The following is a 72,089-nucleotide window of genomic DNA, read 5'->3' on the forward strand; positions in this document are numbered from 1 at the left end:
AAGGTTCATATCCTTTATGATTAAAGGCCATTAGATTGGAATCTGCTGGATCAATCCCACTTATCGCTGATAACAAAGCCTGTTTTTGGGATGGGAAATTTTGTAGTACTTCAAGTCTCGACATGGCGGATGGCAATTGGTCCAAATCCTCCACTATATTATAATTCTGTGCTGCTCAAGCACGAGGATTAAATGTCGATTTATGTACTACTCCCTTAGGCGGTTTTATTGTTAATTCAGGAATTATTGGTGGAACAAATTCCGACGAAGTTGTTGTTGAATTGCTGGGTTGATCTATAGCCTCGCTGTTCGACGATTGTGGATTTCCATAATCCTTATTCCTTGTAGATATCAAAGCATCATTTTTATGTTTTGATATGGATAGCATAAGCACTTGGGATGGGGAAGCATGATCACTAGCAACCAGGTTAGTTTCTGGATTTGGAAACGGATCAGTCAATACCGTTGAGGTATTTGAAGTCCTTTTGAAAAACTTCTTGACTTCAGCTTGATGTGGACAATCTCTTGTGTAATGGTCCTCATCACATATGAAACATGGCTGATTAGGTTTCTTCTTTCTAGTAGGGTTTCCAGAAGGTTTCTCAGGGGTCGAATCCTCCTGTTTCTTCTTTTTGTTTGTCCTTTTCTTCTTGCCCCTTGGTTGCTTAGGATTTTTTCCTTTGTCGGTTGAAACGACATTGACCTCTGAGGTGAGAGGTTCTTCATCTCATTTTTGACTAGAAACCGTACGGTCTTTCTTAGATGTAGCCTTTGCGGTTTTCGTTCTTGTCATACCTATCACGCCATCACTAGCATGAGAGTCCTTGTTTGATTTAGGAGGGGCAGGAACGAAAAATTCTGGTCTAGGAGTGTCAGGAATTTTGTTATAGAGCATGCCAGACTAAGTATATATCAAGTCTAAATATTGCGCACGAGAAATCACTTGCTCTTCAGTGACAACTCCTCCCTTAGCCACATCCTCTGTAATAGAGGGTAACAATGACTTTATAAACCATTTAGCTAAAAGCTGATCAGGAACGTACGTCTTCACCATTCTTCGACGATGCCACCACTCATGAATATTATCAGATATGTGAGTAGCTGTTGTCTATTTAAAGTTGGTAAGGAGTTCTGTCCATGTTTCGTACCTTATGGGTAATTGAAAATGGGTTAAAAAGGTAGTGGCAAGGGTGCTGAAGTTATCAAACGAAGCTCTAAGAAATTATATATACCATTTAGCTGCCGAACTAGTTAACGTTCACTGAAAAAGGCGAAGCCTAATCGAATCATCATTGAGGGTGTTGGATGAACACCACAAATGGAATGCCATCACATGATTCGATGGATCTTCACCTGGATTTCCATTGAATTTAGGAATATCAGAGGGAAGTTTATGAGGAATCGTAGGCCACCAAGGGGCGTAAGCAATTGGATCATTCGTCAAACGGTTTAGATCTAGTAATTCTAGAGTTGCTACAAAGGGCAACTGTTGATTCAGGTTAGGCAAAGCATACCCAGGATAAGATGGAATTGCCTGAGTGGTAGGTCTTTGCATACCAGCATAATGTATTTGATGTTGGTAACTTTGATAAGGCTGATGGGCATAACCATTATAGTATGGTTGTTGATAACCGCTTTGGAAATGCGGTTGCCCATTACTTACAAAGACTTGTTGCTCAGGTCCTTGGTATGATTGCTGGAATTGCAATTGTTGATATTGAACCATCCATGGTTGTTGGACCATTTGCTGTTGTCCAATACTGGACGATTGACCAACATGAGGAGTGATAGTACATGTTTGAGCCTGAGTCGCTCTAGATAAGGAGGCACTAACCCGAGGTTGTGATTGAATCGCTGATACGAGAGATTTTTGTATTACAACTTAAGAGACTTGAGGTTGACATAAAACAGGTAGCAATAATACTTGCAATACAGTCACAATAGTAGGTGTAGTGTGAATATTGGACACGGGATGGACTGGTTGCATTGAATATACAACCCTTGGTTGTTGAGGTAGTATTGGTACCCAACCGCTGGATGTAATTCCAGTTTGACCTGAACTTTGTTGTAAACTCTCATATGGTTGTTCTCCAAGAGGGAACAATGAAAAGGCATATTGCCCCCCATATGGCGGTAATATAGTACTTAAAGGGTAGATTGGCCTTTGAAGACACATTGGATCAACTTGTTGAGTTTCAACATAAGAAATACCAGATGAGAATCTGGATGAAGAAATAGGAACTGACCATGTCGCCGAAACAGTCCCTAATTGGAATCCGGTTTGTTGTTGATAACTAGCTGGGATAGATGGTATACCAGCAATCATTGTAGGAGCAACAGCAGGAAGCTCTTCCATAGTTGTGTCACTTGACATAGTCCTAGATGTTGATGGTTGTTCAGACATATTTAGTCTATCCAAAAGATTTCCTAGCGATTTGACAGGAACTTGCGATGAAAAAGAACTAACTTCTGTAGTAGAAGGATGTAAGTAGATCCTAGTTCCAAAATGCACTGGAGTACTAGGTGGAAGATCCTCTACTATCTCTTCTATAACAATCAATCCAGGTGGAAGAGGTAGACCATCAGGTCCGTAAAATATTTCTGGAGCCGAAGAAAGTGAAGCTTCCGCAGTAACAAATACTGGAGGGGTGACACCTTCTGAATTCTAGAACTCAACTCCAGATGTTCAGGTAAGTGAACTTCAATTTCTGGATCAGTCCTAGGTGGAGCTGCTTCAGGAATAGAGGTGTCTACCGTTACACTAGGATCAGTTCTAATGTCCTCTTGTAACTACGAAAGTTCTTCTGTAAAGGCAAATGTACCAGAGATAATTGGAGTAACTGTAGTCTCTGACGATGTTGAAACATAAGTTTCAAATAAATCAGGTGAATTTGACTCAGTTAAACGAGAACGCTTTTCCTGGGATGGTTTCGTTTCCGGGGTCAAAGACGGTTGACTCGCTAGCCTCCGTGAACGACGGGGTTTTGATTGACTTTCTTCCACGATTGCGGATTACTTGATCAACTAAAAAATTAAAGGGGAAAAATGTTATTCCGATTTAAATGAATTTTAAGACACTTTGACGCAACTTTCTTTTTCAATTTTTAAGAGTCGAGAAAAAGCTAAAGGTGACTCTAGTCACCTTTGATTTTTAATGAGCCTGAAGTGACAAGTGCTCAGATAGACCTTTTCTTTTAAGGAGTCCAAAAGGAACGAAAGTGACTGCTCTGGAAGCCTAGACAGAGGGTTTACCAAATCGATCGTAAAACTGCAAAATACACCTTGGTGATAAATGATAGAGAAATTACCAAGGACTTACGTACAGCAGTCAATCTTCCTGAATGCTGTGTTCAGTGCATTACGATCGATAGGGCAACAAACACGACTTCCTAAGGATAAAGGATATCTGCCTATTGTGGTCTCCCAATATATACTCGACGGTACGGGGAGCACAAGCCCGTACTGACACTTGTCATATCAAAGATGAAGAATCACCCAACCTTCGATGAAAATGATAGTTACTAGGTTTTACGACACCGGAACACGTCTCTAGCCTAGACTTCTAGATGTGTAGCGTTAGGTTCCAAAGCGTTTTTATGTTCATTGAGGTTTATTTTAGAGTTGATCTTGCTTAGAAGTTTGTCTTTCAAGGTTCACCACATGATGTAGATGTGAAATTCCTAAATATGCAATCTAAAATGATAAATAGTCATTTATGTTCTTTTAGCAATGAAAATCCTAGCTACAAAGGAAAGAAGATAACGATTTTTCTTTCAGCAGAGAGCATAGAGCACACACTAAATACACTTTCCCTAAATCAAATTTCGCAAGCAGTCAAAATGCAGATGCACATGCATGTATTTGTTTTTTCTTTCTTAATGTGTGAATGCCAAAAAGAAAGCTAAGTACAGATCTGAACTATTTTCTTTCAAAGCGACAGTACTAACAATTTTCTTTTCAAAATGAAAGGAAGACTACGACGACACTTTTCGATTTCGAATGGAAAAATATTTTTAACACTTCAAATACTAATAATTTAAAATCAAGTACAATGACAAAAGTACAATCAACTATCTAGAAGAGGAAGACTTTATGACACTCTTCTTTTGATTTAAAATGACAATTACGACACTTGCATCAAAAACGACAGTTCGATTAGGATACTTTCGACAAAGGGAGACTGTAAATGATTGATGAATACACAAAAAAATTTACAATTCCTAACTGATGGAGGCTAAGATAATGTGAAGGAAGAAGGTTACAACAAGAAGGGACTGATCATGAACAACAAAACTACTAAATAAAGCTGAAAATAAGGAGGAAAAACCAAATTTTAGAGAAGAAAATAGTGTCACTCAATCATTGCACCTGCAACAGAGGGAAACAGGGATGCATCTCACCTGCAACACATGGGAGGTGTGATGCATCTAGGTTTCACAGTTACAAACAGTGTGATAGGCTAGGGAGCAAAACTGAGCTTGGTTTTTTCTCAAAACTTGCAGCTACGTTTAGTGATTTAGGCCGAGTAATGATGGACAGTAAAAACAAAGCATAAGGGTAAGATCTGATGAGGTTCTGAGCTACCACAAGGGAACTTAGGATGCTTTGTAAGTTAGATGTTTAGTTCATAAACCAACTTGGAGATAGGCTGAAGCAACATTTATCTACTTCTCAATTGCATAGAAAAGGCGTTTCGAAGGCTAGTTGGCTAACTTCAGGCTCCATCTGTAGTTTATAAATCAAACAATAAACAAACAGAACAAACTATTCGTTTCCTAGTGGAGTCACCATTTTGTTTTAGGGAAAAATAGTGTCAATTCGAACTGCTAGTCCCACTAATACGGGTAGCTATCTTAGAAACAAACAATGAAAGCTTTTCAAGAGTTCCTTTAAGTGTGATAGATGGAAGAGAAGAAAAGAGGACCAACCTGGATCTTCCGCTTCGATCCTAGCTTGATTTCTCCTTTCCTTGATAGAATTTGCTACTCCTCTCCTACTTGTCTCGCTTCAAAGAGTACCTGTAGAGTCAAAGTAATAGCAAAATATCAAAGCATCTCTATCTAAAACATCATAAACAATGCGGAATCAGAAACACATTGACCATACAATTGCATTCATAAACAATAAGATTCACAAATACAAGATCATATGGAAGAAAACTCAAAGAAATTTATTAATAGTAATGTAAGAGAGGATTGCAGCCCAGCTATCTGATCCAGCATCATCCTCCCAGTTGTAGAAGCCCTCTTCACCTCATGAACAAGCAAATCACCCAACAATGCAATGTCTCTTCTCACCAACAAACCAATAGCACTTCTTTACAAAATACAAAATTCCAGCCTCTAGATCTCTTAGATGAGGGATCCATTTATAGATGTCTTGCAAGGGTGTGAGTTAGCTCTGGGTTTTTGATTAGTGTCATTCCACTGATATTTCTTGCTTCCACTTGGAGATTTCATGATCTCTTGCTCATCCTTGGGCGAATTCAGAGAGGCAAGTGTCACAGGAGAAGTTTCTGGAAGATTCCATGATCATCCACCTTGCAAACTGTCTCTACCATTTGTCTATTCTTGCTCATCGCACCCCACAGAAGGCCATTTCAATATGCATCGCACCTAGCCAGTTAGGTAGTCAGTATGCATCGCACCTTACCCATGGAGCAGTTTGCTTGGTCCAGTTTTGGCTAGTTCTGAGTAGTTTTTCAGGTGGAACTTTTGGGAAATGATGTAATCAGCTGACCATGATCATTTAGGGTATGAAACAACACTTTTAGGGACTTAAGGAGCCCTTAGTTTATACATATGAGTTTGGGGTTGCAGTGCCCAAATATTTCTATAACAAGAGGAAGTAAGGAGAAAGGAGAGAGGTACTGATAGAACATCCCTTCCTCAGCCTTAAGATGTTGTGGCTTTCTTTATTCAAAAAATCATTACTTGTGAGAGAAGTTTTTCAATAATATTCAATTATCATTTTTATTTATTGGCACATGTTCATAATGGACAACTGATAAATTTACCCTATTATTTGCTAAAATATTTACAACATATGGCAGAGGAAGTGCGCATAGAAAAACATCCAAATAGTTTTTTAACCAACCATGCACTCATCAAGTTAATAATAATTCATTCAATGCAACAACATGGAAGCACATGGATTGGTTTATTGGCAAAGTCACATGCATCAACCACTAAAACAGAGGAAAGTGAAAGTGAAGAACAAGAGGTAAGTGCTGAAACAACACCAGAAGATAGAGAAATTACACCTCCCAAACAAAGTAGAGCATCTACACTTCCTAGACAAAGAAGAGTGGTTACACCTCCTAGACCCCATCGCAGAAACAGTAAATGATGGATTTCCATAGAATGCTTGCTAGTACATCCATTGAAGGAAAAACAACATGCACTAAAGAACATGTGGATATATCTAGTGGACATTCCGAGGATAGTTATCATGTATGCCCTATTGAGAAAGAAGGGCCTGAGTCAGACACTACTGAAACAGGGGCACCTGGAACAACGTCAGCTAAAGCAAGGGTTCCTGAAACAAAAATGAAAGGGGAATCTAAGGAAATATCTTAAAATTCTATTCCTGTACAAATTGTGGTGAAAAAGAGGAAATTGAAGAAGCCAAAAAGTGAAGAACAAGAGGTAAGTGCTGAAACAACACTAGAAGATGGAGTAGTTACAACTCCGAGACAAAGTAGAGCAGCTACACTTCCTAAAAATAGAAGTGCGGTTACACCTCCTATACCCCTTCGCAGAAACAATGAGAGATGTAGTTCCATAAGAATGTATGTTGGTACATTCGCTAAAGGAAAAATAACTTGCACTAAAGAACTTGTGGATATATCTAGTAGACAACTTGAGGATAGTTATCATGGATGCCCTATTGAGGAAGAAGGGCCTGAGGCATAGACTACTGAAATGGGGGCACCTAGAATGGTTGTAGCTGAAGCAGGGGTTCCTGAAACAGAAATTCTCAGAGAATCTAAGAATTCTTCTAAAAAAATATACTCCTGTACAAACTGTGGTGAAGAAGAGGAAATTGAAGAAGTGATTGGGTGGAAAGAATCCTAAGAAGAAAGTGTAGGTAATTATTACATCATCAACTACTCCAATATCTGACGAATGTATTGATCCAACAAAACCAAAGGAGTCTGAGGGATAGTTGAATGAAGAGAAAGAAAAAGAATTTGTAAAAGAACATACCCCAACACCCAAAGTTTGTGCTCTTACACCTGAATCAAAGGAACCTGAGGAACAACAGAAAAAGGAGGAGCTAAAAAAGGAACAAGAATATGTATTTTTACCAGGTAAGTCTAAAACCGACCTCCTTATTTAGAAAATTAATAAATTGAAGGAGTAAAATGAGAATTTATATAAACAAATTACCATGGTTGAAGGGCAACTTTAGTCTAGAAAAAAAATGGATTAGAAACCCTAGCAAAAGTGGCAGAAGTAATGTCCATGATTAGATTATGTGATGGGTGTAAGGAAGTGTTGGAGGAAGCAAATTATGAAATGGAAACAACTATTTTTGTTGGAATTCAAGTTGGAGAGCAAGATGAAGAATTCGAAACTGTTGTTCCACAAGAACCTGTTGAAGATGTTGTTGTTACATAAGAACAAGCAGTTGAAGTAGAGTGGGATGGAGATATTGGGATGTGAAATCATGCAGATATGGACATGCATATACTTAAGTTGGGGGGAGATATTGGGATGTGAAATTGACATCTTTTTGCACTCATTTTCCTACCTTTTCTTTACCTTTTTATTCTCAAGACCATACTCTGCCATTGTAACAACCATTATCAAGCTCATTATGTCTCTTTTTATATGTCATCCTTATGATCCATTTTTACTTGTAATTTGGCATGATAACTACTATTAGGATATTTTTCTCGTAAAACTGACAGTTGGGTTGTTACAGGGTTTGTAGTCTATTGAGATGTTATTGTATTATTACAATTTCCATTTTTTCCTCGCCAAGGATAGGAAAAGGACTCGTTGAGAATTATTGTTACACATGAAGATCTATTTTGGATGCTCTAACCTCATTCAATTAGTTATGAACACCAATTTGGAAAGCATCTGGTCAAAATATAGTTCGACTGTTAAAGGAGAAGTTTCTAGACAATGTAGTTGAAATAGTTGGGATTTTTTATTGATAATTATTGTAATTTGGAAAAGTTGTTACAACTTTGTCCTAACCTTGGAAATTGTTATAAAATTTTTAATGTGTATTCTCAAATTAGATCACATGAGAATTAAGAGATTCTCATGATGATCTTATCATTGCAATATGAAATTATAAAGAGATGTACTCTCTAGCCGTGCAACATAGACATATAGAAATAGATAGACAATTATAGAGGGGTAGAGCACCAACATTGTAATTCTATATGTTTCATTAATGCAATCTCAATCATTGGTGGCACCATACCTTTCTGTTGACTAGCTTGTGTGTTGTGTAGTGTTACTATTAGTCTTGTTCATGCTTTATAATTCTAACCACTGTGTTTTGTAACAATATAGGTCTTGGACCGATCCCTTTGGTAGTGTGAAATTTATTTAATTTTTGTTACAGCTTGATGTTGTGTTCATTTCATTTGAATGTATGTTCCATCATTTGTTGAGAGAATGGTTTCCAGGAATGCACTTCTTTTTTGAATAAGAGTGAAAGTGTAATAGAGTGGTTTTATTTTTCATTGTGTCTTTATTTCTTCAGAATGTGAACAAGCTTTGAGAGTGTAACAACCAAAGTGTTGAGATGTTGAGAGTGTGATTACAATGATTGAGTTTAATATTCGTTAGAACTAGTCATGATTTTCCCTTGAACATATTTTTCGTAATAGCCTTGCAATAAAAAAACCTACTTGTATTGAAAATTAATGTGAAGTGTTAGAACTATTGCTCTGAATTAAAAGGACAATTTTTCTACCCAAGAGCAAGTTGAAGGAAAACATATACACAAATTTCACATAATGCAAGTTGAAGCAAAACATGGAATGTTGTATGAAATCTGAAGAAGAATTATTTGAGGGTCAAAGTAAACATATAATAATTCAAAAGTCTGTAAAATAATTAAATAAACACTCTATAATTTGAATCAAACAGATTGGCCAATAAATGAAGTTTGGAAATGCATTTTAGTGCAAGGCAATTTTGGCCAATTTCACAAAAATGCATGCCCAACCTTCATTTCAAGGCCAAATTGAATGATTCAACTTTGGGAGTACTTTTTTCTCATAATTAACATTACTCTTTCACATAGAAATTTATGTTGTGCAAGAATGTGCCAAATTGGATTGATTTTGTAGGGTTAAATTCAAGGTTTGTGTGCCTCAAATAGATGCACACCAAGACTTGTACTTAATTGATTATGCAATAATGATCATTCAAACCTAAATATAAAACCATTTTATCGAACATGGCATAGCAATTTTCATAAAGGAAATGTTATACACTGAAATCTAAGTCTAGTGGAATAAAAATTGATCATATTTGTCAATAATCACAGTCAGAACAAATATGACCTCCTAGGCCAAACCTATTACACTCTTGGAAATGAAATTTGAAATGGACATAATTGGACAATTCCTAACCTTAGGATATACCTTGCATTATTTTTGAAAAATATCCTACATAACCATGTTTCCCACTTATACACAACTTTCACATAAGGCAAGTCGAAGCAAAACTTATAATGTTGTAAAAATTCAAAAGTGTTTAAAATAATTAAATAAACAATATACAATTTGAATAAATCAGGTTGACCAATAAATGAATCTTGGGCATTCATTTTAGTGAAGCAAGGAAAATTTAGCCCGCTTAACAAAAATGCATGCCCAACCTTCATTTCAAGGCCAAATTGAATGATTCGACTTGGAGAGTATTTGTTTACTCATAATTAACATTAATGCAATTAAATATATATGTTGTTCAAGAATAATCCAAATGACATGGATTTCAAAGGGTAAAAGGCAAGGCTTATCTGCCTCATATAAATGTATACGAGGATTGTTTGGGAACAAGGTGATGGATTAAGGACAAACTTGTATTTTAATAGTTGAAACTTGTAGTTTCTTGGTTAAAATGTTATAAGGCTGCATGGCCTTATTTTAGTAGTAATTAGGTTTAAATGTTTCCAAGGTATAGGTAAAGAGATAACACCTAGGGTTTGCAGGGTGTATTTATGGTTTTTCTATATTGTACATATTTTTTAGGGTTTTAATTTTAAGGTTAGGTCAAGTGACCTAGTTAGGGTTTGAAGATAAATAGGTAAGGAGAATGGAGACAAATAAGACTAGTTCTTATTTATTGTTTGGAAATGAAGTGTAAGTAAAGATATAACAATGCAGAAGTGTGTAAAATCATTATATAAACAATCTAAAATTTGAATCAATCAGATTGGCCAATAAATGAAGCATGAGCTTGCATCTTAGTGAAGCAAGACAATTTTGGCATGCTTCACAAAAATGCACACCCATCCTTCATTTCAAGGCCAAATTGAATGATTCAACTTGGAGAGTATTTTTTTACTCATAGGTAACATTAATATAATCAAATATTTTTAAATTTTCACATATAAGTTTGTGTTGTTCAAAATTGATCCAAATTGCATGGATTTAAAATGGTAAAAGGCAAGGTTTTAGTGCCACAAATAAATGCACACTAGGAATGTTTGGGAACAAGGTGATGGACTAAGAAAAATCAAACTTAAATTTTAATAGTTGAAACTTGTAGTTTCTTGGTTAAAACCTATAAGTTTGGATGACCTTATAATTTAAGTAGTAATTAGGTTTAAATACTGCCAAGGAATAGATAAAGAGATCTAGCACCTAGGGTTTATATGGCCAATTTTAGGGTTTTTCTATATTGTACATATTGTTTCATGTTTTAAGTTTAAGATTAGGTCAAGTGACCTAGTTAAGACATTTACTATAAAAATGTTTGGGTGCCATGTTAATGCAAAGAGGAAATTTACTATCATTTATGAATAACTAGTTGTATGATGGAAATTTGGTCAATTCTACCCATGAGAAAGAAGTGATGGCCATCTTACATGCCATAAAAATCTTGCATCCTTATTTTTAAAGTTTTTATTTTTAATAAACTCTATCTTATATCTAAATATTAAATTTGAAATTTTACTTTTGTGTTTGAGAAAATATAGTAGTAAAGTATAAAAGTTAAAGCACTTTTTTTTACGTTGTGGTTCATGGACATTGGGTGGTCGTTACATCCACGGGAAAATCTGGGCAGATAAACCCCGAATGAAATCTTTTAAAGCCTGTCGGCCAGACTAGCAGGGCCTAACCCCAAGGGTGTCGAGGAGAATTGACCATGTGACCTCCCGATCGGTGAGGCACTTAAGAATGGGGACTCGACCAGTTGAGCTAACCCTTGGGGTTTAAAAAGTTAAAGCACCTTATAAATAATTTCATTCACTTAATAAAATTTTATTTTCTTTATAAAAGTGATTTATAGAAAAATAAAGTAATAAGTTAAAAAAAAAACTCATTTTCTCGTCCATTCCTCATGGTTTATTCAACACGTATTTTTTCATTCATTGTGAATTTGTCACGGTTTATTCAACATGCATTCTTACATTCAGTGTGCATTCCTCATGGTTTATGTAGCTTGAATTTTTGAATTTTGCTAGCATGCCTTGACCCTAGACAACGATGGCCTCAATTGAGACAACAACTTCCTCTTCCATGCAAACAATTGACACACGGGGTTCCCAAGAGAAGTTCACAGTCAAAAAATTCAAAGAGTGTGCAGATACATGGAGAGATACAAACAATTTTCCACCAAGTATGTTAGATATCCTGAGAAGAGTAGAGGTTTATAAATTTATATTTAGATAGTTCGATTTCAAAAATAATGAGATAGATGAGGTGATATAAAATTATGATGATAAAGACACGGAATTAAAAATATTTGGGCAGAGGATTAACTGAGACCTTGATCTAGTTTCAAGAGCAACCAGAATTCCATGCATATGGGGAGCAATAATTAACTCTAAGAAAACCCCTAGGTTAGTAAAGATTGAAATGACCAATAAAATATGTGGGAAAAAATATTTGTTTCGAGGAATGGATTTAAAATGCAAGATGTTCCCCAAGGACTATACAAATACTTAATTCAAGTTTTCCTTAAGAAAATTATGAATCATCAGAAGCTTGATATTTCGGATGGCTACATGAGGCTAGTTATTCATTGTGTTGAAGGCATGACCATAGATGTCCCTCATATGTTGGCTAAAAAATTACATTATTCCCTGCAAGAAAGTAAAATTAGAAAGGTTAAGTTCAATATCCCAGGAACACTGTAGAAAATTATTCATTTGTATCAACCTGGTGTTGGAAAAACGCCTCTTAAAATTTACGTTAGGAAATAAAAACCAAAGAAAACCATTGAGAACGAACCTAAATAGACTCATTTTGAAGGTGTGGAAAATTTTGCTAATGCAATTTTCCATGCTGAAGATATAGCTTATAGTGTTCTAGCAGACTTACATGTGCGTGTGGATAAAGATGAGGAGAATGTATGGACCATTATAAGGAAACATGAAATGGTGATTTTATATAATAAACAAAATTCCTTCTAAACAATTGGCACCTTAGTATAATTTCCCTTTTATGGGTGAGTCAACATCTACATCTCCAAGTTTAAATGTGCATAGTCCAACATATTGTTTTGATAATAGATTTGTTTTCTTAGTATATGATAGAATGATCCATTAAGAACAAGTTGCAATGGAGGATTATTCCTCTATATACAGATGGAAGGAAAATTATGAACAAAAGGAGAAGGATATTGTTGAATGCATGAAGAATATTACAGTGTTGGAATCAACAATTATGCAGCAAATAGAAAAACCAATGAAATCCCTTAACACTAAGGATAAAATTGTTGATTAATTGTGTAATTAAGTATGAAGTATGAGTGCCAAAGGTATGAGGGATATATATGAACTACATGCAAAGTTCAAAAAATTGCAAGCTACATATGATGAAAAAAATAGTGAACTTGAAGAGGAGTTGAGAAGAAGACCATAGATTCTCAATATACCTCCATTGGCAACTTCAGATACTTTTGAGGCTAAATTAGTCAAGTTATTGAATGAAAAAGATAAAATTATTGAATATTTAAAGTTTTAAATTGAAAATAAATCTAAATATCAGGACCAACATAAGCACGAGTCACAAGTTGAAGAATACAAGAAAATGGTGACTAACTTGGGGAAAACCTGTCATAAGCAAGCTAATAAGTTAAAATAAAGATATCTTGATATTTCCTAGAAAAAGTAGGAGATTAAAGAACTTGAAATGGAAAAATATTGACATTGTTTAGAAGGTGGTACTAAGAGTGGGGATAAAGGTAAGGTTAAGGGTAAGGGTACAAATCAGGATACAATAGTAAAAGAAATGCCTTCAAACGACTTGGAGAAATCCAAGCTAAAAGCACAAGTGAAGGTTTTAGAGACCAATGTCTCAACCATCAAATATGTGGGTGATTTGTATGTCTCACCACCATTTGTTCAATCAATAAATCATATGATAGATGAGAGAGATAAAAGAACTATAGAGCTACACAACGATCTCATGAGTGGCCAAAAAACACAACATTTGGGATGTGACATGGAGATACAAAATTTGAAATCCCAGGTTTTTGATTTGCAACAACAATTAGAGAGGGAAAATAGAAATTAGAGAGAGAAAAACAACAACAATCAAAAAATCAGAAAATCAACAACAATCGAGGGAAAAAGAGCTTAAGGATAAAGTACAACAACTCACTAGTAAATTGGCCAAATGTAGACATCAACTGAAATCTACAAAGGAAATTCTTGAAAGGATGTAACAGAGAACCAACATAAATATAAGAAGAATGTGCATTTATCGAATAGGCTTGTTAGCACCTAAATCTACCTTAGGCTGAAGGAAGGCAAAACTTAGGGTAACCACAAACCACACTCAGTCCAGTAGCTAGCCCTACCAGAATAGGAGAGGGCTCTCTCCGAGTCACGCTCAGTGAATATATAAGAAAAAACAGTCTGAGATGACTGTTACGCAGTAATTTGTCACTGTCTCCTTGTCAGTCTCCCTACTATATCATGAATTCAAAATAACCATGCTCATGCTCTCTAAACTGGCCAAATGACCCACTTTGCCAAAGTTTATTTCATCAGCGCGACTGTTATTAAAATAACCGCGCTGACTGGCGGCTGATAGTGCAACTGATGCGCTGCCAGCGCGGAAGCACACGGGTTTCCCGCGCTGGTCGAATTTCATGAGCCAGCGCATCCTATGTTTGTATTAAGTCGCGCTGACACAGCCTGCTCCGTTATTAAGATGCGACGTCAGCGCTCCAGTCCAGTTATGCACCCGCGCTGATCCTGTTTGGGCGAGTTTGTTCTAACAGCCAGCCTTCCAGATGACTCTAGACCTGGTTGTTCGCCTTGTGAATGTCGCCCTAGCTTCTATGGCATGTCTGTTCGTCATTTTAGCCACCTTCCTTGGAGATAAGCTCATCCTCCCACCATTCATGGAGACTCCTTCTCCTATTTAAACCTCCACCATTGCCATGAGCAGCTAGTTTTTGATAGTGTGGAATTCATAGTGCTTAGAGTGCTGCTGCCAGTAGGTAGTTGGTGTGACAAGTGTGGATTTGCTAGAGGAAGATTAAGGAAGGTTGTGAGTATTGCTTGTGTGAGAGAGAGTTTTGTCTTGGGAGAATCTACCTCCAAGGGTGAATGCTTAAGAGACTTGCTGGCTGGACCCTCTAGAGAAGGACTCAGCGTCAGAACTTTGGTTGTACCTTTCTCTGTTATTGATTAATAATAGATGACTACTGTTATGGTTCCATTCTCATTTGTCTTTGTAATGGTTAATGTGAATTACATCCTTTCTGACTGATGTATAATTGCATTTATTAGATTTCACATTTGTGTTTGTGTTTCTCTTCATGTGTGTAGGTATCTATCCACGGGGATCGTGGAAGATAGTGACCGGCCAAAGCGAAGGAGTGAGAACGACATCTCTTCATCAAACAATAGCGTTGGAATCCAAGTAGGTGTTCATTGCCTATCTTTTATTTGCAATTAGGAACTTGCACAGTAGCATTGATTGATTGTTGCTAGACCCATTCTGGGCTAGTAGGGATCGTCTCTATCCGTAGAGGGGATTTACCTCTCCAACAATTTGGCGACTCCACTGGGGAGTTGGCCTTTGTCTCTTTTTGTTCATTCTTGTTTTGAGTTTGATTGTTACTCTCTTTTCAAAAATTGGGGATTAGTTCTCTGCTTTTAGACTTCCTGGTTCAGTCTGGGAAGTGTCTTAATTGTTTAAAGAGTTCTTGCCTTGGTTTGGGAGTTTTTGGCTTGATTCTGCCTGTTTTTTAGCCTCAGTGCGGTTTATATCAAAACAGTGGCGCTGACAGCGCATAGCTATTTCTTTAACTCCGTGGTCATCGCGCTTGTACGTAAAACAGTCGCGACGGTTCTGAAATCAAACCAGTGCGCTTAAGTCGTGTGCTTCCGCGCTGACAGCGCTTTGTTGCTACGCGTGACTTCTTGTCAGCACATTGTTGCTGAGTGTTACCCGCGCTAATCCTATAGAATTGAATTTATTTCAATTTTGCTTCCTGAGCCTGTTGGTTTGACTATCTCCTGCTCTTTCTACCTGGTTTATGACTTGATTTTTATTGTTTGAATTGTGAAGCACTTGCTTGCGAAGTCTTGTCGGACGAATCTTGTTTTGTGTCCTGTGACCTAGTGCCATTATCCCGTTTTCACTGGATTGACTTTGTTTTACCACCCATTCACAAAAATTCGTTGCTACTTGCCTTTGCTATTGCGAAAACCTTCCTCTTTTTGCTTTCTTTGCTTGGTTGTTTTAGGTGATTGTCATTGAACCAGTCCTCGGATTGTTTCGATTACTTCTCGCTACCCAGACACGGATCACAGTTGCTTGGGTTCAATCGGCTCTTTTCACGCTTGTTGTGTTTTTCATTGAGTGATTTTATTTCTCTTTACTCGGTGTTGCTATCTCTCAAAATTCATTTTAAGTGCACAGTGCCATTGAAAAAGAAATCAAACTAATGTCTTTTGCATTCAATAGTTAATGAAAAGAAGAGCATTTCATTGATTTGTGTTCTCAAAAGAAAAATTTCATTTCTTTGTCATTAGCTGCATTAGATTGTTTGATTGATTGAGTTCATTTTGTTTGATCGAAAACTCTTAACCCTCTCATAGTTAGAATTCATCGAACGAAATGGTATTCTTTGGCATGTAGTTTGCATTTAGGTAATTGTGAGAGATCACACGATAAGGCCTGAAACTGAAACTTAATTCAAGATCAACCATAAAATAAACTGAATAAACCTAAAAACGCATTGGAACTTAACGCAAACATCTAGAGGTCTAGGTTAGAGACGTGTTCCGGCGTCTTTAAACATAGTCACTATTGTTTCACATTACGGTTGGGTGATTCCTCCTTCTGTGACTCGATAGTGGTCTAACACGGACTGTGCTCCCACGTACCGTCGCGTATATAGGGAGACCCCCCTAGGCTTTTATCCTTGATCCATAGGAAGCCGAGTTTGCCGCCTTGCGAGCCGTAACGCACCGAACGCAACATTTGGGAAGATTGACTGCAGTACGGAAAGTCCTTGGTTCTCATACGATTGCCAAGGTGTATAAGCAGTTTTACGGATTGCTTGGTAAACCCTTTGCCTAGAATCTCCAGAGCAGTCACTTTTGATCCTTTTCAGACTCCCTAAAAGAAAAGGTGCCAGTGAGCGTCTTGTCACTTCGTGCTCATTAAACATTCGAAGGAGACTAGAGTCATATTTTCGTCCTTTTCTCGACTCTTGAAACATGAAAAGGTCAAGTTTAGTTCATGTGTCTTAAAAATTTATTCGGCCACGATAACATTACCTGGTTAGTTCTTGTGTGCGTTAGCTTGAGTAGGGTCTTTATCGTTAGTTTCCTTTAGGTTTTGTGTGGGGTTTGTCATCCTGGCTGACCCATCAACTCTCGATCCAAATGATCAAGGTTCTCCATCTTCTGTTGCTCCTGAGGTACTAGTTGTAAGTGATACTCTTCCTGTTATCCCGAGTATCCAACCTATCAACGTACGTGCCCCGGGCGACGAGGATTACGAAGAAGATTGGAACCCTATCTGGGAGCCTGACGAGGACGATATTCCTGTTACCCCTCCTGGTTTTTCGTCTCCAATGTCTACTTCCCATATGGATGAGACATCTCCCAGCGCAAGTGAGACACCCGTGGTGTCGAATATTGAAACTCCCATTCCAGCTACTTCTCCGCTCCCCCCACGATATCAGTCGATGAGGGATAGGATAGCTGCCAGGATGCCTACTACGACTATGTGGGATCCTCAGATCACTCCCACCATGGGACCCTTTGTTTCACAACCCCATACTGCACCTGTTACCTCAGTTCCCACGATTCCAACTGTTTGTGTAGCATACTCGACCTCGGTTGTCAGTGCCGTAACAACGTCTTCATCTACAAACCTTGGTGCTGGTCCCTCTCACGGTCAAGTGAGTAATGGCCAGCCGGAACTTTCGTCTGGAGTCGTCGACCCTGCACAAAGTGCTCAACCCTCTTCTGGTCCTGTTCCAGGAGGGGGGCCGTATGATGCCCATGGGCAACCCATTATGGACCCAAATACGCAAAGTCCACTCTTTTATTATGATTCTACCGGACAGTACCTCCAGTTTACTCAAACCGCGCCTCTTCAACCTTTCGTTGAAGTCTCGGTACCATTATCCATTACTTGGGACGCCGGTACTCATTCTTTTCATGGGGGCCAGGCAATTCCTAGACAGCCTCAAGGACCACCTAATCTAGGCCAGCCACCTTATGTGCAAGCCCCCCAAGGGCAACCACTTTATGGCCAGTCTTACCCAGGACAATCTGGGGGCCCACAAGGACAACCCTACCCGGGACAACCTTCGGCCATTGGTGGTCCATCTTTTTCTTATCAGAGTCAACCTTCTGGTTATCCAGGGCAACCTGGTACCCAGCAAGGTTACCCGTCTGGACAACCAGGACAGCCTTACATCCAACAAGGCCAACCTAGTTTCCAGAAGGGTTATCCCGCCGGACAAGCTGGGCAAAATTATATTCCTCAAGGTCAACCAGCAGTCCAACAGGGGTATCCTTCTGGGCAAGGGCGGCAACCCTACGTGCAGCAGGGCCCACCCATTGCTCAGTCTAGTCATCCTTCTGGGCAAGGGGGGCAACCCTACGTACAGCAGGGCCAACCCACTGCTCAGTCCATGCATCCTCCTGGGTAAGGGGGACAACCCTACGTATAGCAGGGCCAACCCACTGCTCAGCCAGTGCACCCTTCTGGGAAAATGGGCCAGCCTTCTATACAGCAAGGCCAACCCACTGTCCGCCCTAATCATCCATCTGGACAGGCTGGCCAACCGCAAGGTCAACCAGCCGTCCAGCCTGCTCGGCCATCTGTTCCGCAAGGACAACCCTTGGTTGCTCAAGGACAACCTGGCACCCAGCAAGTACGTCCTTCTGGGCAAACAGGTCTATCCCAAACTCAACCGGGCCAACCTTCCGGCCAGATGATCCAAGCCCAACCGGTTCAAGGACATTATTCTGGGCCCCAAACTCAAATGGGTTATCAAATGCAAGGCGGGCCACGGCCCCAACCTTCCTACCAAGCGCAGCCTTCTTATCAGGCTCAGTATGGAGCTCAGCAAATGTATGGCTACCAGCAACCCCAGGGGCAAACTCAGTTTACCCCTTATCAAAATTATCAACAGATGCAGGTCACTCCTTACCAAAATTATCAGTATGCTGCACCTGCGGGTCAAGTTGCTAATACATGGGGTGCTGGGGGGCAGACCCATGGACAATTGTCTGCATATGGATAGAATCAGTATGGACAGAACCCCTACGGGCAAGGTCCCTACGGGCCAGGCCCTTTCGGGCCGGGTCCATCTGGACAGAGTCCATGGGGGCAACCACCACCTGGTTGGAACCCTGGTACCGCCCCGCTTCCACAGCCACAAATGTCCTTTAACCCTCAGTTGCCATTCTTAGCAACGTTGGAACTTCCGGATGTGTCCAAGTTGACGAATGATCCCATTCTGCATAATCCGTATTGGCCACCAGTTCCAACTAAAATACCCGGTGATTGTCCAAAATTTGATGGAAAATCTGGTGAAGATCCTCAAGCCCATGTCATGACCTATCACCTCTGGTGTTCATCGAACTCATGGCTTGATGACTCTATCCGGCTCCGCCTCTTTCAAAGAACTCTCACCGGCTCAGCCGCTAAGTGGTACATTGAGCTGAGTCGCGGCACGTTTCAAGATTTCAACTCGCTGGCTATGGCGTTCTTAACTCATTTTTAGTTACCCATTCGGTACGAGACGGGGACACATCTCCTCACGTCTCTCAAACAGGACACGGCGACCCATATATCTGATCATATACATGAATGGAGGAGGCGTCGTCGCTTGATCAAATTCTGGATTCCTGATCAACTCTTGACCGATTGGTTCACAACTTCCTTTGTCCCTGCGATTGCACGAGACATCACCATGGGAGCTTGTGTAACTGAAGAGCAAGCGATCGCGCGAGCTCAGTACCTAGACTTAGTATACTCTCAGTCGGGTACTCTATATGATTATTTGCCAGATGCCCCGAGGCCTGGACAGCCCAAGGCTCTGCCCAAACCATCTGTTGATGGAGTCATTGGCTCTGTAAATTCGTCATCAAAGAAATCGGCCGCGAACCCTGGGAAGCAAAAACAGAACGCTTCTAATGGAAATGCTCCTCAGGGCCAATCTAATCCTGGAAGTACCTCCGAGGTAAACGCCGTTCAGTCCACCGCGGCGGATAAATCCTCAAAAGGGAAAAATAAAGGGAAAGCTAAAGATAAATCTGGACAGCCCAAGCAAGATTCCCCTAAACCTCCACCCGAGGAAGGAGCTAAACGAAAACCTAAGTATCCTTGTCTCATCTGTGATGAGGATCACTACACTAAAGACTGCCCAAGGCGGTTCGAAGTTAGTCGGTTATTGAAAGGTGCTCCTGGGACTCCTGCCGTGCTTAAAGAGCCTTTCCCTTCCCAGTAGACTCAAATGGTGGCAGACCCGTCTCAACCCTCTTCCTCGTTCGGTTCTCAAGTGTTCATGGCTGGAACGATTCCCGTCCATGTTTCAACTCGAGCGAAAGACTATCCATCTCATGCCGGGAAAGAGCCGGAGGTCCCCTCCAGTGCTCCTCCGTCTAGTTCTAGTCCTCTCCACATCGAAAGGCCCAGCGCTGAGACGATCCCCCGACCCCCTCCAAAAGGTGTACTCAGGAAGTCGTCTTACAACCCTAATGCTCGTGCTGCCCATCATTATAGCATTGTTGAGGACTTAGCTCAGGCTCCGTCTGCTATGTCCACTCTAGAAGTCCTCCAGAGCTGCCCCTCCCAGAGGAAGTCCTTGCTATCAGCTATTGGTGGCATCGACCCGGCAGATTCAGATTTGATTTCTTTTGATCTCGAGGGTTTTACACAGAGACTACCTCACCAAGTCTCTTTCCTTATACAGGTCATCATCAATAGCAAAACGATTCATCGTACGGTTATTGATGAAGGTGCCTCAACCTGCATCATGTCCGTTGCTTGCTGGAAGGCGATTGGTTCCCCTACTTTGAGTCAGTCTCCTACGACGTTAGAAGCTTTCGATGGAAGAGAGTCCCGTCCTTACGGTATCCTCCAACGCTTGCCCATCTCTTTGGAAGGGAAGACCGTAGAAGTGGAGGTCGAAGTTGTTGACGCCAATCTTACCTACAACCTCCTCCTCGAACGAAGTTGGACATACGCCATGCAAGCTGTGGCTTCCTCCCTGTTCCGTGTCATTCGTTTCCCTCATCAAGGGAATATTGTCACGGTGGACCAGCTCTCCTTCTTCGCCTCTTCTTCTGAAGGTAATGTGCCATTCGTGGAGCATACCTCTAAGTCACTCGAGAGCGTGGGTGCCGGACTTTTCAAAGATCCCACTTTAATGGGAGTCTTTCCCCTCCCACCTCCGAATCTCACCCCTATTAACATGATCTCTGTACGCTCTGATCCGTGGGTTCTTCCTCCCGCCAATCAGGAAGACTCTTGGGGTGATATGATGCCGTTGAGTCCTGCCGAACTCAACTACATCGAGATTGTTGCTGCATCGGCTCCCCCTGATGAACCTGCTCTCCTGAGCAGTGTTCCCGATTCATATGTCCATTTCCCTTGGCTAGGATATGAGGCTACTTCGGATCCATTGAAGGAAATATTCCCTTCCGATGAAGCCATCATAGAGACAATGTCTCTCGAAGAGCTCCCTTGGTCAGATCGCCACCACCGCTCTTCGTTTCTCCCTCCCCATCCAGAAATGACCGCATGTCTCGAGCGGTTTGCCTCGTGTGTCCCATCCCCGCCCCTCCAAATGCCCATTCAGCTTTATCAAGTGTCTTCAGAGGGCAATATGGGAAATATCACGCAAACCCAACCGATCGACATCTCTGTCAAACCAGGGATTGTCGAGCACATTCATATCGGAGTCACTTGCACTCCAGAGGAAGTTCAACTCTACACTGCTCTATTTCGCGAATTTCGTGATGTCTTCGCATGGTCCTATGAGGAAATGCCCGGCATCGACCCTAGTATAGTGGTGCACGAAATACCTACATATCCAGGTGCTAAGCCTGTTCGTCAGCGCTTACGCCCTGTGCACCCCCGAAAGGCTGCAGCCATCAAGGCCGAAGTCGAAAAGCTTCTTAAAGCTGGTTTCATTTACCCCATTCCCCTTACGGATTGGGTGTCTAATATAGTCCCTGTGAATAAAAAGCAGGGCACTATCCGGGTCTGTGTTGACTACCGTGATATCAATCGGGCCTGTCCGAAGGATAACTTCCCTATGCCCTTCATCGATCAGCTTATTGATGAGTGCGCAGGAAGTGAAATTTACTCGTTTATGGATGGCTTCTCTGGCTATAACCAGATCAACATTGCACCCGCGGACCAGCATAAAACGACTTTTATTTGTCCTTGGGGTACCTTCGCCTATAAGAAGCTCCCTTTCAGTCTCAAGAATGCCGGCGCTACATTTCAACGTGCAATGTCTTATGCCTTTCATGACATTCGTCACATTGTACAACCTTATCTGGATGACCTCCCAGCTCATTCAGCTAAGCGTCAGGACCATCCCTCTCATCTTCGCGAGATTTTTCTCCGCTGTCGACACTACCGCATTAGGCTTAATCCTCATAAGTGTGTCTTCTGCGTAGAATCAGGCCGACTGCTCGGGTTCATCATCTCCCGAGAAGGCATCCGTCTGGATCCCCTCAAAGTTGAGGCCACCTTGAATCTTCCTCCCCCTGCTTCCTTGCAGCAATTGCAGAGCTTGCAGGGCCAAGCGAATTTCCTTAGACGATTCATTCCAAATTATGCCGAGGTGGCTAAGGGTTTCACACGGTTATTAAAGCGAGACACACCCTTTCGTTGGGATGCCATCGCTCAGGAGTCTTTCGAGTGACTCAAGGATCTCCTTGTCTCGGCTCCACTCTTAAGACCTCCGAACTACCACCGTGATTATACTATCTATCTAGCTGCCGCTGACACCACCATCGGCATGGTTCTGGTGCAGGATGATGATGATGGCGATGAGCACGTTATCTATTACCTTAGTCGCAATCTCTTGGATACGGAAACTCGCTACGCTTATGTCGAGAAGTTGGCATTGGCAGCTGTCTGCGCCGTCCAACGTTTCCGGCACTATATCCTGTTGCGCACTACGACGGTGATTTCCGACTGCAACCCAATGACGTACATCTTGTTGCATCAGCTGTTGGGGGGAAAGTACTCAAAATGGATCGTAATCCTACAAGAGTTTGACTTGGAATTTACTGCTGCCAAGTCTAAGAAGTCTCTGGTCTTTGCAGAATTGCTCTGTTCTTTGCCATCCCCTTCTGCACCATCTCATTCAGAAGAGCATATCCCGGATGAAACATTGTTTCTAATCAGCACCCTCGACCCTTGGTATGGGGACATCATCGTATATTTGCAGACGTCTTCCTTCCATCCTAATGTATCAAAAGACGCTCGACGGAGGATTTGTCACCAATCACAACCCTATCGCATCATTGGCAATACCCTGTACCGCCTCGGTGTTGATTCTGTTCTCCGCCGATGTTTGACCCTCGAGGAGGCTGAGCGGGTATTGAATGACTGCCACTCCGGTGCTTGTGGCGGCCACATCTCCGGATATGCCACCGCCCAGAAAATCCTCCGTGCTGGTTATTTCTGGCCTTCTATCTTCAAAGATTGCATCCTTGCCGTCCGTGCATGCCATGAATGCCAGATCTACCACCGGAAAATGAGTGCGCCTCCTGCACCACTGCACCCTGTTGTTACCGTAGGTCCATTTGCCAAATGGGGCATCGATTATACGTCCTGTAACCCTCGTTCGGCCAGGGGGCATGGGTATATCATCGTTGCCGTGGATTATTTCACCAAATGGGCCGAAGCGATGCCTACATTGAACGAAGACGGTTACACAGCGGTGCAGTTTTTGTTTAATCATGTTATTACTCGGTTTGGAGTTCCTCAGGCTATCATCACGGATCATGGAAAACATTTCCATAATCACATGATGACAGAACTAACGACCCAGCTAGGCTTGCGTCAAGATAGTTTGACGCCGTATTACCCTCAATCCAACGGCCAAGTTGAAGCTGTGAACAAAGTTTTGATCACAATGCTCCAACGTACCGTGGGTACACACAAGTCTAATTGGCATCTGATGCTGTTCCCCGCCTTGTGGGCCTATCGGACCTCTGTGAAGGACGCCACTGGTTTCACTCCTTTTCAGCTTGTTTATGGACTGGAGGCCACCCTTCCTGTTGAGTGTGAGATTCCTTCGTTAAAGTTAGCTGTCGAGTTGCTTCCCAACACCACTCCGGTGGAGGAACGGCTTCTTTATTTAGAACGGCTAGACGAGACCCGTCGCTTAGCTTCTCTAACTATTGAAGCACAGAAGAAGAGGGTTAAGGCTCACTTCGACAATACCATTCAACCTCGTTCCTTTGTTGAGGGAGATCTAGTACTGCTCTATAATCAAGCTAAAGATAAGCTGGGGGCAGGTAAACTCGAATCCATGTGGCTAGGCCCCTATATCATGAAGAGAGTTCTGCAAAAGGGGGCATATGAGCTGATCGACTACGAAGGAAATCCTCTCGACAAGCCCCGCAACGGGCTCTATTTGAAAAAATACTATGCATGATTTCGTGCACCTAGTTTGTACATACGTGTGTTTTTAGCAAGTGTGTTATGTGTGCATGATTTCTTGTTTTGCTTTGGTGTGAAGGCATGTTTGCCTCTTATTATGTTTCCTGCTTCTTGTGCAGATGTCTAGTGCACCTTACGTTGGTTTCACTGATGGTGCCTGCCGTAGCACTTGCAACTTGTATTCTGCGGCATGGGCGATCTATGATCCTCACGGCGAGTTGCTAGATCTTCAAGGCGTATGCTTGGGTCGTACCACTAACAATGTTGCCGAATACAGTGCTGTAATTGAATTACTAGCCGAAGCAGTTGATCTCGGCATTCGTGCATTGGTGGTAAACCTGGACTCTCAACTTGTCGTCCATCAACTCAACGGGCGATATTCCGTCAGAGACCAACGCATTCTAAGGTTGTATTTACGTGTAAGATTGTTAGAAAGGAATTTTGATTACATCACATATCAACACATTCCGAGACGATTAAATACGTTAACTGATGCATTGGCAAACCATGTGTTAGACAGACATTTGCGTAATAGGTAAACATCATACAAGAAGACATAGAAAGCATAATAAGATCATAGAACAAGCATATCTAAATAATTTCTTTTCCAAGCATAGTTTGCATGTGTGTTCGCATGTGTGCTTTTAAGCTTGCATAAAAAATTAAAATATGTGGATCACATGTTGTGCAACTGATACATTAGATCACATTTGTATTAGACATTTGCATAGCATATAAAAACATCACCAGTGCCCTGTCCCTCTCTCCGTGCCTTTGGGGCTAGACCAAGGGGTCTCGCGGGTCCCACATCTGCACATCATAGCGTTCATCAAGACATGTACATGAAAAAGTTAAAAAACATTAAAAAGATAAAAATTAAAAAGAGATCAAGTGTCATACCTCCATCGTCCCAATGCTCTCCCGCGGGCAGTGGCATGTCGGGATCACCGCGGAAGTCTATACCGGCATATGGCCAGTCCTCTACGAAAATGACCTGCCGATCCAGCCACTCTCGAAAATAAACACCCCATGCCACTGGGCGGCCGCCACCTCCGCGCGGCATGACATGGCCCCATCGACTAGCCCTCGTCTCCCGGGGACCTCTGGGTGGATCCACGACCATGTCCTGTAGCTGTAAGGCCGACACCCGCTCCAGCATGAGCGGAAGTAGGAGCGACCCATAACCGAACTGCTTCGACTCTCTGCGTCGACAGTTACTCAGTTGTCTCTTCATGCTGATCGTTACTGCCGCTGCCAAGTTGAATACGGTGGGCTGTAAACACTCGAGAGCTAATAACAAATGGGTCTTTGAGGCCTCATGATTGGCCAAGCACCCCGCTGCCCGGGTCACCATGAAGAGTATGGTGCGAAGGACGATGTCATACACCGTCGGAATACCCACTTTCCCACTCCGTGTTTTAACGGCCCGTGGGCACACTCGAGCCATGAGCTGGTCAAGGGTCTCACCACTGGGCCGTTGCCCCTCCAGAATGGGCATCTCGCCCCGGCGTGACAACCCAGTCAAAAAATAAATATCCGTGTAATCGAACTCGATATCACGGCCTCGGATCGTGAATTTCCCATCAACTGGGTTCCAAGCTCTGATTAAGAGCTCGAGGAGATCAGGTTGCGCTCTCAGGCACGGAGTGAGGAAAAATTTCAAGAATCCACATGCCTGCATTGCATTTCGGCAATCCGCATTGGCATAAGCTGCTATATCTTCGTTATCGTGAGCTCTCTCTTGCCAAACAAATGCCATTGTGTCCTGCATAAACATGAAAAAACATTAGAGCCCTGACCGTTGAAGTTTGTACGTTCAATTTCTTAAAAATAAAATTTCACGGCGTCAGCGCGACTGTTTTTGAAACAGTCGCGTTGATCATGGCGCCCCTTTGTTTTTTCCTTGGGTCAGCGCGGAAGAACACGTGTTTTCCGCGCTGATCCGGGAGGTGGTGTGTGTAAATTTAATCGATCAGCGCGGACCCGATGGGGAAATCCGCGCTGACCGAGAGCGCATCAAAGCTCAAAAAATTTGCCCAAACGGCCAAATCCCACCGTGGAAATGCTGCAAAAAAGACTCAAAATGAAGCGCAGGGAGAGGAGAACCTACCTGGAACAAGCTGCTGGATGAATGGTGTCCGCACGGGCTGGAAATCGCTCCGTCAACCTCACAGCTCCACAACGTTCTCCACAACTCAAAATGGTAACAATGGTAAAAAATGTCTTTTACCCCCCTATTTATGGTAAAAAAATTATAATTGACCATGGTTTTTTATAAATGTGGTTTTTTGTCATGTTTTTACCATAGATTTAGCACTAATGTCGCTATATTATGCTTTTATGCATGTTTTACTATGTTTTTTTTAATGTGTTGAACAGATTTATGCATGCTGTTTTCTTGTGCAGATGCTAGTAACCGGCGTGGTCATAACGGTTCTATGTACACTTGGTCCCAAAAAACGTCGTCTTTAAGCTCTTTTCCGACAAAAACCAAGAAAAGATGGCCGAGCTTCCTTTCGGCTCCTTAAAAGGAATGAGAGGCGGTCACTTTTAAAGCTCTTTTTTCGACCGTTTAACTTAAAAAGATTGTCGGGTGTTTGTCGTTTCGCACTCGTTATTGGCTCTAAAACGACGTACTTCCGACCGCTTTTTACTTTTTTAGGTCGAAGTCACTATTCACAAAAAATACTCCTCGATCATACTGGTCGGGTGGTTCTTTCGAGCATTGTTTTATACTTTTTCGGGCTCGAGAGACACAACTTTACGAAAAAGGACCCCCCTGGAGTTTTCTTTTCCGCTGTCTTTTCAGACTCTCTAAACAGGAAAAGACGCCGAGTTCTTCCTTTGTCAGGCTCGTTAAAACTTAATGACATCGGACATCGTCGAAATGACGCCTTCCAAGCATATGCTATCCCCGTCAAGCTTGTCCTCCAAAAATAATCGGGGTACCTGCCAGAAATGGTGGGGAAAATAAAACTGTAATAATGGTCGTGTCGACAATATGTCGCTCTTGAACATGGCACTCGTCTGCATTCGTGTCTGGGTGGGGATTTCTCATCTTGTTCTACACTAGCCTCTGTGGGTTTGGGTTATCCTATTTGACCTCTCATCTGCTCATTGCCTTGTCACCATGACCTCTGCTCATTTGATGTCAGATACTGCCAAATCCGCTGTCGTGCCGCCGATATGTTCAAGAGAAGTTGGCCTCTGCAAGCTTACCACCTCCCTCTGATGTCTCACACAAAACTTTTTATCCTTCTCTGTCTCGTGTCGATGATGTGGGAAACATTATGGCCCACCTTCGATCAAGGTTACTTCCTGTCGACTTCAGCTCATTATCCAGGAAAGTGACCTAGAGACTCCCTTCAGGTGCCTTAGAGCCTGCATGCCTCAATGGCAGGTTCTTTGTGTTCGACGCGAGGTTTTCATCATTGGCCTCTGATCGGATGATTTTGCGGGTGTTTGACACCAGCTCATTGATTCACACACCGCGGATTGTACCTATAAGTACCTTGAGGACCATTTTCATTATTGGTGGTACCTCTCGCGTCTGTTACCAGTTTTCATTATTGGCTGGTAATCAGACGATGTTCATGCATGTTCGACTTCAGCTCATGTATTCACATGCTTGGACTTGTACTTTGTTCGGGTTGGGATGGAGCGCAAGACCCTGGTTTTTGTCTATTGCGAACCAGGCTGCGATTTTGTGGATTGTTATTACATGACTCATTGATGGATGGCTGCGCCCATACCTGAGTCTTTGGGATGGCTGCGACCATACCTTCTTATCATCATGGTCTCTTCAGCTGGGTGGCTGCATCCATACCACAGACCTTCTTCGTATGTCTTTTGGATGGCTGCGCCCATGCCTAGACTACATGTAATCGAGATATCAGTTGTACATACATGCAGGTCCTTCCTGGTGGTGTTCCAGTTCAGCAGTTTTGTAAAGCATTTCACCCCTCCCACTCTCTCGGGCTTCATGCTTTAGGGGGCATCTGTTACGCAGTAATTTGTCACTGTCTCCTTGTCAGTCTCCCTACTGTATCATGAATTCAAAATAATCATGCTCATGCTCTCTAAACTGGCCAAATGACCCACTTTGCCAAAGTTTATTTCATCAGCGCGAATGTTATTAAAATAACCGCGCTGACTGGCGGCTGATAGTGCAACTGATGCGCTGCCAGCGCGGAAGCACACAGGTTTCCCGCGCTGGGCAAATTTCATGAGCCATCGCATCCTATGTTTGTATTAAGTCGCGCTGACACAGCCTGCTCCGTTATTGAGATGCGACGTCAGCGCTCCAGTCCAGTTATGCACCCGCGCTGATCCTGTTTGGGCGAGTTTGTTCTAACAGCCAGCCTTCCAGATGACTCCAGACTTGGTTGTTGGCCTTGTGAATGTCTCCCTACCTTTTATGGCATGTCTGTTCGTCATTTGAGCCACCTTCCTTGGAGATAAGCTCATCCTCCCACCATCCATGGAGACTCCTTCTCCTATTTAAACCTCCACCATTTCCATGAGCAGCTAGTTTTTGATAGTGTGGAATTCATAGTGCTTAGAGTGCTCCTGCTAGTAGGTAGTTGGTGTGACAAGTGTGGATTTGCTAGAGGAAGCTTAAGGAAGGTTGTGAGTATTGCTTGTGTGAGAGAGAGTTTTGTCTTGGGAGAATCTACCTCCAAGGGTGAATGCTTAAGAGACTTGCTGGTTGGACCCTCTAGAGAAGGACTCAGCGTCAGAACTTTGGTTGTACCTTTCTCTGTTATTGATTAATAATAGATGACTACTGTTATGGTTCCATTCTCATTTGTCTTTGTAATGGTTAATGTGAATTACATCCTTTCTGACTGATGTATAATTGCATTTATTAGATTTCACGTTTGTGTTTGTGTTTCTCTTCGTGTGTGCAGGTATCTATCCATGGGGATCGTGGAAGATCGTGACCGGCCAAAGCGAAGGAGCGAGAACGACATCTCTTCATCAAACAATAGCGTTGGAATCCAAGTAGGTGTTCATTGCCTATCTTTTATTTGCAATTAGGAACTTGCACAGTAGCATTGATTGATTGTTGCTAGACCCATTCTGGGCTAGTAGGGATCGCCTCTATCCATAGAGGGGATTTACCTCTCCAACAATGACTTACAATGAAATATTGATCTTAGGCTAGTAAGTGAATAGGGATACAAGAAACATTTTCATGAATGACCGAGCTTCTGTGATGGTATGGGACCAATGGTCAGCAAGGAACAGAGAATTTAATACAAAGGCACAGATTATTCCGTGAGGCAAGGCAGGCAGAAAATGTAGCAATTTAGTTTGAGGTAACGTGGAATGAATAGATTGCTGAAGAAATTGAAAAGGGCATAGTTACATGAATACTTTTCAACAGAAGAAAAACACTGAACATGAAATTTTCCCACAGGCAGAGCAATAAAATTGAATTCTACCTAATCTCACTCAGAAAATTTCACTGGAAATGAACATGAATTGAATTATGAAACATAACGAAATACATATGAAAACATAAGAGACACATTTGCTACACTCACAAACACAAGAATCTTATGAAACAGAGCCGCTGCCTTTCATTAATTCTCTGTCAAAAATACACAGTGAAGAAACATAGTTTCTTTCCCACAGTCTCCCAGAAGTTACAAGCCAACCAACCCTTTGCAAATAGCTTGCATACAATATATAGAATGTGTAAGGAAGAGATAGGATGCCCAAGGGTTGGGGAGTTACTCGAATCATTACAAAATGGAGATGAAGAGCCAACCATCAGTTACAGGTGCAGTGCTACAAACATGACATTTGGCTTGGGTGACTGTTTGCCTTCCTTTGCCACTTGGATAGAAGCCAATCTGGAGAAAAAATACTTTAAATGTTGCCTTTGGTGCCAAAAAACCGAAGTGTAGATGAGTGGGCCCACTTGGAGAAGTCGCGAACCGAAATTCCGCAAAACGGAAGCAAATTTGGCAATTTTTCCTCTGTGCGCTGCGCCATTTTCTTTGTGCGCCGTGCTACTTTGGGGCATGTTTTGGGGCACTTGCAGGTGTCCAAAATATTCCCAAGTGGGCTTGTAGGAAAGCCTGTCCTGTCTACTTTCTAACCCCACTGGAATTTCTGAATTTGGTGCTCATTTGCCCCTCCAAATCTCCATTCTCCCAAGACTGCTTCCTGTGTGTCAAAAAAGGGGCAAAGAGGCCATTTTTGGGTGTTTTTTGACCTTTTGGAGACTCATATCTTGGCAAAATTTCTTGTCCAGGCACCAGTAGTTGTGATTTTCCATGCTGAATCCAAAAATGCAAACCATTCCTCATTTGGATCTCTAGAAAGAAAAACCCTGTGTTTTGCCCAAAAATTTGTCATGTGACAAAAAATTCACCAAATTTCTTGAAATTTGGGCTGGAGGTTCTCTATGGGGTGTTATGATGGGCCAAGGAAGCCTCAGCCAAGATTTAAAGCTGATCTTGCTCTTTTACCTCTTTTGCCTTTCTTGTTGCTTTCCTTAGTTTTGCCTTCAAGCTCCTATTCGGGCCCTTGCACTCATATTTCGTGTCTTGTAATGATAAGCCATGTGTCTCAGAAAGGAAAGGTCCTGATCGGCCTTGTCCAGTAGCCTCTCCAAGTGCATGTTCACGCTCTCGAGATGGGCCTCCCGATCCTCATTGATTTCTTGCTCCAATGATGTGAGGTCAACTCTTCTCCTTTGAGCAGCTGCTCACGAATGTTTTGCAGCTCCATAATCACCCGCTGGTCCTCAAGCTGCTTGTTTCTCTACTCCAGGTACTTCATGTTCCACTTGGCCCTCTCTAAGTCAAGGGATAAGGCCTCAATCACTGATTTCTACTCCTGGATGATCTCTCCAAGCTCTGCATTTGTCGGTTCTGTATCTGTCTCATCATCATGGAGGAGAATGAACTCGGTCTCTCGTTCACCTGACGACCCTTCCTCCTGCACTGGCTCCTTAGCTCTGCCCTTCTCATGTGATGCCGATGTTGGAAGTGAGGCCCCTTCCACCCCGGGTGGAGATAACACTCGCTTTGTTGTTACAAACAAAGGTCTACTACCTTTTTGATAGGTGATGTATACTGGCATAATAGTAGTCTCATGACGCTCATATTGATGAGATGGGCTACCTATCTCATGCTATGCCTCTGATACTACCTGTGGAGTGCTGAAGAAGGCATGGGAGATGAAGCCCTCCCAAGCAATACCCTGCAATCCCAACTGATGGTCCACCAAAATCCGGATAAGAGCAAAGTGATAAACACTATTGAGCTGCTGTCGAGGGGTCTTGTGTTGCATGAAATTTTTCATCCTCTCTATGTTCCCACAAATGAAAAATGGGAGGTTCATCATCCGCACCCTGGTAAAGTGCATGATCAACCTGATGTGATAGGCATAAAGGCGAGAAAACCTCCCCTCACAACTGAAGTACTTCATGATCAATTTCATGAGCGGAGCATACTCATCTCTCAAAAATCTGAATGGGAAAGCTCTCGTGAGCTGACTCAAACAACTGGCCTTAAAGTAAGGCTCATAATGATGCCTCTCCACCTTCTTCTTCTTATGCCACCGTTCTCCAATGTTTGGTATGCCTGTTGCCACTGATACGGTTTCGAGTGTCAATGTGAAAGTGACCCCAGCCAAGATAGACTGACCTCCATGTAGGTGAAGTGCAAAAAGACGGGCCAACTCATGATGAACTCTGACATTTTCCACCCTTTGACAAAACTCAAGACATGCTAAATGCTGGAAAAATGACATAGAAAGAGGGCATGCCTGCAACTCGATGAGGGTGTTTGGCTCATCTCTAACATGTTTGTCACTCTGGTGATGTCTCCTAGGGGCCTGTTCTCCTGAAGCTGTATCACTGTGGGTTTCCTCCTCATACTCTGATGAAACCTCGGATGCCATGACTGCTGTTTTATAAACTGAATTTAGGCTGCCCCTTTGATGATGATGAAAGCTAGGTTGTTTTGATAATCTGCCACCAAGGGGATAATGAAACCAGGGAGTATTAGGAGGGGGATAATATAATGGGAATAGGGGTTATAGGAGAATTTTGTTTAGGGATAGGTAGGGGGCTTTGGGGTATTTTGATAGGGTAGGGTTTGGGGTTTTAACAAGGTAGGGTTTGGGATGTTATGTTGACCAAATAGTGGAGGGATAGGTGAGAGGGTTTGGTAGTAATTTAGGGCAGGGATATTAGGAAAAATAAGAAAGGGAGGATAGGAAAAATGGTAGGTGAGGGGAAAATGATGGTGGAATGGAACCTTGGCACTAAAAACCCACTTTAGTAACCCTAGCCATGATGGTTTTTTGGTGATTTCTTATGGTTGATTTTATTGAATTTGGTTGCAATCAAACATCACTATAAACCACCATATCATTTATAAAACTTGATGAACCAATGATGTCAAAGATCCTACCTCTTAATTTGATGGGCTTCACAAAAATTTGGAGGTGATTTGCCTTGTTTCGACCCTTGGTCTGTGTCCGTCGCGCGCAAAACCCAGTGCGCCGCGCCCTGGGTATGCGCCGCGCCTGTGGAAAATTTGAACTGCGGGCAGGTTCTGTGTGTGTCGCGCCCTCTATGTCGCCGCGCCCCTGAGTATATGCGCCGCGCTCCTTCAAACTGCCTCCAACTCCCTCAAACACTCACGATGCACAGTCACACCTTTTGCAACGTTTCTCCAAGGCTTGGATTAGCACAATGCCTTTGATTTTGGTGAAAACTTGTATATATAGCCTTGGAGGTTATGTTTTAAATTTAGTTTTTAAAAAACCCACTTTTCTAATGTCCTGTTCAACACTCACTAATTTTAATATAACCCTGATTTTCACTTTTCCTCTGAAATTTTGGCTCAAACAATGAAATTTTCGACACTTTTTGCAGGGATTGCATGACAAAGCATCTGGTCAGGGAACCATGACTGCACCCGAAGAAATCAACTGTCGTCTCTTTTTGAAAATTTTGTCACAAATGACACTATTGGACTTTTCTTCAAAACAGAGTTTTGAAGAATAGTCGAAGTCTATCAATATGATGGTGAAACTCTGCGGATCATTACTTTGCAAGAGAATCCCTGTGGCCTGCATGGGTTTACTGGACATATTAAAGACCAAATTGATTAATCCCTAGACCTAATGGCCAAAAATGACTTTTGTCCATTAAAGGACCAGACCTTGACTGTTATGGACTTTTTGATTATTTGACACAAAGACATAAGCCAGCAGGAGCCAGACATGAGGGGAAATGACTAGCATGACTTTCTTCGTCAGATCATGGCATTCCCCTAGCGGAATGTAGTTGAATGAATGGAGTGGGACACCTAAAAATGAAATGCATAAAGAGTTTTGATCTCTAACGAAGGACTGACCAGGCCAACTTTAACATTGGCTCCAACGGGGGATGGTAGCTCCTTAGAGGTGCCAAGAACAACAGATCTCTGGAGGAGCTAGACAGTGCCTTTTGTCCATTGGGCTATGGAGTCATCATTTTGACTACAACACAGGACTCTGACTTATTTATGAAACTGAAATGACCAAGAAATTGACTCAAACTTGACATTGAAATGACTCAAAAAATAACTTGACATACTAAAACCAAACTGAAATAAAAATGGTATTTACAATGATAGTGGAAGCAGCGTTAACAAATCGGCAGTGGTACCGTTTGAGCAGCCGACCATTGATCGGCCCTCCTGGACAATCTTCCCCGTTCATTTCCTTCAGAAGAAAGGCATTCTGACCCCTATATGCTGCAATCTTGAAAGGACCTTTCCAAATATTCTCGAACTTTCCGTGCTTACCTTTCTCTTCATTCCTTGCATCCCACTTCAGTACCACATCATCCAACTGAAATCTATCTGCCTTTGCTTTTCTGTCATAGATTTTCTTTATTTTCTCCTGCAATTTGGATGTGTTCTTGAAAAATTCTTCTCTTGTCTACTGCAAGTGGACCATTTGATTCAACCTTCTCTGCATGGGATCTTCTTCACTTCCTACCTCCTGAAGAAGTCTGACTACCGGGAAATACTGTGTCAACTCCATAAACAAGATCAAACAGTGACATACCAATGGATTTTTTTTTGACTAATCCGATCTGCCCAAAGCGCATGGACCAACCTCTTATTCCAACTCCTTTTATTTATTTCTAGCAGCTTCTTGATGATGTTGACCAACAATTTATTCGAAGACTCCACCAATCCATTTCCTTGCGGATGATAGACAGTTGAGTGACCCAAAATGATGTGATATTTATGACAAAATTATACCATCTTCTTTGATTTGAAAGCTGCTGCATTATCGGTGATTAACTTATTCAGACAACCAAAGCGAGACAAGATGTTATTTTCAAGAAATGAAATGATTACCGTATCTGTAGCTTGTCTGGTGGGAGATGCTTCAATCCATTTTGTGAAGTAATCTGACCCTGTGAGGATCCATCTATGCTGACCAGAAGAAGCGGGATGAATTTCACCAATGAAATCCAACCCCCACTGCTGGAAGGGAGCGCTCACCTCAATAGGCTTAAGTGGCAAAGGCTGTAGTTTCTGTTTTCCTTTGAAAATCTGACATTTATGACAGCGCTTGACCATCTTGTACACATCGGCAAATAGTGTAGGCCAATAGTACCCTGCTCTCAAAATTTTATTTTTTGTTGACTTCCAAAAAAGGTGACCACCACACTCTCCTCCGTGGAAATCCTCCATGAATTTCTTTGCCTCCTATTCCACCAAACAATTTAACAAAATGCCACCGGGGTCTTTCCAATACAGCGCAAAATTAAGAATGCAAAACTTGGCAGCCTTCAACTTGAGTGTTCTCGCTTTATTTCTAGTCATGCCAGGGAGTGGTGATAGATTTTTAGCACATATATTATATCTGAATACCATGGGGACAAAGCAAACATTTCAAATACCTGAATGGATGATATTTCCTCATTCTCATCAGACATAGTAGTGATCAGATTTATGTCCAAGGCATGCAAGTTTGATTCAGCCATTAACTTCGCCAATCCCTGTCCTTTGACCAGCTTTGTGGGATTTATTTCCACATCATATTCCAGCAAGGCTGCAATCCATTTGCCTCTTCTTCCTTCCGGATCGGTCTGCACTAAAACATCTTTTACAACAGCGTTAGGAACATAGGCCAAAATGTGAGAATGTATAATATATACCCGGAAATCCTTCAATGCTTTCACCAGTGCCAGGGCTTGCTTCTCAATGATGTTGTACTTTAAAGCTGCATCTCTTATAGCCCTGCTAAAGAATGCAATGGGTCTTTCATGATCATCTAGTTTCCGCAATAATACTGCTGCCATAGTGTGCTCCAAAGCAAATGAAAACAATATGAAATCCTGAGTGTATTCCGGGCTGACTAGAACTAGAGCTGAAGAAAGGGCCACTTTGACCAAATTGAAAGATTTTACAGCCTCCTCTGTCCATTTCACTTGGCTGTCCTTCTTGAGCATGTTGGTCATCTCTCTTAAGTGTTCAGCAAGATTAGGCACAAAGCGACGCAGAAAATTCATCTTACCATTGAACGATTGTATCTCTTTTTTATTTCGGGGCAGATCGATTTCTGAATTGCTTGCACACGTGCTGGGTCAATACGAATGCCATCCTTTGAGATAATGTGCCCGAGCAATTTGCCTTCCTCCATGGCGAATAATCTCTTCTTCGGATTTAGCGATAAACCATATTTTCTGCACTTTTGAAAGATAGTTTTTAGATGGTGCATGTGTTCTTCATTAGATTTGGAAAACACCATCAAATCATCCAGGTACACCACCAAAACACATCCTTCTCATTCATAAAAGCCAAGTCCATTGCACGCTGAAATGTGGAACCTGCATTCTTTAAACCGAAAGGCATTTTGGCATAATTAAAGGTTCCCCATGGAGTGGTGAATGCTGTCTTGTCTCTGTCATCTTCATGGACAGAAATTTGGTTATATCCGGAATAACCATCAAGCAGTGACATACGAGATGCCCCCACTACTCGCTGAAGTATATGGTCCATTTTGGGCAGTGGATAATTGTCCTTCAATGAGACTTTATTTAGATTTCTAAAATCAATACACAAGCGGATCTCACCTGTCTTCTTTCGTATGGGCACCAAGTTAGAGATCCAATCTGAAAATCTAATGGGCACAATGATACCTGACTTGTACAACCTGTTTACCTCCTTTTCAATAGATGGCAGCAACTTTGGATTTATCCTTCTCAGCTTCTGTCTAAATGGTTTTTGATTGGGCTTGATGGGTATCGTGTGCTGAATAATATTGGTATCATAGGTCTTTAAATCAGAATAGTCCCAAGCAAACACATCTGCAAATGAAGCCATCAAACTGATGTATTTGTCCTTGATCTTTGGCAGCAATGCTTTAGACAATTTTACCAACTTAGGATTGGCAGCTGTTCCGATGTTGACCTCTTCTACACCCTTCTCTGTTGGCTGCAATGTTGGCTTGCGGGCTACATCACCTGATCAAAAAGTTCTTCTAGAGGTATCAAGCCTTTAGGAATAATGTTATTCTTCAACTGCAACACGTCCATTTCATTGATCTGCACGTCATCTGTGCCATTCCCTTTACCATCGTCATTTTCTACATCAATTGAAGTTTCTTTGAACTTGCCTTTGTTTTGCAGAAAATCCTTAATCTCCTCATCATCTTGAAACACTTGCCAATATCTTTGATTGTCTGGAATGGTTGGATGATGCTTGACATGGATTTCAAATTTATTGCTGGAGTTCATGGGGATCTTCAAACTACTTGCTGCCTTGGCAAGAGCATCAGCAATACTATTTTGTATACGAGGCACACATGTCAAGGTGTATTCTGAAAATAATTTTAAGATGTCTAAAACTGCATTACGATAGGCCCGCATCCTAGGATTCTTTGCTTGATACTCGCCTATGACCTGCTTTATTACCAATTCGGAGTCGCCATATACCGAAATCCTTTTCGCATTCATTTTTCTTAAAATCTTCAGGCCAGCAATCAGAGCTTCATATTTAGTTTCATTGTTTGAACACTCAAAGGCCAGCTTGTAAGAGCAAACCGTCACGCTGCTAGGCACTTTGTTTGGGGCAGAGAAAGGACTGCGTACCCAAATTCCAATTCCAATGCCATCATTTCCTACTGCTCCATAAAAATCCATGGTCCACAAGCCTTCTTCCTCCTCTTGTAAGTGCTGGAAATCTGTTTGTCATGCCTTGCCTGCTTGTTGTCCATTGCTTTCAGCTGATTGCCCAACATTTTTCTGCTTTTCTTGTCCTTCTTTCTTCAAAAGTTCTCCGAAATTTTCCGTTATTTCCAGAATATCATCTGCTTCTACTATCTGACTATCTATGTCATTTAAACTATCTAAAAACAAAACAAAAGACTCTAAATCTGTATGTACATAGTTAATTGGATGATTTATAGGTTTCTCCTTGCTTGTGATCATATATTTCATTTTGTGTTCCCGATATAATTTCCTCATTTGTACAAACACCGGGATCGTTGCATAGGAGAAATAGAGTTGTAGTGTCCCTTTCAATTTCGCTACCCAAGACCTGGAAAGAAGCATGCCAAACCTTGGAGGAATATCTGCTACCACCACATCCATCAAAACATTTTTCATGGGAAGCTGATCCAAACTCACAACCAAGTCTTTGATGAGTCCTATACATCTCACTCTGCTGGAATCAAATGAATAGAGATCATGGTATTGCCGGGTGATGTCCAGACCAAGCTTATCCATGATAGCCTTGGGCATGAGATTGTGAGAAGCTCTGGAATCGAACATGGCATTATGTAACACAAAATCATGCAATCATAAACTGATATAAAAGGGTGGCACATCGATGTCAGGAGACTCACCATTCGATGCTGGTCCAAAAATCATTTCAGGTTGATCATCTTCTACATTTACCATGTCGGACACTGGGTCCAAATTCAACATCTTAGATATTTGTCCTCTATAACTATTGTTCTTCATTATTTCAGTCAAGGGGATGGATACCTTTAACTTAGAAATCTCATTCTCTAAGTTAAAAGTGGGACTCTTTTCTACCTCTTTGACTGGGATTTCTTTCCTTTCCTTTTCTTTTGATGCGGCTTGCTGATGTGATTGTTCTGCTGATGTTGATTTACTGCTCTCCGGACCAACCGCCTCTTTTCCTTTTCTTTGTGTAGCTGATGAATCATTCTTTGCTGTTTCAACCTCCTTCTTTTTCTGAATTGGTTTGGCCAGCACATCTCTGTTTCTAAGTGAATATCACTGCTGCTATGCAGACAGAGCATTCATATACCCCCTTTGATACTCCTCTGATTCTTCTTCTAAAACAGTGTCACTAGCTAGAATGAAATCCGTGTCTTTGTGTGCAGTTGAACTCACCGCACACTCTTCTTCTTCGGTAATGTAAGTAGGCAGCTCATCTGGAGTAAAGAGGTGGTTTTCTTCACCTATTACATTCTTTTCCTCATCTGACTTCGGTCCATGCACAAAATTTTGCTGCAAAGGTGTTTGTACCGGCTGTTGTGCTGTCTGCTCTTGGGCTCGCTGATCTCACTGTCTTATTCTATATTGTGGTTGCTGCTGGCCATGGAAGTTAGGATTTCTAACTTGTGGCTCAGGCTTGTCGAGCTTCACCCTTTCAAGCATTTGCTTTACCTTTTTGAGTAATTGATCCATTGAAGAAGACTCTTCCTTAACCGTGACTTTCTTTTCTGCTTTCGCACTAGCTCTTTTGGACAACAATTTCGATTCAACGCTGACCGCAATTTTCTGCATGTCTTCCATTGTGGCCAGTTCTCTCTCTCTTTATTGGTAGGCCATGTCATCATCAAAACCATCTGGAAATTTCATCATAGCCAGTCCCACAGGTGGCTTTAGATGATCTGGAATCTCGTTATAAACTGTATTGAATCTAACACAATAATCTTGGACCAACTCACCAGTGTTTTGTTTGATTTGTTCATATTCAGCCAGAATTTGAAGGGGATTCTTTTTCACTTCCCATCGATTTAAAAATTGTCTTTGTAGTTCAACCAAGGTAGTGATACTTGCTGTCGGCAAACCTCTGAACCATTTCCTCACATCACCTGCAAATGTCTGTACAAAGAGTCTCATTGCCACGTTCTCCGCATCGATCTCATGGAGTTCATAGAAGTCTGCCATTTTGTCCACATGTTGCTGAGCAGTAATGCTGTTAGGAGTGCCATCAAAAAACGAGATTTTACTTTGATAATCCACTGGCATATCATCTAGAACTTGGGGCAGAACAAGGGGTGCGAAACGGGCAGCCATCATTCTTGGTGGGTTTGGCCTTGGAGGTGTTGGAGGAGTGTGCACAGTTTGTAAGGGGCTAGCAATTGGAGTTTGGGGCTGTGTTGCAATATAATTATCAATTAACCGATTATCTCTTTCTATTTCGAGGTCTACAAGAAATTGAGGATTGGGGACAGTATAGTCAACAGCCCTTTCGGACTTGGACTCAAACAATGATATTTAAAATCGTTCGTCAAACTCAAGCTCTTCAATATACTCAAAAATATCAGGACATGAATGAGACTTGAACACGGGAGTTATGGTGCTTTCTTGACGAAGGAGTATCAGAATCAAATTGAGGTTTTCGTAGATATGAGGAGGATCCGGGTCTGGATTGGCTTTGGTATATCATCTTGAAGCCAGCGTGCTATTGAGAAAAATCACAGGACACAACCAACTTACTCAGCCTTTCCAATCCTAAGCTCATCATCTGGAAGCTTAGAATTATTATGAAACAAGGGGATTTGATTTCAGTTTTGTCCCCAGCAGAGTCGCCACTATGTTAGCACCTAAATCTTCCTTAGGCTGAAGGAAGGCAAAAATTAGGGTAACCAAAAACCACGCTTAGTCTAGTAGCTAGCCCTACCAGAACAGGAGAGGGCTCTCTTCGAGTCACGCTCAGTGAATATATAAGTAAAAACGGTCTGAGATGACTTGCAGTGAAATATTGATCTTAGGCTAGTAAGTGAATAGGGATACAAGAAACATTTTCATGAATGACCGAGCTTCTGGGATGGTATAGGATCAACACTCAGCAAGGAACAAAGAATTTAATACAAAGGCACAGATTACTCCGTGAGGCAAGGCAGGCGGAAAATGTAGCAATTTAGTTTGAGGTAACGCAGAATGAATAGATTGCTGAAGAAATTGAAAAGGGCATAGTTACATGAATCCTTTTCAACAGAAGAAAAACACTGAACATGAAATTTTCCCACAGGCAGAGCAATAAAATTGAATTATACCTAATCTCACTTAGAAAATTTCAATGGAAATGAACATGAATTGAATTATGAAACATAACGAAATACATATGAAAACATAAGAGACACATTTGCTACACTCACAACCACAAGAATCTCATGAAACAGAGCCATTGCCTTTCATTAATTCTCTGTCAAAAATACACAATGAAGAAACAAAGTTTCTTTCCCACAGTCTCCCAGAAGTTACAAGCCAACCAACCCTTTGAAAATAGCTTGCATACAATATATAGAATGTGTAAGGAAGAGATAGGATGCCCAAGGGTTGGGGAGTTACTCGAATCATTACAAAATGGAGATGAAGAGCCAACCATCAGCTACAGGTGCAGCGCTACAAATGTGACATTTGGCTTGGGTGACTGTTTGCCTTCCTTCGCCACTTGGATAGAAGCCAATCTGGAGAAAAAATACTTTAAATTCCGCCTTTGGTGCCAAAAAACCGAAGTGTAGATGAGCGGGCCCACTTGGAGAAGTCGCGAACCAAAATTTCGCGAAACGGAAGCAAATTTGGCAATTTTTCCTCTGTGTGCCGCGCCATTTTCTCTGTGCGCCACGCTACTTTGGGGCCTATTTTGGGGCACTTACAGGTGTCCAAAATGTGCCCAAGTGGGCTTGTTGGAAATCCTGTCCTGTCTACTTTCTAACCCCACTGGAATTTCTGAATTTGGTGCTCATTTGCCCCTCCAAATCTCCATTCTCCCAAGACTGCTTCCTGTGTGTCAAAAAAGGGGCAGAGAGGCCATTTTTGGGTGTTTTTTGACCTTTTGAAGATTCATATCTTGCCAAAATTTCTTGTCCGAGCACCAGTAGTCGTGATTTTCCATGCTGAATCCAAAAATGCAAACCATTCCTCATTTGGAGCTCTAGAATTTTAGACCCTATGTTTTGCCCAAAAATTCGTCATGTGAACAAAAATTCCCCAAATTTCTTGAAATTTGGGCTGGAGGTTCTCTATGGGGTGTTATGATGGGCCAAGGAAGCCTCAGCCAAGATTCAAATCCGATCTTGCTCTTTTGCCTCTTTTGCCTTTCTTGTTGCTTTCCTTAGTTTTGCCTTCAAGCTCCTTATTCGGGCCCTTGCACTCATATTTCATGTCCTGTAACGATAAGCCATGTGTATCAACAAGGCAAGGTCTTGATCGGCCTTTTCTAGCAGCCTCTCCAAGTGCATGTTCACGCTCTCGAGATGGGCCTCCCGATCCTCATTGATTTCTTGCTCCAATGATGTGAGGTCAACTCTTCTCCTTTGAGCAGCTTGGCAATGCTCACGAATGTTTTGCAGCTCCATAATCGCCCACTAGTCCTCCATCTACTTGTTTCTCTACTCCAGGTACTTCATGTTCCACTTGGCCCTCTCCAAGTCAAGGGATAAGGCCTCAATCACTGATTGCTGCTCCTGGATGATCACTCCAAGCTCTGCATTTGTCGGTTTTGTATATGTCTCATCATCATGGAGGAGAACGAACTCGGTCTCTCGTTCCCCTAATGACCCTTCCTCCTGCATTGGTTCCTTACCTGTACTCTACTCATGTGATGCCGATGTCGGAAGCGAGGCCCCTTCCACCCCGGGTGGAGATAACACTCGCTTTTTTGTTACAAACAAAGGTCTACTGCCTTTTTGATAGGTGATGTATACTGGCATAGTAGTAGTCTCATGACGCTCATATTGATGAGATGGGCTACCTATCTCATGCTATGCCTCTGATACTACCTGTGGAGTGCTGAAGAAGGCACGGGAGATGAAGCCCTCCCAAGCAATACCCTGCAATCCCAACTGATGGTCCACCAAAATCCGGATAGGAGAAAAGTGATAAACACTGTTGAGCTGCTGTCGAGGGGTCTTGTGTTGCATGAAATTTTTCATCCTCTCTATGTTCCCACAAATGGAAAATGGGAGGTTCATCATCCGCACCCTGGTAAAGTGCATGAGCAACCTGATGTGATAGGCATACAGGCGAGAAAACCTCCCCTCACAACTGAAGTACTTCATGATCAATTTCATGAGCGGAGCATACTCATCTCTCAAAAATCTGAATGGGAAAGCTCTCGTGAGCTGACTCAAACAACTGGCCTTAAAGTAAGGCTCGTAATGATGCCTCTCCACCTTCTTCTTCTTATGCCACTGTTCTCCAATGTTTGGTATGCCTGTTGCCACTGATACTGTTTCGGGTGTCAATGTGAAAGTGACCCCAGCCAAGATAGACTGACCTCCATGTAGGTGAAGTGCAAAAAGACGGGCCAACTCATGATGAACACTGACATTTGCCACCCTTTGACAAAATTCAAGACATGCTAAATGCTGGAAACATGACATAGAAAGAGGGCATGCCTGCAACTCGGTGAGGGTGTTTGGCTCATCTCTAACATGTTTGCCACTCTGGTGATGTCTCCTGGGGCCTTGTTCTCCTGAAGCTGTATCACTGTGGTTTTCCTCGTCATACTCTGATGAAACCTCGGATGCCATGGCTGCTATTTTATAAACTGAATTTAGGCTGCCCCTTTGATGATGATGAAAGCTAGGTTGTTTTGATAATCTGCCACCAAGGGGACAATGAAACCAGGGAGTATTAGGAGGGGGATAATATAATGGGAATAGGGGTAATAGGAGAATTTTGTTTAGGGATAGGTAGGGGGCTTTGGGGTATTTTTATAGGGTAGGGTTTGGGGTTTTAACAAGGTAGGGTTTGGGATGTTATGTTGACCAAATAGTGGAGGGATAGGTGAGAGGGTTTGGTAGTAATTTAGGGCATGGATATTAGGAAAAATGAGAAAGGGAGGATAGGAAAAATGGTAGGTGAGGGGAAAATGATGGGTGGAATGGAACCTTGTCACTAACAACCCACTTCAGCAACCCTAGCCATCATGGTTTTTTTGTGATTTCTTATGGTTGATTTTATTGAATTTGGTTGCATTCAAACATCGCTATAAACCACCATATCATTTATAAAACTTGATGAACCAATGATGTCAAAGAGCCTACCTCTTAATTTGATGGGCTTCACAAAAATTTGGAGGTGATTTGGCCTTGTTTCGGCCCTTGGTCTGTGTGCGTCGCGTGCAAAACCCAGTGCGCCGCGCCCTGGGTATGCGCCGCGCCTGTGGAAAATTTGAACTGCGGGCAGGCTCTGTGTGCACCGCGCCCTTGAGTATATGCGCCGCGCTCCTTCAAACTGCCTCCAACTCCCTCAAACACTCACGATGCACACTCACACGTTTTGCAACGTTTCTCCAAGTCTTGGATTAGCACAATGCCTTTGATTTTGATGAAAACGTGTCTATATAGCCTTTGAGGTCATGTTTTAAATTTACTTTTTAAAAAACCCACTTTTCTAATGTCCTGTTCAACACTTTTTCATTGATTTTAATATAACCCTGATTTTCACTTTTCCTCTGAAATTTTGGCTCAAATGATGAAATTTTCGTCACTTTTTGCAGGGATTGCATGATAGAGCATCTGGTCATGAGAACCATGACTGCACCTGAAGAAATCAACTGTCGACTCTTTTTGAAAATTTTGTCACAAATGACACTATTTGACTTTTCTTCAAAACAGAGTTTTGAAGAATAGTCGAAGTCTATCAATATGATGGTGAAACTCTATGGATCATTACTTTGCAAGAGCATCCCTCTGGCCTGCATGGCTTTATTGGACATATTAAAGACCAAATTGATCAATCCCTAGACCTAACGACCAAAAATGACTTTTGTCCATTAAAGGACCAGACCTTGACTGTTATGGACTTTTTGATTATTTGACACAAAGACATAAGCCAGCAGGAGCCAGACATGAGGGTAAATGACTAGCATGACTTTCTCCATCAGATCATGGCATGCCCCTAGTGGAATGCAGCTGAATGAATGGAGTGGGACACCTAAAAATGAAATGCATAAAGAGTTTTGATCTCTGACGGAGGACTGACCAGGCCGACTCTAACAAGGCTAAGACAAGAAAAAGCCAATATAAGAGAATAATATGAAAGGAAAAATTGACAGCTTCAACAAATATCAAAGGATGTGCCTTTTGTAGTTCCCAAAGAATTACAGTTGTTCATATAAGGAAAGAGACACTCTTCTTCTGAAGAGGAGGGCTTGCATAATCCTTCCAAGCATCCTCGAGTTTCAGAATAACAACTTTTAGGTGTTGTATCTACGTAGACACATTTCAACAGATACTTTTATGTCTCCTTCTTGGAGTTTTTATCTGCTTGTGGTCTCACTAAGATCTAGTTGCTCTTTTATTTTTGGAAAATGTAATGGAATTTTATAAGCTAATAGCTTACTGAACCGATAAATCGATGCTATGGAATGTACTAAATTTCTATTTGAAATACAAAATGTCTTCTTTCTATAGTAGAACAAATTTACAATATGCTTAGTGCATCATATGGAAAAATTTACCATAGTGTGCCTCAAAAGGGAATCCGAAGGTTCCTGGAGCTGGAGGTTCAATTTTTAACCAAAATGGTAAAAATATATTGTCTTATGCCTAGGGGATTGACACTGCCTCAATTAATCAGGCAGAGATGTGGGTTGCCTAGAAAGGTATCTCCATTCTTCTCGTGCATGGTTTTTTCTATTAATAAGAAAATTGCATAAAGCTTACATGAGATATAAATTTAGTAGCATAAAAACAAAATAGATGCATAATAAGATTGTATATATCAACATCGCTAGGAATATAATCCACATATCCTTATCTCACCAGAAAAACATCCTTATAAGGCTAAAAAAGTAGTATAAAAATAAGGGCTTCGAATCTCAACAAATTATCAACTCCAGCTCCAAAATTCCAAAGTATCAAGAAAAGGAAATAATGTCTTTACTTAGTTAGTAAATAAGCAATGCACAATTTGAACCAACCATACTGGGAAAGAAATGAAGCATGTGCATGCATTTTAGTGAAGCAAGGAAATTTTAGCCTGCTTGAAAAAAATGCATGCCCAACCTTAATTACAAGGCCAAATTGAATGATTTGACTTGGAGAGTATTTTTTTACTCATAAAGAACATTAATACAATTAAATGTTTCTAAATTTTCCCATAGAAAATCATTTTGCTTAGACTTAGTGAAATATTTCAATTTTTTTTCTAATATAAATTAATGAACAAACTTTGCATAAATGTAGCCTAATGGTTTGGATTTACATTGTTTTACATATACGATATATGTAATTATATTTTTTAACAATTGCATATTTAATGTATTGTTATTCAATAGGCTCTTCATCCTAGTTCAATCTGAGTCTAACCAATAAGCTAACAACACCTCTAAACCATTATCAACCAATAATTGGCCACTACCCATGCTAACTCTTATCCAAGTGATTCTAATTTTTTTTGCCAACAATTCACACCAAAGATTTAACACTTTAAGGATATTTCTATAGGTAATTTGTATCGGCACTAATAATACTGAAGCATTTCAAAGTTTGATCCACAAAAATCATCATTTTTTAAACATGGATTACAAATAATTCTGAAAATTTAGAAGTCTTTCTCATTAACATTATTGTCTGCAACAATGTCATCCATTGTATCATTGTCAATGTTCATATGTTCTTTCAAGTATTTAATATTATGATCATCCTCATCTTGACTTGCATCATCTTCATCATCATTTAAATTTGATTACAAACCATCTATATTGTTACTAGATCTATTTGGATCATCATTTTCTATACCATCCATATTGTTGTCTTCTATAACATCATCTAACTCTGGATTGTTGTCTTCTTGTGCCTGAACATAACCATCTTCAACATCAACATGGATTTTAATTTCTTCAATGCTCTTTAATTCCTCTCTCTCATTTGTTGGCCATCATTTTTTTGTTGAGTATCCACTAATGTATCGTTAAATACATGTCTTAATCTTGGATCATAATGTATGAAAAATATCCATTTCAAGTCCAAAATATCTTCATAGAAAAATACATGCACATGAACAACATACATATATTAGACCTACTGCTTCTTGTTTGAGTTAAAGAAATACATGTTCACAATGAATTGGTAGAACATAAGGCTCCTTATCCTCGGGTAGGAACCTTGAGGAAGCTTAGAAAACAATCCACTATAGATAGCATGTCTTTGTGTCCTCTCAAATGCTTCATACCATCTACACTTAAAAATACAAAATTTAAAAGAGCAGTAATCCAACTCAATAACTTGTTGGATTTTCTTAATATACTGTAAATTCCCTTCAAAAGTATTCTTATTGTTGGGGAAATTATGTGTTATAATTGCAACGTTAAATTATCAATCCGGAACTCGTAAGTTTCGAGGCACAAGCGCAAGTAACGCGGGATCAGAGCATAACCTAAATTAGAGTACAAAATCAATTTACTGTTTTACTGTTATAAAAGAACTTCTGATCACTACTTACAAACAAACACCACTCACTTGTTGTAAAAGAAATTCTTAAAAGAACACACCATACACTTGCTCGAAAAGAACACCTATGATAGCAATTCTAACTTGAAAGATCCTATTAAAAGAAACTCATTACAACTTAATATATGAAAAACCTTCAATTCAAGACTCCTAATCTAAATGAAGTAAATCATTTGAAAGAAATCTCACTCTTCATAATAAGGAAACTCATAATCGAAACTCAAAAGTAAATGAAAGCCAAATCAATCTACATTAAACTAATATCTCTACTTGCGCAATCGAATTCACACTCGGACTTGCTCTTACAAAGAAATGATTATGCTATGAAAAGCAAGAAAGATTCTAATTGAAAAGAGATCTAATTGCTAAGTTAAATCTCTGGTGATTAAACAAATCGACAAACATTCAAATCTGTAGACACTCAAAATAAGCTAAGTAACAAGCCTCCAAATTGATGTACCTTCACTAGCTATGTCAACACACTCAATTTTTTTTTGTAAACATGGTAGTACTCTATATTTACTTTTTTTTCCTAAATTTACAGTCGAATCCTCTGATCAGTCACCTGCCTGAAGGAAACCAGGTGACCATCGGTCAACATTGTATCCACTCCAAAATTTAAATAAGTTCATCAAAACCATTTTGTCTTTGCTAGCCATTACACAAGTTCTTATCTTTCGCATTTCAAATATAAACATTCAAAAACCAACGATAATTAAACTAATCCTCATCAGAGGAAGTTGTTTGAATTGCCGCCTTTTCTTTCGGGTTCAGCACCTTCCCACTAGGATTCTGCACCTTCACCCCTGGGCCTGGAAGCTCTCGTCCCTGCTGGAACAATTTCCAATTTATCTCTGACAGTGTTTGCTCAATTATGCCCAAGGCTAGATTATTCCTGTAAGTTTGTATCTGAATTGTCGCTAGTTCTTTCATTATTTCCCCCCGAACTGGGTCCGATTCCTTGTTTCTTTCCTACATGTTCAACATTTCCCCTTCCATATGTTCTTGGTGCAGGGTCATGGCGCGGGCTACAATGTGTTACATTATCCAATATTGTTGCAGAGTCCTGTTAAAGAGAGAATGTCGGCGATTTGTGGTACCCGGGTCCTGTAACATTTCTTCCCATTCATCCGTGGGGAAGTCTCGGCCTCTCAGGTTATTTCTCAGATCCCTTTCCTTTCCCCATATTTTATCTCTGACCTCCTTTAGATTTTCCTCCATGTAGGCATCGATTATTATCTTCATTTGTCCATTGTTCGGTTTCCTTCCGTTTTTCTCCCCTGGGCTGCTCATTCTTTCTTCTTTTTTAACGTTCCTCTGGCTGTGCTTGGGTGCCATGTTTCTTCTTGTCTGCGCCTTGGTACTCTTATCCTTAGAGTTCTCTATCTGGGTTGCAGTTGCACCCTTACCAATGGTCAAACCTATCACATGGTAAACACAAATGTTAGTTTTGGGCATTGAGATTATATAATTGAAAGGGATATTTCTACCCCCCCCCCCCCCCCATCATGGTTCTGCTTTTGCAGTTTCTTTCTCTTTGATGTATTACTATGACCTCTCCAATTATTTCAGGTTCAGGGCCCCCATCACTTTGACTTGCACTATGACAATTAGAGTTCTTTCCCTGGTTCGAGTGCTCCTTTCTTTCAAGGTCACTCCTTTCTCTCCTAGGCCTGCCTACCCCTTTCCCAGGTTTGGGTTTCTCTAGTCTAGAGTCACCCTCATGGTTTTCTTTAGAATCTCCTCTCCCTATGAGGTGCTCCTGCTTCCTCCCTCGAATTTTCCGGGCTTTCCTTTCCTTCTTGATAGGGTTCATCTCAACAGGCTGAGTCTCTGGGCTGGAATCGCCCGACGCCTCAATTCTGTTACCAGGATCATGGATGGTTGGGTCCTCCATTTCCTTTCTCCTCCTCACATTACTTTTATGCTCACCCTTTTCGGCCATAGCCCCCAAGGATTCTTTTAGTGCTAGTCTTTAAAACCTTCCTCCAGTGATCAAGCATGCTCTTACAAAGTGATTTTAAGGTGTCAAGGTCAAATTTTGTCATTTCAGTGAGTCTTCAAGCAAAATTTGGTCACTAGGTATTAGGCCTAGGGTTTGTTTTCACTCCTTTCAAAAGTTGTCCAAATATTGGTTCATGTTACCCTTCAGCTGAGTGTAACATCATTCAGAGGTTTTCATCATCATGTCAGGTTCCAATGGGTCATTTTACACCTTATTCATGCTTCAGTTGTGCCTAGGGAAGGTTCATTTCTCTCTCCTAGGGTTTTGAAGGTAATTTCTCTTGGATCGTCAGATCATAAGCAAAACTTGTATCCTGATGTTCATACACGTTCCCCTATCGTTAATGTACCTTATTAAACACTTCCCATCACAGATATCCCTCAAATTCCTCATTTTCGCACAAACCCTAGTTTCTTGCTACAATTTGACAATTTTCTAGGCTAGGACTGTGTTTTGCCCTTTTGGACCCCTTCCCCTCACTAAATATTTGAAAATCCATTTTCCCCTGCTTCCTAACATCCCTCCCTACTTCCCAAAATTTTCTCAAGAATTTAGAAGCCCCTTATCCCCTTCATTTCACTTCATTTTGACAAATCCCCTGTTCCACACATCGGGATAGGTTTTACTCCAATGATGTTTCTGAGCAATAAAAGATGAATTTGGGAAAACTGAGAGAGGTTTTTGTCCAAAATCGGCCAAGAAAGAAACAATTCTTCACTTTTTACACAGGTGTCATGGTTTTAGAGAAATTTCAATAATACAATTGCCTCAGGAGAATTGATGCACCTCTGAAGTGACCTTGGGAAAATCAATATTTATCCTACCTTAGTTGGCCAAATGACTTGCTTGATGAGTCAAATGATAACTAGACACAATGATATTTACAATTAGCTATCATGAGCTCAATTTGGGGTTGAGTAAGACCTTCAAAAGTTGACTACAATAGCACTCTGCCTTTAGGCAGCCTCATTTTGCACATTTTGATAAGTCTTGGGAGATTTGCTTTTGACAGGGAAAATGAACTCCAAATTGCAAAATTCAAGTTTTGTTGGAAATTAGACTCAGTAATATTTCCAACGAGCTATCCTATGCCCAATTGGGACACCAAGAAGGCCTCCAAAACTGGTCTGCAAAAAGGCGCTACGCACCTGGGTAGTGGCGCGGCGCACCTGCCTGCTTAGCCCAAATTTCACTCAGATCATCTTGAAAAGCTCCCAAATCTTGCAAATATCATTCCTCAAGTAAGTTAAACCTCCCATTTTTCCATTGCAAGACATTTTATCATCTTTGATTGTGTTTTGATAGGTGAAAGATCAAACCCTAGTTTGTTGCACAGTTACATTACAAAAATCGTCTAGGGTTTGTAATTTTGTCATTGTTGTTGTTTTGCTCCCCTGTATCATTTTCACATTCCTCTCCACTACATTTCCAAAATTTCATTTCCCTTTCCTCTCTCATTTCCACTCATCCTACCCCACCATCCCCAAAACCCTAAAACCCTAATACCTAATTCCCACTATTCCCAAACCCTAATTTGCATCCCCAAACCATATCACTCCCTAAAAACCCTACAAGCCCTACTCACATCACCAAGCCATACACACTCTCCATAAAACCCTACAAACTTACCCTACTCACATCCCTAAACCCTGTTCACACATACATTTCCACACTCTCCTTCCCCATACACTCTGCCCATTCCATTCCTCCACCCTGTTCCATACTATTATCCACAAACCATTCATATATAATCACATTTTTCAAAACCAAGGGAAAACAATGGAAAGAGACAGTGAATACGAATATGATAAGGAGCAAAGCAAAGGCAAAGAGAAGATGCACGAGGATGATATAGATGACAAACAAGAATGAAAACAAATAGTTGGAGGATAAGCAAAGCCTAATGGAGCTAGAAATGTTGCAACTGAAGAAGCAAAATGACGAAGAGGACCATGTCACTTTGACTTCCATTGAACAAGAGATAGAGAATGACAAGGAGTCTTGGTTGGAGAATATGAACATGCACTTGGAGAGGCTACCGGACAAGGCTAACAAGGAGAAGGACATGTTGCGGCCCATGGCTTTTCATTATTTGGCAAGAAACATAGTTTGCAAAGTGAGAATAAGGACTTTGAAGGGCAAGTTGAGGAAAGCTTTGAGGAGGAAGAAAGAGCAAGATAAGCTCAAGATCTTAGCTGACGCTTCCTTGGCCCAACATAGTACTTGATGCAGGTCACTCAGCCCAAATTTCAAGAAATTTGGCACATTTTTTGTCAATTTTGAATTTTTGGAGCAAAACACAGATTTTTCTGCCTGGTGTGCCGTGCCACCTGGCGCGTGCTTTTGCTAGGGACCTCCTTTGGAGTAAAACTCAGAATTTTTGGATTCCTCATGCAAAAATATGAATGCCCACAAATGGCCAAGAAATTTTGTCAAGTTTTGAGCTTCCAAAAGGGTCAAAACACCTCAAAAATGCCCTTTCTGCCCCTTTTTGGCCACACAGGAAGCAGAGTTGGGAGAACTCACTTTTGGAGGGCCAAATGGACACCAAATTCAGAAATTCCACCTGTTCTGAAAAAGTAGACAGATATACCTTTCCAAAAACCCACTTGGAGCAAATTTGGTGCATGGGAAGGCTTCCAAAATCAGCTTGAAAAATGTGCGGCGCACAGGGACAGATACGTGGCGCACAAGATGGAAAATTGACTTTTTTGCCAAAACACTCTAATTTTTCGCCTAGTTTTTTCTCAGTTTGACTTTTCTCTCTGTCATGGTCAAACTCATGATGTAATTTTATGTAACTTGATGGAATTTCATGTAAATATGCTAAAATTTCACTCATGGAGGTAGATACATCATGAAAAGGTAGTTTGAAACTGAATAAATCAGTTTCCTAGGTTTTAGAGGCAAGTTGTTCCACTGCCTACTTTTCAATTCTTAGTTTAGATCTTGTTGAAACAGCTCCTAAAATCATGAATTATACCCCTAAAGCCTAGCATGAGTTGTTTGTTGCCTATATCTAGTAGTTTCTCATTCATTTGTAAAGGTTGGACTATTGTGAATGCTTTGAGCATTACTGTACATTCATCTCTGCAGTTTGGCAAAGGAATAGACCAGGATTAGCAACATTTTGTGGGATTCTTGTGGCAACTTGATTTGGTATTGTTTTTCCTTCTGTAATGCAAGTTTACATGTGTTTATGTATGCCATTATCTCTCTCTGTTCAGCTTAACTAAATGAATCAAGGATAAAGGTAGAATTCATTGATGTTGCAGTGCTCTACCTAGGGTTTTGTTTAGTTATTCATGTTTTCAACTATTTGAAGAGGATCCCTAATACCTTCATGCCCTCTCCAACTCCTCACCAGACTTAAGACTCTCCATCTCACTTATTTCAAAGTACTAAACCATTTGCCTACCTCACCCCACAGAAACCTCTGCAAGACTGTGACCATTCCCTGGACCCAAATCTGCCTTTCACATTTGAGCCAACAAACCAAAATTAAATTCAATCAAACTTCTCTGAGCATATACCTAGCCTAAAATTAGTTTTTATATCAGTCATCTCAAGATTCATTGATCATATTTTGCTGAGATTAACAAGGAGAGAGCCCTCTCCTGACTTGGTAGGGCTAGCTACCAGGTTAAGAGTGGTTTGATGTTACCCTAGATCTTGCCTTTTTCAGCCTGAGGTAGATTTAGGCCCTAACATATTGGCGAATCCACTGGGGAGACGAAAATTTTGTTGTTTTATTTATAAACTACAGATGGAGCCTGAAGTTAGCCAGGGAGCCTTCGAACTTCTCTTTCTCTACAAGTGCATAGTAGATGAATGCTGCTTCAGTCAATCTCCAGTTTAGTTTATGAACTGAACGTCTGGTTTCCTCAGCAAAATGTAATCGAGTTCAGATCTGATTGTTGATGGTGGACAATGATCAGACACTGCAAGGCTGAAATCATTCACCTGGAAATTCCAAATCAGTTTCGAGATCAGATCCAAGGACTCCACTGGAGGATGAACCTGACCAGCAAAAACATGAAAGGACAATCTGGAAAAATCAGGCATTCAAGTTGGAATTTCATCCAAGACATTATGTTCTTTGTTATAAATTATTTCTTCTCTTTTCCTGAGAATGTCAAGAAGGCTTTGTAAAGTATATTGTATTTGAGAAAAGATCCTCAGCCTGAATTTGATTCCTTTCCTCTGAAGATTGTGAATACCAAAGATTCGCATGCCTTTGAGCTTGATCAAGACCTTTCTTCCAAATCTAGTGATGACCGTCTTCAAACTAATGAGCCTTAAGAGACCAAGACTGATTCTACACCTTCTCTACATACCCCTATACCTTGTAAAATTCCAAATTGATACAAGCCTCTGATTTTACCTCCTATATCCCATGCTTTCCCTAAAAATCATGACCTATATCTACCAAGATTTGATGGTGAACGCGACAACATCAATGCTGAGAGACATGTATTGAATTTTGAGTCCTTTCTTGACATTTTTGAAGTTGATGAAGAAGATGTTAGTATTAGGCTTTTTGCTATTTCTTTGCAAGACAAAGTCAAGAGTTGGTTCAAAACCCTACCTGATGCGAGCATCTCAGATTTCCAGTAGTTCGTCAAAGTTTTCCTCAACAGGTGGATGATCAGACAAAACCCTTTCTTGATTATAGAAGAGTATAACCAGCTGAAAAGATTTCCAAGGGAGATAGTACAATAGTTTTCTGCCAGGTTTAACCAAGTTTATTATTCGATGTCGGTTAATATAAGACCTCCTCTTGGATCCGCTCTTGCACTACCCAGGTGCCTTTGATCCGGAAATGGAGTTTCAGCTGAGAGAAAGGAATCTTGCAACACTTGAAGAGATGCAGAACAATGCAGTAGATATAGAGGCCCATTTGTTGATTAGAAGGGAAAAGTTGAAGGAATAAGAGATGAAAAACATAGATCCAGAGGAATAGACATCTCTAGAGGTAAAGCTTGACATTTTGGTAAGTGTAGTGGAAGAGATGATACAAAGGATCACCAAAAGGAATGAGTATTATGTTCAAGACCATGGTTCGCTGATTAAAGAGGAACAAGTTGCTGATCCAAAACATCTTCTTTCTTATCCCAATTGTCATAGATCTAATAATGATTGTTTTATAGATCATCTTGGAGAAGAGAGATCTATTGATATGACATGTATGCTTGATTATGTCTTTTATACTGATGATTTGCCTTAGTTTGATCAGTGTGATGAAGATTATGTTCTCCAAACCAAATCTAGTCTTGCAGACAAATCAGCAGTTGGTTTGTGGAAGGAGGAAGTTCACTTTCAGCAACTTGAGTACAGTGATCAACCGATACATATCAGCTATGGAAATGAGGAGGAAAGTGTAGCAAATTTTGAAGTAGTGAAGGATCTTTGCCTTTTTGTTTTGCTTCGTTTCAGTTCGTTAGAGACAACTTTCATGCAATCAAAAATCAATTGTCAACAAGTTTTGATCTGGATCATCTTGAGGACAATGAAATTATTGTTCAAGACTTCTCATATCTAGATTTGCAGCCCCCGAATGCCATTGATTTTCAAGTTTCAAATGAAGATTTGGAAGCTGGACCATATGATCAAATGATGCAAGACGATTTCGTACCATTTTATTTTGAATAATTTCAGTTTTTGAAGGGAGAATTGCATAATATATCTTCAAATGAGCAGCCTACAGAAAATCATGCAATCTCATTAGAAACAATAGAAAATGGGTTGCAACAATCTCTTCAACTTTTTCGTGATCTAATAGCTGGTTTATGGGATGATGTCTGCAGTCAAAGTCCTTCTCCACTAGCTAATTGTGAGATTGAAACAAGTATTGATACAAACTTGATTCGGCAGCCAGTTTCTTTGTCAGTTTTAGCAGGAGTCTCGTCACAGTGCTTAGATGAAAGTTTGGATTCATGGTACGAGGAGAAGAAAAGTAATCCATTAGATGAGCTAAGTCCCAGTGTGCATGAATTTCAATATCCTTATGCAGTGTTTTTGGAGTCAGATAGAGAATCCATATCATTCAACGGATCTATTTCCAAGTTTCATGGGAGTTGCCTTTCATTAGTTCTCTGTTGTTGTTCATAAGCAAGCACTTATGGAGAATGCAAACAGCAGCCAGAATGCTTACTTGGTTTCATTGGTTGTTTCATTTCACTTGATAAGGTGATGAATGGAACAACTAGAGTAGGTTGTATTGAATAAGCTCCATTTTGAGCATATTTTCTAGTTTGTCAGTTGTGTTTTAGTCTTGAGTCATTTTTTTCTTTCAGTCAGTTCAAAGTTAGTTTCAACTGAGTGTCCAGTTTCAGCTTTTGAGAGTCTTGTTTTAGTTTTGAATTAGTCATTTCAACTATGAGTCTTGAGTCAAAGTTTCATAGTAATTGGTTTTTGGATGTTTTGAAGTTATTGACTCCATAGCCCAATGGATGAAGGCACTTGTCTGCTGTCCCAAAGATCTATGGTTCTTGGCACCTCCAAGGAGCTACCATCCCCATTGGAGCCAATTTTAGTGTCAGTCTTTGAAACCTTCCTCCAGTGATCAAACATGCTCTTACAAAGTTATTTTAAGGTGTCAAGGTCAAATTTTGTCATTTCAGTGAGTCTTCAAGCAAAATTTGGTCACTAGGTATTAGGCTCAGGGTTTGTTTTCACTCCTTTCAAAAGTTGTCCAAATGTCAGTCCATGTCACCATTCAGCTGAGTGTACCATCATTCAAAGGTTTTCATCATCATGTCAGGTTCCAATGGGTCATTTTACACCTTGTTCATGCTTCAGTTGTGCTTAGGTAAGGTTCATTCCCCTCTCCTAGGGTTTTGAAGGTAATTTCTCTTGGATCGTCAAATCATCAACAAAACTTGTATCCTGATGGTCATACACGTTCCCCTATCCTTAATTTACCTTATTAAACACTTCCCATCACTGATATCCCTCAAATTCATCATTTTCGTACAAACCCTAGTTTCTTGCTACAATTTGACAATTTTCTAGGCTAGGCCTGTGTTTTGCCCTTTTGGACCCCTTCCCCTCACTCAATCTTTGAAATTCCAATTTCACCTACTTCCTAAAATCCCTCCCTACTTCCCAAAATTTTCTCAAGAATTTAGAAGCCCCTTATCCCCTTCATTTCACTTCATTTCGACAAATCCCTTATTCCACACATCGGGATAGGGTTTACTCCAATGATGTTTCTGAGCAAGAAAAAATGAATTTGGGAAAATCGAGAGAGTTTTTTGTCCACAAGATGCCAAGGAAGAAAAACCTCCTTCCCTTTTTACACAGGTTTCATGTTTTTAGAGAAATGTCAAAAATATAGTTGCCTCAAGAGAATTGATGCACCTCTGAAGTGACCTTGGGACAATCAATATTTCTCCTACCTTGGTTGGCCAAATTACTTTCTTGATGAGTCAAATGATAACTAGACACAAAGATATTTCCAATTAGTTATCATGAGCTCAATTTGGGGTTGAGGAAGACCTTCAAAAGTTGACTGCAACAACTCTCTACCTTTAGGCAGCCTCATTTTGCACATTTTGACAAGTCTTGGGATATTTGACTTTTGATAGGGAAAATGAACTTCAAATTGCAAAATTCGATTTGTGTTTGAAATTAGAGTCAATAAGCTTTCCAACGAGCTATCCCGTGCCCAATTTGGACAAAAGTAAGGGCTCCAAAACTGGTATGTAAAAAGGCACTACGCACCTGGGTAGTGGCGCGGTGCACCTGCCTACTTAGCCCAAATTTCACTCAAATCATCTTGCAAAGCTCCCAAATCTTGCAAATATCATTCCTCAAGTAATTTAAACCTCCCATTTTGCCATTGCAGGATATTTTATCATCTTTGATGGTGTTTTGATAGGTGAAAGATCAAGCCCTAGTTTGCTGCATAGTTATATTACAAAAATGTCTAGGGTTTGCAATTTTGTCATTGTTGTTGTTTTGCTCCCCTGTATCATTTTCACATTCCCCTCCACTACATTTCCAAAATTTTATTTCCCTTTCCTCTATCATTTCCACTCATCTTACCCCCTATCCCCAAAACCCTAAAACCCTAATACCTAATTCCCACTATTCCCAAACCCTAACTTGCATCCCCAAACCATATCACTCTCTAAAAACCCTACAAGCCCTACTCACATCACCAAACCATACACACTCTCCCTAAAACCCTACACACTTACCCTACTCACATCCCTAAACCCTGTTCACACATACATTTCCACACTCCCTTCCCCATACACTCTGCCCATTCCATTCCTCCATCCTTTTCCATACTATTATCCACAAACCATTCATATATAATCACATTTTTCAAAACCAAGGGAAAACAATGGAAAGAGACAGTGAATATGACTATGATAAGCAGCAAAGCAAAGGCAAAGAGAAGATGCACAAGGATGATATAGATTACAAACAAGAAAGAAAACAAATAGTTGGAGGATAAGCAAAGCCTAATGGAGCTAGAAATGTTGAAACTGAAGAAGCAAAATGACGAAGAGGACCATGTCACTTTGACTTCCATTGAACAAGAGATAGAGAATGACAAGGATTATTGGTTGTAGAAGATGAAAATGCACTTGGAGAGGCTACCGGACAAGGCTAACAAGGAGAAGGACATGTTGCGGCACATGGATCTTCATTATTTGGCAAGAAACATAGTTTGCAAAGCGAGAATAAGGACTTTGAAGGCCAATTTGAGGAAATCCTTGAGGAGGAAGAAAGAGTAAGATAAGTTCAATATCTTGGCTGACGCTTCCTTGGCCCAACATAGTACTTGATGCAGGTCACTCAGCCCAAATTTCAAGAAATTTGGCACACGTTTTGTCAATTTTGAATTTTTGGAGCAAAACACAGATTTTTCTGCTTGGTGCGCCGTGTCACCTGGCGCACGCTTTTTCTAGGGACATCCTTTGGAGGAAAAATTAGCATTTTTGGATTCCTCATGCAAAAATATGAATGCCCACAAATGGCCAAGAAATTTTGTCAAGTTTTGAGCTTACAAAAGGGTCAAAAACACCTCAAAAATGCCCTTTCTGCCCCTTTTTGGCCACATAGGAAGAAGTGTTGGGAGAACTCACTTTTGGAGGGGAAAATGGACACCAAATTCAGAAATTCTATCTGTTCTGGAAAGTAGACAGATAGAGATTTCTAACAAGCCCACTTGGAGCAAATTTTGTGCAAGAGAAAGCCTCCAACATCAGCTACAAAAAGGCGCAATGCACAGGGATAGAGGTGCAGCGCACACGATGGAATATTGATGTTTTTGCCAAAAACTCTGTTTTTTCGCCTAGTTTTTTCTTAGTTTGACTTTTCTCTCTATCATGGTCAAAATCATGATGTAATTTTATGTAAATTGATGGAATTTGATGTAAATATGCTAAAATTTCACTCATGGAGGTAGATACATCATGAAAAGGTAGTTTGAAACTGAACGAATCAGTTTCCTAGGTTTTAGAGGCAAGCTATTCCATTGCCTACTTTTCAGTTCTTAGTTTAGATCTTGTTGAAACAGCTCCTAAACTCATGAATTCGACCCCTAAAGCCTAGAATGAGTTTTTTTTTTCTTATATCTAGTATTTTCTCAGTCATTTGTAAAGGTTGGACTCTCGTGAATGCTTTAAGCATTACTGTACATTCATCTCTGCAATTTGGCAAAGGAATAGACCAAGGTTTGCATCATTTTGTGGGATTCTTGTGGCAACTTGATTTGGTATTGTTTTCCTTCTGTAATGCAAGTTTACATGTGTTTATGTATGCCATTATCTCTTTCTGTTCAGCTTAACTAAATGAATCAAGGATAAAGGTAGAATTCATTGATGTTGCAGTGCTCTACCTAGGGTTTTGTTTAGTTATTCATGTTTTCAACTGTTTGAAGAGGATCCCTGAGACCTTCATGCCCTCTCCAACTCCTCACCAATCTTAAGACTCTCCATCTCACTTATTTCAAAGTACTAAACCATTTTCCTACCTCACCCCACAGAAACCCCTGCAAGACTGTGTCCATTCCTCATACCCAAATCTATCTTTCACATTTGAGCCAGCAAACCAAAATTAAATTCAATCAAACTCCTCTGAGCATATACCTAGCCTAAAATTAGTTTTTATATCAGTCATCTCAAGCTTCATTGATCATATTTTCCTGAGATTGACAAGGAGAGAGCCCTCTCCCGACTTGGTAGGGCTAGCTACCTGGTTAAGAATGGTTTGATGTTACCCTAGATCCTGCCTTTTTCAGCCTGAGGTAGATTTAGGCCCTAACAGATTCTTCCCTATCCCAAACTACCTTATCTCTATAATTTCTTCTGATATTCTGAGGATCATCCCTATCTATCTTCAGGCCTACTCTATACTTCAAGCTAAAGATTATTTCGAAGGATGGAGAGGAAAATTTTACATACCTGTCTACTTGGATGCACTGTTCTATCCCCTGCAGCTTTCGTTTGTGCTCTGAGCATTCTCTCTCGCCACATTCCTTCTTTCACATCCACATGCAAAATGCATTGTTTCCCTTTGATTCTACTCCTTTAACATCCTCCTGGCTTAATTCTACCGCTAGGTGTTCGCTTTTCCTTCCTTCCTTGGCTCGCCTTTCATCCCACTTACCTTGGGTTGCTACCCATCTGTCTTGTCCTCCGTGCTTCATTTATGTCTTTCTTCTCCTGGCTGCTCTTGCCGTCTGCTTGCTGACTCTGCACTGCCATTTGGCATCCACTTGCTGCCCCTTCTCGGTCTTGATGTCCTGCCCTCCCTTCTTCCACACCTTTCCATTTCTTCCCCCACTCTTCTCAGGTCTGTCTATTCTCTGCCCTCCTCCGTCATCTGATTCATCTCTGTCCCTTCCTCCGTCCTTTTTTGTTCCGGGTGTGATCTGTTCTGTCCTGCCTGCACCTGCCTTTGTCCTTCTTCCCTCCCATCAGCATCAACCAAATTCACTAGATGCTTGCTATACCACCTATCTTCTTCGACTGCCTGTATCATTTGTTTCATTTCCTCATTCTGACTAAGCTCTTCCCCTCCTGTGTCTAACTGTTTCTCTCTATTTTGGCATCCCCAGTTTGCAAGGAGGTCCGCCGGGGCATTTCCTTTCCTTTTCACATGGGACGATATGGTGTATGCAATCCTCTGTAGTTGCTAATGTAATTTTGTTATTACCCAAGCCGTCCTCCAGCTTTTGCTTAGATTTTCAGTTTTTGTTCCTTGTTGGAGTTGTTTCATTGTTTCTATAATCAGCATGGAGTCACCTTCTATCTGCAGACTATGGTACCCTTCTCTTATCGCTATCTCTAGTCCCCTTTTTAGCGCATGGTATTCTGCTTCGTTGTTCGTGGCGATGCCACAGTACATTGTATATGCCCATTGGATATTCCCTTCCTCATCTCTGAATATCCCTCCTATGCCAGGCTCCCCTGGGTTGCCTTTGGCCGCCCCATTGAAATTTAGTTTTATGAACCCTTGTGGCGGGTTCCTATATCTTTCTTCTGCTCTAGCCTTGCCTGCATCATGTTACTTCCCTATCTTGTTTGTATTTTTTACTTTGATTTCCAGCCGGTTCATAATGCGGGTCTCCGTTCCTTCCGTCTTCCAGTCGTCCTCTTTCCAATTTTCCAAACTTACTGTTTCTCTTATGTTTTTCATGATTTGGTTCCATAATTCTCCTTTGTCTTTTTTATCTTCACTGAATATTACCCTGTTTCGTGCCTTCCAAAGGTTCCACAGGAGAAACCCAATTGATAGATTCCATGCATGGTTCAGGATTGTGTTGTGGTAAGGCTTACTGCTCCACTTCTCTATTGTTGTTTTTATGCTCCCTATATTCCTATCTGTAATCTCGAATAGTTGTTGGTGTTTTTGCCACAGGTTGTTACTTACACTGCAGGAGTTTGCGACGTACTCCATGGTTTCTTCTTGTTTTTGGCACAATGCACATCGTGAGGGCCCATGCATCCCTTTCCTTCTTAATTGGTCCCAAGTCAGGGCATGCCCATGCAGCACTGTCCAGGTAAAAAAAACCACTTTTGGCCAAGTTTTTAACTGCCATATTCTTTTCCATTTTTTTATATCTGCGTTTCCACCTCCTCTTGTCTTTATATGGTAACCTTTTGAGGTTGTGAACATGCCTTTTATGCATTTACCCCATCTTATTATATATGTTCCTTCTTTAATTGCAATTTTCCTGGTTGCCATTTCTTTTTGATAAATTATCCATTGATCAGTTTCTGGGGCTTCGGGCCAGTCACTCTTCATCTTCCATTTTCTCCAGTAACTATTTTGTTCCTCTACCCAATAGTTTCTTACTGCATCTTCCACTATTTGGGTTGTGTACTGTTGGATTTCTTGGAGCTGGGGTTCTTGGATCAGGATTCCTCTCTGTTGCCATGCCTCCTACCAAAAGTCTGCTTTATCCCCCTCTTGAATTTCCCAGAAGCTATTATCTCTTATCAAGGCTCTGTTCATACTTGCCAGGTTCCAAATGGCTAAGCCTTTCCTTTCTGATAGTGTTCGGAGTTTTCCTTCCAGAGTCCTTGCTATCTCATATTTCTTTTCCCAAAGCCGTTTCCATAGGTCGTTCCCTCCTTGAACCCATTTCCACCATAATTTTCCCCCATGACTTGGTTTAATATGTAGGGGTCTCTTAGTCCTAGGCCTCCCTCTGTGATGGACTTGCTTAACCATGTCCATGAAAGTAAAGCCCACTTTTTTTTATTTATTTGACCCTTGCCACAATTTTTTTTGAAGAGTTGCACCATTTTCTAGCATATGGTTTTAGGGATCGCTTAACTAGCCATCTGATAGACTGGCATAGCTTGAAGAAAAGACTTCAAGAGTATAAGGCGGCTCGGGGTGTTGAGCATTCTAAACATCCAATTGTCCATTCTTTTTTGAATTTTCCTTAGCAATCCTTTCCAATTCACTATTCTGTTTTGCTGATCACTCAATTGTAGTCCTAAGTATTTAGTTGGAAACTTTCCAATTTTTAACTCCTTTTTTGTTGCTAGGAAGGCTTGGCTCACCCTTGGAGTATTAAAGAAGAATATTTTAGTTTTCTCCTTATTCACCTTTGTTCCTGAAGCTTTTGTGAATTCTGTAAGGATCTCCTCTAGTTTTTTTGCTTCCTTGAGATTTGCTTGGCTATACATCATTACATCATCCACGAATTGTTGATGTGTAATGGTTAAGTCATCCCCCCATAATCTCAGCCCTTTGAACTCCCCTCTGCTTACTTTTGCATTGATTAAACGGACCAACCCATCCGCTGCTAAAATGAACAGAAACAGTGAAAGTGGATCTCCTTGTCTTAGGCCACGAGAAGGTTTAAAGGTGTCTGTAGGGGTCCCATTGAATGACTGGCTTTCTGGTAATTCTGGAAGGATCTCTGGTTCTCTCGTCCGATCAGATTGCCAGGTTGATTCCTCCGCGCTCCCTTCAAGCCGGCGTTCTTCTTCGGGTTCTGGTCTGCAGGTTGGAGGTATTCAAGGTTATCTTGTCGCAGAAGAAGGTTTGTCGTTGGGCTCTCATCGAATCACAGGCCCTGAAAGCGATGATTCTGTTGATCTCAGCGGCAGTATTCTTCTAGATCTCGGCGTTCCAGTTCCTTCTACGGGTTCCCTTTCGACTCCGGTTATTTCTCTCTCGCCCGAAGGATCTGATGCTTCAGTACATTCGGTTGCTTCAACGCAGCATGAGTTGGTATCTGGTGTGGTGACAGACCCGTCCTCGGCATCCATTAACGCTTCAGTTTCGGTTGACAGAGCTGATGAGTCCAGCGAAAGTTATATCTCCGCCCTCCTCCCCTCATTCGATGGTGTGGCTCCAGTGGATTGCGGCGTTCCGAATGACCATTCCTCAGACAGTGGCAGCGTTGTGAAGTTAGGTTTGGACGGCTGTAGCAACCCCCTTTTTGGTTCCAGCGTTAACCAGCGGCTTGGCTTTGGTGGCTCTATTTCCAATCAGCTCGGTAAGGTAGAGGTTGATTCGCTTGGGGCTGGGAGCTTGATTAATGGTAATCGCTGTAATTATAATGATAATTTTATTGCTGCTGCTAATAATAATAGCATATATAGTGGGAATAATAACCGAGGGTATGATAATTCGCGGCTTGACTTTAATTATAATGATATTTTTATGGCTGCTAATAATAATAATAGCATAGATAGTGGTAATAATAACCGAGGGAATGATATTTCTCGGCTTAACTTTAATTCTGATTTTAATAATTTCGATAATTATAATATTGGGTCTGGTCAACATGTTAGTTTTGGTTCTAGCTTTAATTACAAAAGTAGTGATAATGTTAATATTTTTAGCAATAGGCTTTCTGGCTTGGAAATTAAGAGGAAAAATCGGTCTTCTGCTTTGACCCCCTCTTCTTGTTCTAGTAACAAGGTCATTAATCTATCTAGTTTTGTTTTTCCCCCTGCTGTTTTTAAAGTCTTGAGCAAAGGCTTGAATTTTGCCTTAGCCCCTAGAAAAATCCCTGTGGAGGATATTATCTGTGATATTGAGTTTGGTATCAGAGGTCTTCCCGATAGGATCAAGGATACTATCAGGCAGGATTGTGCTGTGGCCTTGAGGAAGGCTAAGCCTCCCAAGAGTAACCTCAGCAGGGATGAATCTTTAGCTCTCAGATCCTTAAACCAGAACAAGGATATCATTGTCCTGAAGGCTGACAAGGGTGGTGCCGCCGTGATTCTTGACAAGGTTGATTACCGTAACAAGATGTTAGACCATCTTCATAATAGTGGAAGCTACAAAAAGCTTTCCAAAAATCCCTTGAAGAAGGTTGCTAGAAATGTGGCTATGGTTATTAAATCCATTAGCTCGTTGAGTTCATTACACCATAAGCTCATTGAAAGTAACCCGATTACTCCGAGAATCTATGGCCTCCCTAAGATCCACAAGGAAGGTGCCCCCTTAAGGCCCATCGTCAACACCATTGGAGGTCCTACTTATCTCCTCGCGAAGTTCCTGGCTTTAAAGCTTAAGCCCCTCGTTGGTAAGACTGAGTCCTTCGTAAAAGACTCTGCATCCTTTATCGACGAGCTCAAGGACATTAAGCTTGATCCTGGGGACATTATGGTTAGTTTTGATGTTGTCTCCTTGTTCACTTGCATCCCTATTATTGAGGCCATGACTGTGATCAACCGCCTAACGGATCCTGACACGGCTAGGTTGGTTGAGATCTGTCTCACTTCAACCTTTTTCAGTTTTGAAGGGGAGTTCTTTGAGCAAACTTGTGGGGTTGCTATGGGATCCCCCCTTTCCCCTGTTGTGGCTAATCTGTTTATGGAAGATTTTGAGTCCAAAGCTTTGAACTCTTCCCGACTCCTTCCTAAGCTATGGAAGAGGTTTGTGGATGACACCAATGTCATTTGGTCTCATGGCCAGGATGAGCTTGATCTCTTCTTTGATCATCTTAACAAGCAGTCCTCAGCCATTAAGTTCACTAAGGAACAGGAAGTTGATGGATGCCTTCCTTTCCTGGATATTCTTATTTCTAGGAATGAGGATGGCTCTCTGGCCCATCAAGTTTTTCGAAAGAAAACTCATACGGAGCAGTATCTTCATGCCAGTTCCCACCATTTCCCAGCTCAGAAGATGGGGGTTCTTAGTACCCTTGCTACTCGGGCCCTGAGGATCTCGGACAAGAAGAGCTTTGAGAAAGAAAAATCCCATCTGCTGGATGTCTTTGTGGAGAATGGTTACAGTAGATACTTGGGTCATAGGGCTTTCCTTAAAGCTTCCAAGAATTCTCTGGTGAAAAGAGAGCCAAGAGATCGTGTTCCTGGTGTCCTTCTTCCTTATGTCCAAGGGACCACGGATAGAATTAGTAGGATTCTCAAGAGACATAGTATCCCGGTTTCCTTCAGGCCCTTGAACACCATCCGTTCGTCTCTCAGATCGGTGAAGGATCCCATCAACCCTAAGGATATGAAAGGGGTTTATTTGATCCCTTGTTCGTGCGGGACCCCCTACATTGGGGAGACTGGTCGTTCCATTAATCAGAGGATTAGTGAGCACGCTGCGGATCTGAGGCATAGGAGATTTAAGTCTTCCGCTTTAGCTGAGCATGCAGAGAAAACCAGTCATCATATTTGTATTGAAGAAGCGAGTGTTATTGCTAGGATTCCGCATTTCCATCATCGTAAATTCAGGGAAGCGCTAGAGATTGAAAAGAGACCTAGTAATCTCAATAGAGATGATGGTTGGAAAGTCAGCAGGTGTTGGGTCCCTGCCCTCTCCTCCTAGTGGTTTCCGTCCTCATTGTTTTTATTGTTCTCCTTTTTATGTTATCGTCATTATTTCGCCTCTCCTAATTTTATTTATGGACCTCGGTATAGCTTTTTTCTTCTTATATTGCTTTTCTATTTTACTATTTAACTCGTTATTTTTATTTTATTTAACTGTATTCATTATTCCCTTCACCTATTTTTCCTTTTATTTTCTTACTTTATTTGTTATTATTATTATTACTATTATTAGTAATTTTTATTTATTTTATTATTATTTTTATTTATTTATTTATTTATTTATTCATACTATTATTTTTAATTTTGTCCCCATGGGTTATTCATTTTATTTTATTCTTTTTATTTTTCGTATTATTTTATTTTAATTCACTTATTAATTTTTAGTTTTAACTAATTAATTTTATTATTATTATTACTATTATTAATATTATTATTACCTTTTTATTAATTAATTTATTTTCATTTAGGTATTTATTCTTTACCTTTGGCCCTTCAGTTAGGTTTTACTCCCCCTTTATTTATTACTGGATTACTTTATTTGTTTGTATTATTATTAGTATTATTATTATTATTATTATTATTATTAATATAGTTATTTTAATTTATTTTTATTATTTATTTATTTATTTATACCTTTATTTTCAGTTTTGTTTTATCCCCTTTGGTTATTCAATTTAGTTTTATTTTATTAGTTTTCATTTTTATTCACTTATTAATTTATTATTAACTTTTAGTTTGAATTAATTAATTCATTATTATTAATATTATTATTACTTTAATTATTTTATTATTTATTTATTCTTTACCTTTGGTCATTATTCCCCCTTTATTTATTATTTTTTCATTATTCTTAGAGCTTTAGTATTATTTGGCATTATTTTTATTCACTTATTAATTTATTATTAATTTTTAGTTTGAATTAATTAATTCATTATTATTAATATTATTATTACTTTAATTATTTTATTATTTATTTTTATTTATTCTTTACCTTTGGTCATTATTCCCCCTTTAGTTATTATTTGGTTTCATTATTCTTAGAGCTTTAGTATTATTTTGCATTACTAAGTTTTAATTTATTAATTAATTAATTAATTAATTTGTTTTATTTTATTTTTACTATTGGCAGGTGTTTTATTCCATTGATCCATGAGCGTTTTAACTTTTATTTCATTCTCCCTTAATTTAGTAATCTGTTGCAACTAATTTTTTGATCCTGGTCCCTTGGTCATATTAGCGGCTGGTCAACTAGCCGTTGGAGGCTCTACTCGGTCTATTTAACATGCTTCGCTAGATCTGTTCTTCAACTTGTCCTGACGATGAACCACACTAGTTGGTTCGAAACGCGTCGACAAATGATTTTCCATGTGATTTTCGCCGAAATCTTTCTCTAACATAATATGGATCACAAAAGCCTAAACTCCATTAAAGATTGACATTCTTGGTGTGGATATCATGGACATTATCCATGCTATCCATCTATCTTCAAATCCATAGGCTTGTAGGATTTTTTGAAGATATTGCCAGCTAAGTTTATCATAGGCTTTTGCTAAGTCAAGTTTAACCATCATCCCTTTATTTCCTATCTTCTTTAAGGAATGAATCACCTCTTGAGCAATGACAATCCCATCCACGATCTGTCTCCCTTTCACAAACCCTGTTTGTTCTTTTGCTATCAATTCTGGGAGTAGAGGTTGTAATATTTTTACCATTATTGTCGCTAGAATTTTATAGATTACATTACAAATAGCTATTGGTCTAAAGCTATGAGGTTCTTAATCCTATTCTACTTTTGGTATTAATGTCAGAAAGGTGGCATTCCATGTTGTATGCATTCTTTTATTTCTTATTGATTCTTCTATTGCGCTAACAATATCTTTTTTCATAAAACTCCATATTGCTTGAAAGAACTCCGCTGTAAATCCATCCGGGCCAGGAGCTTTATTTTTAGCCATTGTCTTTACTACTTCCTCTACCTATTTCTCGGTGATTACCCTTAGGAGAGCCAGGTTTTATTCCCTGTTTACCTTTTTTGGGATATATTGACTTATCTTTTCTATATTCTATTCTCTGTTGCTTTGTGGCTCTACCAGTATGCCCTTGAAATGTTGGATTAGGAGATTTTCCATTTCCTCTTTCTGGATTACCCTGTTACCTTGTTTGTTTTTTAGGGAGAAAATTCTATTCTGCTGCCTATGTTGCTGCATCGCTCTATGGAAGAATTTTGTGTTCCGTTCTCCCTCTTTTAACCACTGTACCCTTGACTTTTGATGCCATAGGATTTCCTCCTGTTTTCTTCTTTCCTCCAATCTAATTAGCACCCCTCCTTCTTCCTGCGCGAGCTCCTCTGTTCTCCCTTCTTCTATTATTTTTTGTTGTATCCTTTTCATTGCTATTTGGAGTTGTTCCTTGTCTTTATGTATGTTGCCAAATTCTTCTTTGTTCCAAGTCTTAAGTTTGCTTTTCAACTCCTTAAGTCTCAGTTGGAGCGTTTGCATCTTATTTTTGCCTTGTATTTCCTCTTCACTGTTCTGCCACCATTTTTCCATATTTTCTATGAGTGTTGGGTCTCTTATCCATAAGGCTTCAAAACTGAAAGGTTTGTGCTGTTTTTGATTGTTCAAGGAAATTTCAAGTTTTATTGGCCAATGGTCTGATCCTTGGCATGGTAAGATTGTTGCTTCATAGAATATATATTTCCCAAGGAAGTGATCTGTTGCTAAGAACCTGTCCAATTTGGAGGCTATCTGCCTGCTGCCTCCTCTTCTATTATTCTAGGTGTATTTTCCATTGATAGTTTTTATATCAATCAATTGAAGGGCTATCTGGGTTTCCCTAAATCTCTCCATATCTGCATCCTCCCATTGCAGTCCTCCTTTCTTTTCCGTTGTGGTTGTAATCATATTAAAATCTCCTGCTATCACCCACAATTTTTCTGTGTGCATGTTACTCAGTCGAAGCAGCTGTGTTAAGAAGGCCTCTCTCTCTGTCAGTATGTGAGGTCCATACACCACTAATAAAAGGAACCAATCTTTATGCCCTATCATTTTGAATCTCCCTGAGAGAATCCTTCTCATTCCTATCCATAAGTCAACCATTACTTCTGCTGGATTCCACAAGATTGCAATACCCCCTGCACTCCCTTTTGAATCTAATGTCATACTTTCATAAGAGGGCTTTATTTTTTTTAGAATTTCCTCCATTTTCACCCCCATTATTTTTGTTTCTTGAAGTAGCATAATTTGAGGTTTTTCTTTTTTGATCCTCTCTGCCAGGTACCTTTGCTTACCCTTTCTGTTAAGCCCTCTTATATTCCATGATGTAATACTCATTGGGAAGGTTGGGTTGTTTGTTGGAAGACCGCTGAAAGCAGCACGACTCTTCATGTATTAACTAGAATTTCTCTCATTACTTGAATTGATTCTTGTAGGTTCTTTCGTCCTCGTTTTCTTCCTACTTTCCCTTTGTTTTGATGTTCCTGGCGATTGTCATGTGGTGTTCCTAACTGTTCATTCATCCCTGTAGTTCAGTGCTCCCATTTTTCTTTGAACTTTTGGAATATTTCTTTGTATAATTTTTTATCTTCTTTTGGGATAAACCACTCATCCAGGTTTCGCTACTTATCCAGTAGGTTTCTCAGAATTTCCTCTTCTGTTGTTGGGTTGTCCCCTTTATTTATATCTACTTTCATTACTTCATTCTCCTAGTGTTCCTCCTTTTCTTTTCTCCCCTTTGCCTCTGTTTCTCCTTTAGCTTTCTGCTTGTTGTTGTTGACATCCTGATTTGTTCTATCTTCCTGATCTGGTTCCTCTTGGTAGTCCATACCTCGAGTTTCTTCTTCTCCTTCTTCTGTTTGCAATATTTCGAACCTATTTGTCTCTTTTACTTTGGTTTGTTGTTCTTTTCTTCCATCCTTCGAGGTTTCTTTGGTAGGTCATTTCTTGGTTTTTATTTCTTGAAACCCCTCATTGTCTTCGGTGGTTTTCCTCTATAGCTTAGTCTTTCTTTCCTCTTCCTCTACATTTAAGGGGCATTCCTTGAAAAGGTGTCCATATTCATGACATTTTCTGCATCAAAAAGGTATGTGTTCGTAGTCCAACGCTTGCTGCCAAACCTCCTCGTGATATTCTAGTTCGATTGCAACTAGTATAGGGTTTGAAATGTTCATATAAACACATAATCTTGCATACAAGGTATATCTTCCCCTTTTAGTTGATTATGCTATCTTTACAAATCTACCTATGGTATCCCTATTCCTTCAAGTATCTCTGGGTCCTAGAAATCCATAGGTAGTCCAAACAGTCTAACCCATATAGGTGCTACCAGGAATTTTTCTTTATCCGGATTATAGCATTCCTCCCAATACCTCATAAATAAACCTGCATTGTTATGGAAATATGGGCCATTTTCAAAAACTTTTTCTTTGTCTTGCAGGTTTGAGAAGATTACCATAAAGAATCTTCGTGCACCTAGCTTCAGTTCAATGTGGACGTGTGGCTACCATTTATGCTGGATCCATCTTGTCAGTTCTTTCACTGAAGGCCAGACTCCAATGAACTTGCAGATCATTGCATGGTCTTTCATATAACTTCTGTACCTTTCTTGTTTGTTCATTGGAATAACAAACCTCGGTTTCTCCGCTGTGCAGGGTAGACATTTCCTTTACTTCCTGCTTGCCAATGGACTCCCAGGACTGGTCCTGATGTCCTTTGTTCAACCTCCGCTTTGATTTTTCTTGTTCCTTCTCCCGCTGTTGCGTCTCTGTAGGAGGGGATCTCTCCCATCCTAGTCTCCTCTGCCATTTCTGAGCCGCTTGTCCACTTCTGTCCGTACCAATCCGCTTGTTTTTGAGGTGTTCCGCACCGCCTACCTCATGGCCGCAAGGTCATTAGGGTTGTAGAGCTCTAAGAATCCCTTATCATTTTTTTCGAAGTGAACTCGATGTCGACACACTCAAATTTAAAGGATGAAAGTTTATTCTAATTTAAAACTGTAGCAAATAAACTTAGAAAGCCTATTCCATGAAAAACATTAACCTATAACTCTCAATCCAACCATACTTCAACTCTAATGGATCTGAGAACTAAGTTACAACCATCAACATGTCGTCATATTATCGTTGGTCATTCATATAAACATGATATTACAGGACATGTTTAAGTACGGAATGACTCTGTATAATTATAGAATGATGATTATAAAATCATTAGAGAGTTTTGAGGTCTAAAATGGGCCTCCTAAGGAAATTATAAAATAATAGTGGAAACAATAAAATAAGATTTGATTACATCATCAAATTTTAGATGGAAAAAAGAAAAACTATTTTTTCAACTCGTATTTTCAACTTATCTCCCTATGGGTTTACTCAAATTTCGAGCGGAAACACTCGTTGGATGCATAATTTGATTCCTCATACACGGAGTACCCATGTTGCATACTTTTGATGGACCCTGTTACACAAAAAAATGAGAAATACATGAAAAACATGATTGCAATCACATTTTTTCATGTTTTTCTCATTTTTCATGTAGCAGGGTCCATCGAAAGTATGCAACATGGATACTCCTTAGATGAGGAATTAAATTTTGCATCCAACGAACTCCCACTTGAAATTTGAGTAAAAACATAGGGAGATAAGTTTAAAATACGAGTTGAAAAAGTAGTTTCATTATTTTATATTTTTTAATCTTTTTACTTTTTTACTCCAAAAATGGTGAATCATCCCCCATGGTTGACATCATCATCTTGAATCCTATTGGTTCCTATAAATTTTATATTCCTTGTACATTTTTCTTAGGAGACCCATTTTAGACCTCAGAATTCCCCTAATGCGATCCAAGCCTAGTCCAAGGTTATAAATGCTTCGTTTTACAATCAATTCATAAATACTTCAAACCATTCACACTTTTAACAACACCAAAAGTATATACTTAATCCAAAATCGAAATACTTAAACCTTCATGAAACCTCTATCTTAGTATTGTGGATGATCTGATGGTAGAAGTTATGTTTAATTTAGGGTTTTTTTTCCCTAGAAAGCAACCCCTAGCTATGTATGAGGGAATTGTATTACGGCTATGTAGATGTGTATTCTGAGCAAAAAAGAGAGAGGAGATTGTGTGATAGCGAAGAGGAAATTACAACTGATTTGTTGTAGGTTGTATCTCTTCATTTTGCTGGATAATATAAAGGAAGGACCAGCTATTTCTCCATGTATGTAGCTCAAATTAGGTGAACCATGCATATCTATGTCTCTCTTGTTTTATGTGTTTATATTTCTACAATATTTTATGTGTTTGATTGCTCTATAATATATAATTTTCTGACATTTAATTCAAAACTATCAAAGTTTTGAGCTAAGGCCCATACTTTTTTCCTGTAATTCTTTAAATGACTGAAGACACAATGAATGATTTTGTTGTATTTTCTAACAATTATATCTGAATCACAAAAGACTTTAATCTTTTTATTTCCTTTTCAATGGCTTTGTGAAGACCTTGAGGTAAGGTTTCATATTCTGTAACATTATTTGTACATGGAAAATTTAATCTATAACATAAAATAAACTTATTACGTTGAGGATATAATAAAATGCATCCAATACCATCTCCTTCTGTTTATTTAGACCCATCAAAGTATAAATTCCAAAGACTAGTATTTACATGATCATTTGTGAAAATAGAAGGAAGAAAATTTGCATATGAAATTTGTCTTGAATTTAAAGCAAGTATAGTGAGAAAATTCAAGCTTTCAATTTGTGTTTCCAAAACAATAGATTCTTCAGATGTGAAAC

The sequence above is a fragment of the Pinus tabuliformis genome, chromosome 3_2 (assembly GCF_031772625.1).
Source record: "Pinus tabuliformis cultivar Carrire ecotype Pingquan chromosome 3_2, CPIR1, whole genome shotgun sequence".
Classification (NCBI taxonomy): Eukaryota; Viridiplantae; Streptophyta; class Pinopsida; order Pinales; family Pinaceae; genus Pinus; species Pinus tabuliformis.